The sequence below is a fragment of the Cornus florida genome, unplaced genomic scaffold (assembly GCF_030987335.1).
Source record: "Cornus florida cultivar Cherokee Brave unplaced genomic scaffold, ASM3098733v1 CherokeeBrave_3.0.0_Hap2_Chr10, whole genome shotgun sequence".
NCBI lineage: Eukaryota > Viridiplantae > Streptophyta > Magnoliopsida > Cornales > Cornaceae > Cornus > Cornus florida.
The window spans coordinates 64,446,455-64,498,143 of NW_026775580.1; the positions used below are offsets into that span (position 1 = coordinate 64,446,455).

Genomic DNA, 51,689 nt, shown 5'->3' on the forward strand with positions numbered 1-51,689 from the left:
CTAGAGTTTAATAGAAACTCTATATACAACTAACTAGAGAAGAGGACTTGTATAGGTGATTCAATTATTTGAAACTAAAGCTTCATAAATTGAATTTTCTAATATTCTAGAGGCATAAAGCGTACTTCTACAAAGAAACATGTATCACATTCCATCACAGATAAAATCACAATAATAATATAACTGAATAGAAAAAGAAAAGAAAAAGAACCATGGACATATAAAACAGTAGCAACAATTGCTCAAAGGATTAGAAAGTGTTAACAATCATCTACTCTAAAAGCTTAACCTGTTAAAGAGGGTGTAACTTTAATATTTAAATCCTTCAACACGCCCCCTCACATGTGGCCTTCTTTTGGTCTAACACGTGTTTTCCAAATTTTAATTCTCAGGGTGATGGTGAGGTTTGAACTCGAGACCTTTGGCTCTAATACCATGTTAACAATCATCTACTCTAAAAGCTTAAGTTGTTAGAGAGAGTGTAACTTTAATATTTAAATCCTTCAACAGAAAGAATAGGGGATTAGTGAAGTATGACATGTGCCTCACAATTCAAAACATAAAAAGGCACAAAAGCTGCAAACTTATAACTGAGCCTTCATGTGATATTGACCATATTTCTTATCCCTATTTGCATTTCAGTGGATTGGTCTGAAGCAACAAGATGCCAAACAAGTTTATTAGTAAAAGTACGCTCAAAAGAACCAGCAAACCAGCACAAGCATAAGACCTTAATGCCTAAGGCAAAGAATATACCTGTTAAAAACTTGTTTGAATTAGTATGAATTCATTAACTGTAGGCCTAAATAGAAATATAAAGAAAAAAGAATATGGGGACAATGATCAAGTATTCTATAGTTCTGTGATACTGTAAACAATCTCATCTCCTGAACATAGGCTAAACGGGCGTAAAATGTTCATCATTTTTCATAATTAATCCTATACCAACAAAATGCCAAACAAGCTTATTAGAAAAAGTATGCTCAAAAGAACCAGCACAAAGCATAAGTCTAAGAGGCAACCATCAACCTTAATGCCCAAGGCAAAGCCTAAAATTTAACTGTTAAAAACTTGTTTAAATTAGTCTGAATTCTATAGAAAGATAAATATAAAAAATATGGGGGTAATGATCAAGTATTCTATAGTTCTGTGATACTGTAAACAATTTCATCTCCTGAACATAGTCCAAAAGCACGTAAAATGTTCATATTTCATAATTAATCCTATAACTTTAGGCTTTGTGCATCAGAAAAACAACAACAAATTGATATCATCCAGACTCTTTCCACTTACCCAAAAGCATCTTGAGCGAGGAGAAACCCATTAGAGGCAATTTCTGCAACTAATTTTTCACGATATTTCCCAGTTGAATGAGCAATGCATCGATTTAAAACACAACATCCATGTCGATGAGTTGCTATACCAACACAGAACTTTGCAGCAACATCAAAAATGAACTGTCAAAGATAAATAACAGGGGAAGGGGAAAAAGAAAAAAAGACTGAGTATCAATTTGCACAAAAATTAGCGGATTCTGTGAAAAGCATGTTTTGCATGTAGACTAAATATAAGACCATACCAAGAAGGCAAACAAAATTACAGGTTTAATAGAAAGGCTATATCATTGAAGGTTTCCCACAGGTTCAAATTCAATGAAAAGCATATAAATTGATTTTAGATTTTAAAGGTTCCCAAGGGCCCAAACATATAAATAAACCGGGTGTATTCATTCTAACATGAATAAATATGTCAAGAAGGCAAGAAAAAAGACTAAAATCCTGGAACAGCAAGAAGTAGCAGTGAGCATTATCGATTCAGAAAAGCAAGAGAGATCTCCATTTTATAGAACTTCATGAACAATTTTAAGGAAGCATGTGACAATTCACATGGATCCAAGTGAATACATCCCATACAACATTAAGAGGAATGATGGTATATTTTTGAAAGTAGAACACCAATAATCTATTCATGAATGATGAAGGTGAAGAAAGAAACTAAAGACATCAACTTGGTTTAGTACAAATAAGATTAGAGTGAAGATAATATAAGAGTGACCACCAAAGGCTGTAGCCTAGTGGTATCTCCTCTACCTCCCAAAGGGAATGGTGAGGGTTCGAGTCCCCGTAGGGACAAGTGGGTGCGTGAGTTTCTTGCAAATGAAGAAAAAAAAAAAAAAAAAAAAAAAAAAAAAAAAAAAAAAAAGATAATATAAGAGTGGAAATGAGTGGTGTTGGTGAAGTACAAGCATCTTTTACTCACTCTCCATGCCACACCCTATGGACATAAGAAGAGAAGTTTGAGGAGCAACTCTATATGGTATTACACTTTTACGCAATCGTCTACACATTAACTACAGAGTAAAAACAGAACGAAAAAAAATTCAAATTTCAAAAGTGAAATAAAGATGAAACAGAAGAATCACCTCAAGTTAAAATAGTTTTATTGATAGATCGTGCAAAACCTAGAAAAGCTATATTTAGATAATAAAATGCATTTGTAATGTTCTACTTAAATCCATGCAAATTCAAATAAATTGAATCCAGAAAAGCAAAACCATAAAGGAAAATATTACCAGTAGAATTTGAAAGAAAAAGAATCATGCAAGAAAGTATAGGCTGAGACATGAAACGTATAACAAACCATAACCAATTTTTAAATTAAACAATACAAAAATCCGAGGCCTGCCAAGAGGAAGTGTTCTACAGGGCCCATCCATCAATTCCTTAGCATTTAGAATGAAATATTGTTGCTATAGTACCTCAACGATTTCAAATCAGTAAGCGCTCTTTTGGGCGGCATTATACATTTACACAATGTCACACATCAAGTAAATGTAAGGAAAGGTTTCTAATGGTGACAATTGTGTTATAATTCCAGCACCATCATCCATCAGAAGGAAAATTGATAGGATAGCAGAGTGGAAAACGTACAAATTAGCAATGCTTTATGGAGAAGAATAAGGAAATTAGAAGATAACATGTTATACAAATTAGTGCTTTGAGATGATTGAGTGGCTAAACTAGGGGGAAATCCATTAGCAGTAGAAGGTGATTTTTGTTTATTGGCATGGTCTGATTATCCAAGCTGGTAGAGATGAGTAGATTGATATGGTAGGAATTGAAGATGCTTGTTGGCTACAAGATATGAAGCTTCCGGAGATAATTGAAAAATGACCTGTGACAAAATGCCATGGTGAAGCAGGATTCCACTCATTCAAATGATGTGTAACTGATTAGCTAAATTAAATAATTGTTGACCTATTACAGGCACATTAGACTGCATACAAAATATACATAGTATTTGATTATCCTTGTAGAGCTTTCTACTTGAATACAATCACACTCCTCAATTGTGTTCATGCAATTCAAAACAAAATCACAAATAAAGTCTCATGTAGCCAACTGCAGGTAATTGGAACACTGCTGTTTTTGTTTGAACAGCATTATCGAAAGCAATAGCAATCCATAATCAAAAACAGTCTTCACAACATATTAGCTTATTAGGAAATGCTGCACTACGATCAATAGAAACACATGAGAAGTAATTTAGAAATTCAACAAAATGGAAGGAACTAAAGAATAATGTTGATTTGATGATGCATAGTGTTCATTCACAAACAGGTTAAATCTCACTATCATCATTCAGAAGAAAACATAAACACCTTATTATCATCGTTGCTAAGGCATTCCAAGCAATGCTGTAGCACATGATTTCCATTGGGGTCCTTAATGAGATCAAGAAAACCTGGTTTGAGTGCAGACACAAGCAATGTAATCTGCTGCCTGGTTTTGAGAGTCTCAATCAACTTCTGCACCACACGTGTGCTGATACCACAACACAGATTCATTTAGACATAATGAAAGCATTTCAAATATTAACAAAATTCTGCCATGGAAAAGGATTAGAAATTGAAGGACTTACCCATGTGTGTTCAAAGAAATTCTGACAAGTTCTCTGGGTTCTTCAGTCACCATAAACACAATCTGTGTTCTTTGTTCTTCATTGCAGACATCCAATAACTTCTGCATAAGGTAATTTCCAAATGGATTGATCATAAGTTCAACAACATGATTGATAATTTCATTAAATACTATTTGCTTGTCTTGATGGGTTCCTTCTTCAAATATGCTTTGTAAGAAGCGACAACCTTGCTGATCCTTGGCCAGTAAGTACATATAACCCTGTAGCTCAGCCAATGATCTATGATTTAGCTGCAGATTCGAAGTGCTATCACTCAATCCATTTTCAATAATTCCTCCATATTCAGATTGCATATACATGTCCAGTCCTTTCTCTCGCCGATTCAGCATTGCAATCTCATAGTAGGAATCCTTCTTTCGACCATTGCATCGATCACGCCCCTTGTCAGAAACATGTTTCGAACTCCTTCCCTGAAAAATCAAGCTATCTTCACAACTAAAACCCTCAAGATCCGTTGACAAAAGGGATGGAGGGACACAACCATTTGAGATTGCAGTAGTCTTTTGTTTCAACATTGAATGATTATATATTGGGTTTTCCACACTCGAACCAAATTTGGGATTCATCAACCTAGAGGAATTCATTGGATTCAAGATACCCATATCTCCATTAGAATCCAAACCACTTTGTTGTGAGCAATAGAAATCGTCACTCAGATTATTAAGCACACTAGAATATGGACTCTGTACTTGAACTCCATTATTGCAACAGCCCCTTCCTTGCCTCCTTGTTTGATCCATCAGAAAATCTGTCATGTTACTATAGCAACTGGGGTCAGACTGCAAAACATTCGACTGACTTTGAGTGAGACCAGACCTCATCAAATCACCAACATTATATCCCTCTGGCCAACCAACTAGAGTCTTCCTCATATCACCATCCAAACTCGTCAAGTTTCCCTGATTCAACGACTGAAACTCTCCATAATCACAACCATTGTTCCTAAAACCTTCGAATGCGCTATAATTTTCAACATTTCGTGGACTAATACCACTCAAATGCCGATCAGAGAACCCAAACCCAGATGGGTCCGTCTGGAAATTCCCACCCATCAAACACTTCTTGTTCTCATCCCCAATATTGAATCTGTAGAGATTTTCAGATAAATCGTGTTCATACCCATTGGAGTTGTTCACAAACTGAGAATCCGAGTAAAGGGGACTCGGTGTTCCGTACATGGAATCATCAAATGGAGTTAAAGACGGTGAAAACCCATTATCAGAAGAACAAAACCCAGTAGAGGAAGAACAAGACGGACTAATGGGTGAAACACTCATAAGCAGATGATGCTTATTTTGATGACGAAGATTGTGATTGAGAGGGATGTCATTCAACATTTCCAGCGCCCTTTCAACTAGAGCGTTCCCTGAACTCTTCCTTTCTTTCCCAGCTCGTTTATCTGGAAACATCATAAAACCCAAAGATATATATAGATATGTGTGTGTGTGTGTGTGTGTGTGTGTGTGTGTGTGTTATGTATACAGAGTCACAGACTACAGATACAGAGAGTTACAGAGATAATGACACCAAAAATACAGAGAAAAGACAAACTAATCCCAAAACCCAGGTCAGATATGAATTTATAGGTGTTAAGGAATATATATCAACAAGAGATTTCAATCAGTACGCAAAATACAAGAATTTCAGTAGCATTTGTATTTGATTTGGTTTGGGGTTCTTAGGGACGAAGGTAAAGAATCGATATATATATATATATAATATTATATAGAGAGAGAGAGACAAAGATGGGTTTTGATTTCGACGGATTGTTTTGAGTGGAAAAGCGTACAGTCTGTTAGTGTTCATTGTCACGCCATTAAGATGAAGAGAGGAGGAAATGGCAATATGCAAAGACACATACACGGAAAAAGGAGGAGAGAGAATGGGGCAAGACTAGGCATTCACAGTCTTCTGAGATGGAAGGGTTTTAATATTTATTTTAGTTAAGTTTATTAATTTTTAATTAATGACTAGTAATTGTTTTAGTTATGTTTTTTAATTTTTAATTTTTAATTTTTAATTTTTGATTTTTGATTAGTTATTGTTTAGTCAACTTTGATAGGAATTCCTATTTAGGATTTGCATCCAAAACAGATAGCTGCTAAACCTCCTTTATAGTAACGAAGTAACAAACCAACCTTAATTTTCTCCCTTATGTTGATCTGTTACACAATGACTAAGGTACCCTTGTCATTTATAATTAATTTTCTCTCAATCCGTTACAATAGGACTAAAATACCCTTTATCATTTACCAAAACCTCCATTTTTTTTTTTTTTTTTCTTTTTTGTCTATTTCATACAAACCCATCTACCATATAATTGCCTAATTTTATATTTTTTTTTCTTTTTTGGTTCAAGTAGAGGGCATGAATGACTATGTATTATACACCTAAATTCAAACTATCCAAGATGTATGAGGTTCAACTTTCACAAGATGCAACAATACTTGTGCTTCTTCATCGCCTTGCTAGATTGTATTTATTGAGAATCTACACGTACCAAGTCACCACTCACCAAATTAGAAGGATTTTTTTTTTTTTCTTTTTTCATAGAGGAGGTATCCCCACACTTTACGGGTGAGACTAATCTACATCAGGGCATACTCAATACCCTCACAAGTCACCGGACAAATTCAAGACTCAATCTGACTACAACTTAATCTGTGTAAGTACCTCTGTAAAAATTATTTACCCAGAAACTCAAACCCGTGATACTTTGTATTATTCACTTGTAATAAGTATAAAATTAAATTAAAGAAAACTCCATCATTTTAATGGAAAATCTCATTTTAAACTAACTATGCAGTACAAATAATAAATAGGGCTTTTATTGTAGTGAGAGATAATCAGTTCTTTGATTAATGTGTTAATTAATACAGTATATAGCTACGATAACACTCACTATTGTTGACCATAATTTTTCTTTAATTTTGATAATGTTTGCAACAAGTTGGTTCAAAAAATGAACATATATAATTCACTAAAATTACTATTTACAAATATACTTTTGGGGAGAAATTTGTTGTATGTACACTTCAAAATTCTAGAAGTTACTCCAAACATAACTTCATATATATATATATATATATTAACTTTTCGAAAAAAATACAAATTTAAATTGCAATATATTTAAATCCATGAATTGGTGTACAACACTGAATTTCAACTCGGAGTGGGACTCAATTACGAAAAATGTGTCACACTCCAGCTAGAGAGAATCTCTACCTCTAATAAGAGTACTATATTGGGTAAAATTCCAAATACATAATGGATAAAGTACTTGCTATGCTATTATCATTCCAATCGCTTGGTGCCCAAGAAAGAGGACTATCATGTCTTTTTACATGTCAGATTGGGACTCTGTGGTTTGCTGAAACGTGCCCACCTTGGTTTCTACTTTATTGATTACTTTGACTAGAGTTTGAAAAGGGTTTACTTCAATTTCTTAATAAATCAAATAGTGAAAGATATTATTTTCAAATCTAATATTTTAATATACAAGAATTTCTATTTTATATTAAGAATTATATGGCAACGGTGAAGAGAGAAAAAAATTTGAAATCCCTTTGAGCCACCTTAACGCTGTATGTGGTGGGAAGGAAGAAATGTGAAGAGAAAATAAATAAAAAAAAGAATGAACTTCTTTTAATTGGTAGAGATGATATAAAAAAAGAAATAAAAATAAGAACAAAAGAAAAAGGATGAGTCATGCTTCCTCCTTTACAAATTTTTATTCACGAAAAAAAGGAGGGAAGACATTGTTGTAGAACAAAACATAAGGAATTTTCCTGATAATTGTTCAATGTATGCTTCTTGAAAACAGGGAATTTAAATTCTCTTGAAACCACCCCTAGAAAAATTTTCTAGTTATAACGCGGAGCTGGTGAGACGAGTATGCATGTATTCAGTAATGAATTATGTAATAGGCTTAGAAGCCCAACTGAGAAAAAATAATAATATACAAATAAACAGAGGGCCATTTTACCATTTTGTATAAATGGACTATACTGTTTATATAGATATGGTAAAGGGTGCATCACTTGTGATAATTATTCATCGAGATTTGTATATCATTTGTGATAATTACGTAGAAATATATCACTTGTAATACTTATCAAACCAAACCAATCGAAACTGATCTTATACAACCTGGGTTGTTTCGGATTATGTTATTTCATTGATCGGTTCAATTTCAATTTTGTTAGAACTGTTAAATTGTTTTGATTCTAGGATACTCTCAACAAACAAGTTGAACTTTGTGCACAGATGTCAATTGATCTGATCCCCCACAATAGTTCGATTCCAATTTAAAAAATAGTTAAACCGTTAAGATTGATTAGTAACCCAAACAAACCAATTAATTTGAATTAACAGTTGTTATGCATAAGTGCATATATATATATATATATATATAAGTGGGCAACAGTTCATTTATTAAAGATAAAAAATAGTATTAATTAGAATATGTGGAAAATAATTGTATGAAAAAATAAAAAAATGTATACACATTACAAGTAGAATAGATAAAATTAAATTTGACATTCACATGTCCTGATATTTCCAGTAAATTATAAATCATTACAAATAAATAAAAATAGACACATTAATTTTAGAGAATAAAATAATGACATGACACAATAACTTTAGAAAGTGGTGGTATGCAATGAATAATTTTTCATAATTTCTCCTTTTATTGGAGATTAAAAAAAAAAAAGTACTAATTATATATCATTTGTTTCATCTTAGAAATATATAAAAGAAAGGAAGTCAGTACAATATCCCAATAGAACATTTAAATTAGATGGATTTTTGTGTGTATTATAGAGTCTTAAAATGGAGATATCATAAATAAATGAATATTATATATAATTTAAGTTATGCCTAATATGATCATAAATGTTCACTCCAAGCACAACTAAGAACTGGAACTGATAAACAAGTGACCCCATAAGTTTAACAATATTGGTCAATTTAAACTACCGTTTTAGAGGTCAAATATACATAAATGCTAGTAATTCACAATATTCCATATTTACTTTATTTCTCTAAAGTTGCTTCATGAATTCTTATTTAATGTTATAATCTTAACTTTTTCAAATTTAATGTTATAATCTTAACTTTTTCAAATTTAATGTTAACTCAAATGACTGTTACATTTGCCTCTTAGTTTGCTAAATTATAACATGACATATTAATTTTAGATATATATAAAATTAAAAAAAAAAAATAAAGTAGAATAAAAAGAAAGAGCATAACATTTCTCTCTCAAGTCACTACATAAGTTATTTTTTTACAAAATACAGTATTAATTAGAATATGTGAAGAAAAGGTATATAAACAATTAAAATTTTATACACAATTTTTTTTTTTTTTTTTACTTTACTCCTTTAAGGATTTAAACACTCACTATTAACTTTAAAAAGTATAAAAGATATCACTAACCACAAAACAATTGGTCTATACTCTATACACATTGATAAGTAGTATATATATATATATATAAAGAAATATATAATATATTCGTTGATCCATACTTATTGGATTAAAATATACTAAACAAAGGTTATACGAACATATTTAGAGCGGTGTTTAGAACACTAAACAAATATTTTTCTAACCTAACCTTTCTTTAATTTTTTTTGAATATTTTAATAAAATTATATTATTATATTTATTTATTTTGTCATTGGCAAGAAACTCACACACAGAAGTGGAGCCCAAAAAAACGTTTTTAAGATTTTTACCATACTCCTAAAAATAGTTAATTTACCAAATAAAATTTAAACAAAAAAATTTTGAGAAACATAAATTTTTGTTATTATGATAGTACACTCATAATTACTTCATTTACATATACACATGTATATTAATTTAAAAGAGAAAAATACATTGATGTCCCCTCATTTTTAATAAAAATGCATTCACTTGTTTTCTCTTTTTGTCACACATTTTAGTTTTACGGTTTTTACAATTAAAATATCTAAAATTATATACTAATCACTATTTGCGAGTTTTGGGTTGTGAGACCTAAATGGCAAAATGTCAATAACAACAACGATATCATATATGTATAAATTTTTCTAATTGTCACTTTCTAAATGACAAATTGTATGGCTATTAATTTTTTGAATAAGTTACTAATTAAAGTTATAGAACTTGTGTAATTTTATTTAGTTAAAATTATTATTTTTCTGAATCTTTCATGAAGATAATAATGATATATTTTTTCAAAAGTAAAATCAAAGTAGTCAAAAGGTTTTTCCAAAATGACTTTTTGAATAATTAAACAATTATCAAAGAAAATTTGATTCTTTAACAATACGCTCTTTATCTCTTCATTTTGTACTTAAAAATTATCGTTTACTACTCTATATATTTCTTTCTCATATCTTTTTTTTTTCTGTTTATTAAAGTTGCATTTATTTTTTTCATTTTAAAATTTTCTATAGGTATATATATTATGAATATATACTATATGCAAATTATATTACAATTTATTTTAAAAATAAATTTTAATTACATTACAAGTTCCACCCCCCAAACTAAAATTCCTGGCTCCGCCCCTACTTACACACACACCATTCACACACTCACTTTGCTCCTTTTGGAAAATAGAGGAGATACCACTGGACCACAAGGCTCTTGATAAATTATATTATTGATTATTGGCCTACCGCATAGAGAAAGTGTATAATACCCAGATTATATTTAGTGTGTGGCCCGTCAATGCACAATCATTTTTTTTTTCTTCTAAAAACTTCTCATTTCTTGTGTATCAAAGCAACCTGAGAGTTTCCAAATATTTGCATTGATGAGGGGTATCACACACTAAATACCTTTGAGTATTACATGCTTTATAGTCAATATGATTCTTTTGTTACTAAATATGAACATATTTTAGAAACGGAAATTAGAATTCCACTCTCTAGGTACATGCTATAAGAAATTTCAAGTTTGGAATGCTGGGATTTCATGGGGAAAAAATTGATTCCAATCGAAAAACATAAAAGTTAGGTTATGAATTGGACCGTACGGTAAATCCTTTAAACTAAGCTGATTGAAACTGTATTTATGCAATGGGCTAATTCCATAAAATCTCCATTACTTTCAAATTTTGATCATAAACCCCCGACCTGTTTCAGAAAATCGATACTTTAAAAAGTGATCACATTGCCCTAATATTTGTATCCGACCAGTAAACGAGACTGTGAAATGTCAAATTTGACCTTACTATTTAATATTAAATTTAAAAATATAATTATTATTTTTGAAGTTACAGAAATACCCCCGTGTCTTCTTCGTCCTCCCTCTTAAACTTTTACCCCCTCTCTCTAAACCAAAACCACAACCACTCTCTTCAGTTCTTCATCTTTGTTGTGATATATATATATATATATATATATATATATATATATATATATTGCATTTATACAGAGTAATTCGAGTAATAATATAATGGGTTAATTTGAGTAATTTGGTGTAATAATATAATGGGTTAATTTGAGTAATTTGGTGTAATTGCAATATATATATACACACACACACACGCATGGAGTAATATGATGGGTTAATTTGAGAAATTTGGTATAATTGCAATATATCTATATATATTCCATATCTGCAATCTATATATATATATATATATATATATATATATATATATATATAAATCAACCCATATTTATATATGGTGGTTTATTTTTGGTAAATGTTTCATTTTGGTTTGTGAATCACATAAAATTTCTTATGATTGTTAAAATGTTGTGAACAAAATCGATGGCTTTGGTCTAGATTGCACAGAATCAACAGTCCATGGGGAGCAATCGGCGATCTTGAGATTTCCAGAACCACAGGCGTTGATGATGGGAGTGAGAATTAGCTTGTCGTGGTAAGCCGCCATAAAGAGTAACGACTGACCTTGGGTTGTGATTTGGAGAAGGCAGCGACCCAACAGTTTTAGAGAGGGATGACAACCATGGTTTGCCATCCATGGTAGTTTCCAGGTCGCGCTCCGGCGACCTTCATGATCGTTGTCGTTAACCTGTCGTGGGTCGATTGAAAGTAGCAGGTCGTTACTATTCGCGGCGACCAAAACTCTGCACCGGACCAACTAGAGATGTTTGGATGGTGATGTTTGGATTGTGGTTGGTAGTGGTTTGTTTTGGTTTAGATATGGAAAAGAAGGGGAGAAGACGGGTATTTTTGTAACTTCAAAAATAATAATTATATATTTTAATTTAATATTAAGTAGCAAGTTCAAATTCGACATTTCATAGTTCGGTTAACGGGTCGGACACGGGTATTGAGGCAATATGATCACTTTTTAAAAGTGTCGGAGGTTTTTTGAAATAGATTGGGAGTTTATGATCAAACTTTGAAATTAGTGGGGGTTTTATGGAATTAGGCCTTATACAATTTAGAATTTGTTTAGGAAATTCCAAATTCATTCTTAACGGTGGCAAGATTAAAATAAACTTTGAATTTTAAATTTTTAATGCCCCTTCAACTTCGAAAGAAAATGATAACGTGATTAGGGATGGCAACGAGGCGGCGTTAGGGCGGGTTTGGCTAAACTTATGATGTTTCCCATTTTTCAATTTTTTCAATTTTAGACATTTTTCGATTTTTCTGAATTTATTTATTTATTACCTCGTTTTGCATGCCAGACACTGTGGGGTGTGTCATGTGAGTCCCGAAGGTTGTTTGGGGCATTTTTTTCGAGTTCAGAACTCTTATAAATGAATGGTTAGCCATTTTGACATTTTTCAGATTTTCGGACCGTGATGTCCAGGGCAGGACCCACACCCAGATTTTTCGTAATTATTAAATTTTATGTCTTTATTTGGTATATTTTTATGTGGGTAAGTGCTTAGGTGTGTAATTATAGCATGTATATATATATATATATATATATATATATATATATATATATATATGCAAATGGTGACAAAGAGGATATTTTGACCAAATGGACCCCACATTGACTTTATACCCATCAAAGGACCACACAAACTGATTTGGGCTCAATTTTCTTTTACTCCATTCTACCGAAGCTTCTTTCTCTCTCTAGAATTATTTTTTCTCTCTAAATTTCATGCCTTTAAGCCTAGATTTCATCCCTTTTCTAGTTAGTTTTGATCTTTGCCATTGAAGGCAAAGTTGTAGAGCTCAACGAGAGTTACAAGGTGATCAGAGCAGATTGTTATTTGAGTGACTTGAAGAATTCTAAAAATTGGGGCTTTTGGAGCTTAGATTGGTTTCTTTGAGGTAGGGGTTTTCTAAAGCTCACAAACTTTGTTCTTTGTGAGTTTCCTCCTTGAATGTGTACTAAAACAAGTCTAGACTTGATTTATTTTAATGGTTATGAAAGTATGAATACAATAACGTGTTAATTGTGTTCTATTTTGCTGTTATGCTATTTTATTGCATGATTGGATGATTGTGTGTAGCAATAAATGTTTTGGAATTTACATGTCTTCTATGTTTAAGATGTTTTGGTTATGAAATTAATCATATATATTTGTGATTATGTTTACTAAATGAAAAACGCCATGATAAATTTCTTCTAAAGCATAGTTTATAGAAGTGAGTTTCAATGTAGAAATTATATAGTTATATGACATAGATAAGCATGTTTCATTCATGCATTTACATTGGGTTGATAAATGGGGAAAACTGAATTTTTAAAGAAAGAGTTGGTTTTGGGAAATGTTTTGAAAATGATGATTAACGGTTTAATAGTTGAGGTGCTGGAAGGATTTTGAAAACAATTGGGGATAGACATCCACATCTCATTGGCATTCCCAAACTAAGCATGAACCCCGTCTCTAATTGTTATTCTTTGTTTGGATTCACAAGACCATTAAGGAGTGCGTTTTAAGCACTTCCTACTGAACCGTTGTACTCACCCTTTCTTTATCATTTTCAGGGTTTAGAAGCAGCGAAGTGGATGAGACGCTTTCTCATACTTAGCCATAGTTAGGAAGTTTATGCTTTATTATCTCATGTATTCAAATTCAATGTAAACAAATTTATCTCAATATATAATGATGTAATTTGATCTTGCCTTGATGTATGGATATTGTTTTATCATTATATATATGTTTATGGATGTTCGGGGCAAGTTTTAACCATTTTAAAAGTCACAAATGAAGCCATTAGGATGCCAAGTTGTTTAGGCACTTAAACAGTGAGAAAAAATGCATTTCTAGGTCATTTCGGTTGATCGGTAAGTCATTTCGATCGACCGGTATCTTTTAGGACCAAAACCGGTAGCTTGTGAAACTCCAGAGTCATAATTGGACGACCGATGAGTTATTTTGGTTGATCAATGGGTCATTTCGGTCAACCGTTATAGCTAATAGGGTCAGCCAAAATAAAACAAAGATAACTTTGAACCCCCAACTTCAAACGATCATATCTCACTCATTTTAACTTCAAATTAGGTCAAATTTGAGTCTATTTTCAAGGTTTTTGAGTCAGATTTCCAATGATATTAACCACACTCAAAAATTCTAATCGTATAGAAAGTTATACCATTTTTAGTGTGAACTGCTTCGGAAATCTTTTAAACCAAAGAGGGCAATTGTGTAAAATCCTCATTCTTATGTCTAGAACCTTGCGACATGGGTTCAAATTACCATTATGACTTATGCTGACCTATTATGATTCATTTAGAGTTATATTATTCATTTTCATGCCTTAGTTGACCGTTTTACTCTTGGGTATTCTCGAGTTCTAGTAAGGACCCGATTAGTAATTCGAACCCCGAGTTTGGGTCGTTACAAAACCCTACTCCACCCCGTTAGAAAATCCGTTATACCAACTCCGCCCCTATCCTGGGACGGATTTTTAATTGGTGCACCATTTCTGCTCATACTCCGATAATCAAAGTACTGACTCCGTCCCATGTAAGTTTAATTGAGGGGCGGGTTTTGCCACTTTTATTATGTAGTAAAAAAAATTAGCCCAATATGTTCAAATTGGATTGATAAATAAGCTGGTCCAGCTTTTAAATTACTAAGTAGTGAATATTAACTGGTCCAGCTTTTAAATTACTAAGTAGTGAATATTGATATATTTACTTACACTTTTTTTTTTTTTTTTCCCGAAAGGTATATTTACTTACACTTCCAGCAAAGTAATATGAGTTTTAAAAATATTAAATATTATATATATATTTATATATATTAAAAGGTAAATATATAATTGCGGCGAGGTCAGGATGAGTTCATTACTAAATCCACTCACGCCCCAAACTCATTTTGGGTTTTCAATTATTTTACCATATATGTCCCAAACTCATTAAGGCTATCAAATTCGCCCTATTATGGGCGGGGTGGAGCGAAAACCTGATGGATTGGGAGAAATTGTCATCCCTAGATGTAATAATAACGTAGTTACCATATTATCTCATTCATATAAATGCAGTCAAATGGATTCGACTTTTGAATGCTATATTAAGAAAGAATATATATATATACACACACACCCCTAAACGCGTTAGGATGTTTTTCCACCTATATCTATGATTTTTTTTAATTATTATTTGGAGAGTTGGTATAAATAAGGGCGGAGGGAGCTAGTGCCCCCCCCCCCCCCCCCCAAACTTCTTATTTATTTTTATTTTTTTAATAGTATATGTATATTTTTTCAAAAGTCCAAAAATGCCCCCCCTGAATTTTTTTTTTTTTGCCCTCGTATATTAGTAATACTTTAGTGAATCAAGCCCATTTAAGTCATTCACCTACAAAGTACTACCAAATAAAGCCCTAACAAAGTACCATATATAGCCCAATAAGACAAAAAGCAAATAACAAGTACGGTGGAAGTGTGGAACCAAATAAGGTCAAATAAAAATTCATTTTCTGTCTTCTGATTTTCTAGTTTCTTTGCACAAAAGTGAGATACGAAAGCAAAAGCTTGGACTCAAAAGTCACGCCATGGTTATGCTGCTTAGCCTGCTTATGCATATCATTATGCTCAGATTTTAAATCTCCATCGTTTGCGACGGATTTGGAATTGGAAGGAAGGATACCCAATTTGTTTTGTTGTTGATTCAATGTTTAATTTGCAAGTAAACCCGAAACCGTAGTGTTTTTTTTTTTCTTTACTTGAATCAAACTCTCAGAAACTTTGAGGAAAACATGGCATACCCAAAATTCCCACTATACACTACCCTCTAAAGATGTTCACAAGTTTGATGCCAATATAGTTTTGTTTCGAGTGCAAATAGGAACTTGCTGATCAACAGCTGGAGGTTTTGATTTTATGCATTTTTTTTTTTTTTTTTTGAACCATTTCTCTAAAGGGATGGAAAGGAAAAAGAAGAAAAAAGCCCAACATATCTTAACATAGCCAAATAGTTGCATTTGGCATTATTGTAATGAATGATGATTTATATTTGCTTAACACCAAATTGAGAATTAGGAGAAAATAAGATGAATTAGGTACTCAAACCTGGGCTGTTTGATATTGAAAGCAGTTTTCTTGTTCTGGACTTGATTTTTCGTTTTTCCAGTAACGGGGCTTGAAGCCTTGGATCATCCCAGATTGATTTCTTGTTATATCCTATTCTAAGGATGATTTATATATTTTAGTTTTTATCTTACTTGTTTGATGAATATGATAGATAAATTGAGTAATTATAAGTTAGTTTTTTAATTTTGTTATATAGCACAACCCTTTATTAATTTTTCAGCACAAAACTTTATTAATTTTTCAAATATTTTTCTGAGAGTTTTTTATTTTTTATTTATTATGTCTTTTGGATTTTTAAAAATTTTCTAATTTTGATCATGATATTAAGATTGGGTTAAATCATTGTCACTTGAATTGGGCATTTTTTTCTAAATTTTTATTATGTAGTTACTAGTTAGCACTTACTTTCCAATCTTTCCTAATACATTCTAAAAGAAAAGATTGAGTGGTTTAAATAAAATTAATAAGATTGAAATGTCCAACTTAATTATTACATGTAAATAAGCATTTTTTTTATTTTAAACAGTTATGGAGAAATATTATAAAAGAAAATCAGGGTTAGCACCTCGACCACCTCTGATAGAGAGAGATGATGATCGAATATTGAAGCAAAGTCGTTTCGACATTAACTTGGAAAATCTTCCGGCGGATCCAGGATTACGAACTCAAATCTTGGATTACTATCATAATATTCGATATAACATTCGTAGAGCATATTATCTTAAGCGTCCTTGTCAACCAATACTCCTCGTTTTCCCTATACGAGTTTTGGGAAAGCATCACACCGTTTTAACCCTACTTGGTTTAGTGAAATTCTAATTGGCTAGAATATAGTATAACCAAAGATGCAGCGTTTTGCCTATGTTGTTATCTTTTCAAGCCGGATATTGGAGAACAAGCAGGAGGTGAATCTTTTGTGGGTGAGGGGTTTTCAAATTGGAAGAAGAAAGAAAAATTTCAAACTCATGTTGGAGGTCCCAATAGTGCCCACAACCAAGCTTAGAGATCATGTGAAGCTTTAGTGAACCAAAAATAATACATTCAAACAATTTTATGCAAGCAGTCGCACCAATCTAGAAATGAATATCGAACTCGTTTGACTGCATCAATTGAATGTATCCGATATCTTTTATACCAAGGACTTGCCTTTCGTGGTCACGATGAATCTGAAGATTCAAACAATCAAGGGAACTTCCTCACACTTTTGAGATTCCATGCTCATCACAATGAGGATGTTAGAGCTGTTGTATTGGAAAATGCTCCTGAAAATCTGAAGTTAATATCACCTATGTTTCAAAAAGAGATTGTAAATGCCATTGCAATAGAGATTGTCAATTTTATTATTAGAGATATTGGAGATGGATTTTTTTCTATTTTAATTGATGAGTCTCGTGATATATCGATAAAAGAGCAAATGGCTATTGTGTTACGTTACGTGAAGAATGGAAGTGTCATTGAACGTTTTATTGGTATGGTACATGTTACTGATACAACTGCTCTCTCACTCAAGATGGCGATTGATAATGTATTTTCTACACATGGATTGAGCATTTCTAGATTGCGTGGGCAAGGCTATGATAGGGCTAGAAATATGCAAGGTGAGTTCAACGGTCTCAAACCGCTTATTCTGAAAGAGAATGAATTTGTTTTTTATGTTCATTATTTAACTCACCAAATTCAGTTGGCTCTTGTTGTTGTGGCAAAGAATCATGGCTATATTTTCACTTTTTTCATATTTGTTGCTAATGTGGTGAATGTAGTTGGAGCCTCATGTAAATGTCGTGATCATATGCTTCGCGAGAAACAAATTGCTGAAGTTATTGATGGATTTAACAAAGGCGAGCTCACAAGTGGGCAAGGCCTAAATCAAAGTACTTCCCTTGTACATGCAGGAGACACCCGTTGGGGCTCACATTATGGAACTTTAATTAGCTTGATTACATTATTCTCATCTGTTATTGCTGTTCTTGAGTTTATCGAAAAAGGATTGAAATCTGATCAAAGAGGCGAAGCATCTATTCTACTTGGATCAATACAATCCTTTAATTTTGTATTCAATCTCCATTTGATGAAGACATTGTTGGACATGACAAATGAATTATCCAAAGCACTACAAAGAAAGATCAAGATATCGTGAATGCCATGAACTTGTCAAAGTATGTAAGCAACGACTACAAATGATGAGGGATGATGGATAGGATTCTTTGCTTGATGAAGTTTCTTCCTTTTGTGAGAGACATGAGATTGATGTTCCCAACATGGATGATATGTTCATTACTCAAGGACGACGATGACGAAATATGCAAGAAATGACAAACTTGCATTACGATCGTGCTGAGTTGTTTTATTCTGTCATAGATATGCAACTTCAAGAGCTAAATAATCGTTTCAATAAGGCTAATACTGAGTTACTTCTTTGTGTGGCATGTCTATGTCCAGATGATGTATTCTTTGCTTTTGACAAGCAAAAGATCACTCGCTTTGCTGAATACTATCCAAAAGAATTTTCTGCAGCCAAGCTCATAGAACTTGGTAGTCAACTTGAAACTTATATTCTTGATGTGTACTCTAATATCAGGTTTGAAGGATTCTGCTCTTACAAAAAAAATGGTTGAAACCAAAAAAAAAAAAAAAAAGACAAGGTATATCCATTAGTGTATCTACTTGTGACATTGGCATTAATCTTACCAGTCGCGACTGCCACGATGGAGAGGGCATTTTCTGCTATGAATATTGTAAAGAATGAATTGCGTAATTGGATGGGAGATTAATTTATGAATGATAGCTTGGTTGTGTATATTGAAAAAGAAATATTTAAGGGCATAGATAATGAAGCTATCATTCAACGCTTTCAAAAAATGAAAAGCCGTCGAGGGCAGTTGTAATTGTATTCAATGAAATATTATCAATCAATATTTTGGATCTTATATGTGTCAAGTATTCTACTTTAGTTCTTTTTATTTAATTATCATATCAACTTGTTACCTGTTTAGTCCTTTAGATAAACAAATAAATTCCTTTATGGGATTTTCAATTCACATTATTGAAGAACATTTAGTTTCCATCTTAGTTTAAGATAAAGATAATAGAATACAATCTTATCTGCTTTGGTTGTCAAGACTCACTATACGCTTGGAGACTCAGAGAGTGGGTATGATTGCTTTGGAATGGCTCCTGGACTCCTAATTCATCCAGTATCTCACCTTGCCAGGTAATTCCTTTTTTTGTCTTTTGAAAATAGTGACTTTGCTATGTTTTTATTTAATTTTTTTTTTTCTTCGTCTTGTTTGTCTTTTGATGTGAAAATTATATTTTTGCCATTAATTTTTTTTTTTTTTATCCTATCAAATACACTGTGTGACAACCTTAAATTTAGTTTGCTTCATTTTGATAATAATTGAATTTCTTATGTTTTTTTGAGTAACCGCTGCGCAGAATTTTCTTAAGCTGAAAACTATTATTCCATTTTTTATTATTTTAACCTTATTATCACGCCCTATGATTTTAGGGTGTGACACTATGCCCCTTGGAATGAAATCCTGGCTCTAGGTATAAAGCAACCATTTCCATTTTGTTAACAGAGGTCAGGCTGCTCTCTATTAATTGTCCCTTCCCTAATAGCCAACTATACTGTTTATGTGTACAAAAGTTCACAGAACCAAACACATTTATCAAGACTGTCTAATTAGTTACTTATTATTTGTGAATACAAGCTGGTTATTAATAATACCATAGTTCTTACTTCTCTCTTTTTGTTTCTTTTCTATAACTCATTCTTTTATCCCTGCAACCAAAACTATAATATATAAATTCAAATATATATATTTGAGTTTATGGGTGGTGATAAAAGATTTGGTGATCGGCTCACTGTGAGCATACTGTTAGAGCCTAGAGGGCACTCGAATTGTATTTTACAAATCTTTTATAAGATGGCTGTAAAGACTGTCCACTAATTGTATCTTAAGAATATATTATAAGATGGTTATAAAGACTTTAGGACAGTTTTACGGTGCCTTTCTATTATACAAAAGTTTCTTTATTTTTTCTTACTCTATTACTCTATTTTCATTTTCGAACTCTATTTTCATTGTATCATTTACCGGCCTATAATTTTCAAACTCTATTTTCATTGTATCATTTACCGGCCTATAATTTTATAATGCTTTATTTATACTATTTATATTATGAAATGCAAATATATTTATAGGAAGACGATGGCACTCCACTTTTCTCTAATTAAACTCCCACTTATATATTTCTTTTAAATAAAATAACAAGAAAGTCATTCAATTCATTAATGCACTATTCTTTATTTTATAATGTCATAACTACCCTTTATACAACTTAAATATTTTTTTACCTTCTTTAGTTTCTTTACTATTTTTTTGTCCATGTGCTATACTTTCTTTTCTTTTTCTTTTCGAATGTCCTCTCAAAGAAGATAATTTATTTTATACTGATAATTTTATTTTTGGCAGTCAAAAGAGATAATTTATTTGTGACTTTTTTTTGGTGCAATCAAAATAAATAATTTATTTTACAAAGTTGATTTTTTTTTTTTCAGTCCCGTCAAAAGAGGTTTTTTTTTTTTTGTGATTTTTTATGGTCCCATCAAAAGAAATAATTTATTCAATAGAAATATATATAGATATCTATTTTAATCCTCTTTTCTTGTATTTTTTTTATCTTGACAAAAGAGATAATTTTTTCAATAAATATTTTTTATTTAGATTTTTTTTCCCTGTCAAAAGAGATAATTATTTTAATAGTTACTTTTTTATTTTTGGTCCGGTCTTTTTGGTCCTGGAAACAAAATATTATTATTATTTATTTATTTTTATCTTGCCAAAAGAGACCTAAAATATTAAAAATTAGAGATAAGGAGAGTAAATTTAAAAGGACAATAGTGTCATTTAAAAAGTAATAATTATTTATTTGTAAAGTTAAGGTTATAATTGTCATTTCATTTAAGATTATAGTCCAAATATAGAAAAATGGAGTGTCAATAGGGCCTCCCTATTTATAAATAAGAATATACAAAATCCTCAGCTCGATCCACCTCCAAACGTAGAGACCAGAAAGGGCAATTCCCTAACGCTGCATGGCCCAATTAACCACAGCATGATGTCACGCCCCGCCTATGGAGGTTGTGCCACGCAGGCGACACGCAGACGCTGAGGAGGACGCTGCATGGCAACTGCATGGCAAGTGGAGTTTCTAGAGTCTTCCGGAATAGTCTAGAGTTATGTGGAAGATTCTAGATATGTGTAGAAATGTGTAGAAGTGTGTGGAAGGTTCTAGAGTTCTCCAGAGTTTTGTGGAGTAGTATGGAGAATTCTAGAATGTTGTAGATACTAGTAGATAAGTATGGAAGTGTGAAGAAGGTGGGAGAAGATTCTAGATAATCAATCTCCACCGTTGGTTAGAATGCATCCTAGCCGTCCATTAGGGATGGGGATGCCTATAAATAGAGGTAGGACTTCATTTTGTAGGAAACAAGTCCTGGAGTGAGTCTTGAGAGCCTTGTAGAGAGCTTGAGTGTTAGCCTTGTACAAAGCATTCTTTGAAGTAATAGAAGTGTTCTTTCCTTGCCAACTTAAGTGCCTTAGTGTGTGTGAGTGTGCAAGCCAAGTGAGGAGAGGGCGAGGGCAACTACAACACTAGTAAGCGCACGAGGGGAGTGTGTTGGCTAAGGTGTGCACGGGAGTTAGGCTGACCAAGTACTTGCGAGAGTGAAAGCAACGTCTTGGTGCCGCACGGGAGCAGCTAGAGTGGTGCTGAAACTCTAAGCTCGTGACAGTTGGTATCAGAGCAGGTTCGTCAAGGGAGCTTTGTTGGAGTAGACATGGCTAGCGGAGGAGACCACCAAGTCCACGTCTTGGAGCAGAGCTTGGAGGAGAAGCTTGCCACACACTTGGTCTACACGGAGACTAAGTTTAATAGGCTCGAGAGAAGGATGGCGGAGCTCTACGAGCTGATTGATGGCATCGCCAACAAGGCGCAAGAGAAAGAAAGGGACTTGCATGATCGGGTAGACGACTTGCGCATGGAGATTGCCGAGTGCAAGAAGGAGTTCTCTCAGGCGCGCGAGGTCGTGGTGAAGCCAAGGAAGAAGAAGGCGCCGGAGCCCAAGGAGTACGATGGGGCAAGGAATGCGCGCCAGATTGACAACTTCTTCTGGCACATGGAGCGGTACTTCGAGTGCATGGAGATCGAGGATGATGAGGAGAAGGTGCAGACAGGCACTATGTACCTCACAGACACTGCCGCTCTATGGTGGAGGCAGCGCTTCACCGGTAGGGGCGCAAGAGCAGTTGATACATGGGAGGAGTTCAAGAGGCAGCTCAAGAGGCAGTTCTACCCTGAGTGCGTTGAGGACCTCGCCATGATCAACCTAAGGCGCCTGAAGCAGAAGGGCAGCATAAGGGAGTATGTGAAGGAGTACTCCAACTTGATGCTGGAGATCCCAGAGATGCCGGAGCGGCAACGTATGTGCTTGTTCATTGATGGGCTGCAGTCTTGGGTGGCCACGGAGCTAAGGAGGAGGGAGCCTAGAGACTTGGCATCCGCAATGGCTATAGCGGAGCGCCTCGAAGACTTTAGGCGCGATGACAAGAGGGCCACGTCTCCCAGGAGGGACCACGGCAAAGGTGGGGGAGACCGGCGCTTCAAGAAACGGGGCTCGCCCAAGTCTAGTGATGATGAGCACAGCGATGAGGAGAGACGCCCACGCCATGATAAGGGCAAGGACCATGGAGAGAGGTCCAAGGCTAGTGGCAAATGGGAGCGCCGCGATAAGGGCAAGTGGGAGCCGAAGTGCTACTTGTGCGAAGGGCCGCACATATTGCGACACTGCCCCAACAAGAAGACCATGAGCGCCCTTGTGAAGGATAAGGGCAAGGGCAAGGTGGATGATACGGGCAGCGACGAAGACAGGTGCATGGGGGCTATGCAGATGCTGAGTAGCATGGCGCATGACACCAAGAAAAAGGGTAAGGCAAAGAAGGTAGCTGGGGTGCGCTATGTGGATGCGCAGGTTGGTGGCAAAGCCGTGCAAGCGTTGGTAGACACGGGCGCTACACACAACTTCATTACCCCAGAGGAGGCGCAACGACTTGGCTTGGAGATGCGCAAGACGGAAGGATGGATCAAGGCCGTCAACTCCGAGGAGGCACGCGTGAGTAGAGTGTGCAAAGAGGTAGAGCTATGCATGCAAGGATGGAAGGGCAAGGCCGACTTCCAAGTTGCGGAGATGGACGACCATGACATGGTGCTGGGGCTGGAGTTCATGGACAGGAACAACGCCGCGCCACTACCATGCCTTGGTGCGTTGATGATACTTGGAGGCGAGGAAGGCAAGGCCGCATGCATGGTGCCGCTCGTGGGCAGGAAGGAGAGTCCAGAGGTGGCAATCAACACGATGGAGCTCGTGAGGACCTCACATCTCCCGAAGGGCGCTCGTACGTTTGGGCCAAGGACATATGCGCAAGTGCTGATGACCTGCGAGAGGCTGGGTCAGCTGAAGAAACCGTGACGAGGGCGTCACGGAAATGGGTGGGGGAGAATGTCACGCCCCGCCTATGGAGGTTGTGCCACGCAGGCGACACGCAGACGCTGAGGAGGACGCTGCATGGCAACTGCATGGCAAGTGGAGTTTCTAGAGTCTTCCGGAATAGTCTAGAGTTATGTGGAAGATTCTAGATATGTGTAGAAATGTGTAGAAGTGTGTGGAAGGTTCTAGAGTTCTCCAGAGTTTTGTGGAGTAGTATGGAGAATTCTAGAATGTTGTAGATACTAGTAGATAAGTATGGAAGTGTGAAGAAGGTGGGAGAAGATTCTAGATAATCAATCTCCACCGTTGGTTAGAATGCATCCTAGCCGTCCATTAGGGATGGGGATGCCTATAAATAGAGGTAGGACTTCATTTTGTAGGAAACAAGTCCTGGAGTGAGTCTTGAGAGCCTTGTAGAGAGCTTGAGCGTTAGCCTTGTACAAAGCATTCTTTGAAGTAATAGAAGTGTTCTTTCCTTGCCAACTTAAGTGCCTTAGTGTGTGTGAGTGTGCAAGCCAAGTGAGGAGAGGGCGAGGGCAACTACAACACTAGTAAGCGCACGAGGGGAGTGTGTTGGCTAAGGTGTGCACGGGAGTTAGGCGCACGGGAGTTAGGCTGACCAAGTACTTGCGAGAGTGAAAGCAACGTCTTGGTGCCGCACGGGAGCAGCTAGAGTGGTGCTGAAACTCTAAGCTCGTGACAATGAGCTACCCCCATTTAAGGACGAGGAACCCAACATAAAGAAAACTGAGGTAGACGCTCTCACATCAGGATTTGATATCTTCAAGCACACCTCCTGCACCGGGCTAGTTGGGCTTGAGAAAGAAGACTACCTGACAATCTCCTTCCACAATAACAGAGGCCAGGCCCCAACCATGATGAGACAATTTGATTACTGCTTTCAGAGTCTCAAACCACCATACCTACCACCTCCACAAAACTTCCCGCTGCATCCGCATTAAGCTTCAAGCTACCCCTATGGAGGAGGTGCCCATGCTAAGAACAATCCAACAACTTTAGTCCAATTGAACAAGGTTTCTGAGCAAGTCAAAATGAGTCCATCCGTTTCTATTGCAAATCCACAAGTACTACATGAACTTCTAAGGAAATGAAAATAAGCTCTGAACAACACCACACTTCATTAATACAAACACTGGTAAAACATGATAAACATACAACCCAATTAGCCAATGGTCCAACCTCTGGTTGACATGTTAAACCTAATCAATATCAGAACACGCGACCACAAGGTCAAAACATATGAGAACATATCCCCACTAGGAATAAGATAACACCATAACAGAAGTAATAATGTAAAATAATTGAGTTAGTCCAAACAAGTTACACCAAGGCAATGCTGCTCTCGCCACCAGGGGGTTTGCGAACCCCGCCTAAGTAGTCTCGAGATTCTACCTTCCCATCAGCAAATATATTACTGCCGCTCATCTCTCTCAGCTTTGCCGAGCTTAGTGGTTTCTCTGCAGATGTTGGAGGAGCATCTCCCTTAAAAATGTCATTTCCTGTCAGCTCTGCAAATTTTTGGTTATTGATCTTCTTCGCTGTCTTGTTAATTGGTTCCTCGCCAAAGAATCCACCGCTCTGACCTCCAACGGGCTATAAATTAATTACATAAAGAAAAGAGTTTTAGACAGATCAAGATGACGAAACACAGGAAATGCACACTTATAAAGATGCAAGATGGACCGAGGCAGAACATGAGTGTAGAATGGACGAATTGATTTAACAATGGTCTCTGGTAACATTTCCTCATAAAAAACATAGAAGTCGGAACACCTAATATACGAAATTTTCTTCACAAACCATCATATATCTACTATACATCTAAGAACATGTAAGTTATGTAAATATAAAAAATCTGGGTGAATCAATTTTTGCAACAGATAAAGAAAAACAAAAGTGCAATTTTCCCCTATGCACGGGCATATTGGTCTTTCAAGTTATCCCAAATCAAACCTTAAAAATTACAGTTTCATATATTTGAATGCTTGTGTGTGTACGCACGTGCATATGCATCAGCAGATGCACGCAAACATGCGCACGCACGCGTGCACACAGAATTCATTTTTACACTGACATATTTCACTTACATTAGATACTTTGGCAGCTGAGTGTACATCAAGTGATTCAGGTTCTCCAATACTTATGCTTTCTCTTAATGCCAATGCACGAGCAGCCAAAGGCCGGGGTTGAATTTCAGGAGGGGGCGCAAAGATGTCATTTCCACTAAGCTCCTTGCACTTGGCATCAGAAAGCTGCTTCTTCAGCTTTGCCTCAGAGTCGCTTTCTAGTGTCCCACTCAGCTCCCGCTGCTTTGCCACCTCAGGAAGAGTACTAGGCTTCTTGGGAGAAACAGTCTCTTCATCGCCAAATGAGATGTGACTGATTCCTGCAACCGCTTGCTGAAAAAAATTCCAACCATCAAAAAGTAAGCAGTCACTCACGAGGTATTACGCATTTCTCATGTCAGACTGGCATCCCAATGGACCAGAGATCCATAAGCAGACAATAAGTTTTAAACTAATGGCTCAACTCAACAAAGCATTTTCTCAACTTGGGGTAACCTATACAAATCTTACTTTTTCCTGGAGTTCATATCATTCGCTAACTGTCAACCAACCTAACGCAATCCTTCTGTTATTAAACTGGCTATTTAAACTAGCAATGTCCAAAATATACCTGGTACATACGTAATCCAGATTTGTTATTTGGGGTTGGGTTGGCGCTGTCAGATTCTGCATCATTCTCTCCAACAGCTGCAAAAATACCGCTACCAGTCATCTCTTTTAATTTATACCCTGAACAAGGTTTCCTGGAATGTTGCAAAGCTAACAATTAAACAACCCAAAGTAAAAAACTAAAAACAAAACACAAATGATCTGTAATCACATGTTTAGATATCATGAAATACAACATGATCCAATAATAACTCGATACAATTGCCATACATCAGAGAATGTGAATGTGTTCAATAGCAAATTGCTTTGGCAGCTTTTTGGATCAAACTCTAGAATCGTCATAGACTAAGACACTATATAAAGACTAAAGAGAGGTGATAAATTTTAGGGTAAAATGCTCTAACACCCCCCAGGTTTGCCTTTATTGCTCACAGATTAAACCAGTGAAACAAAAAAAAAAAAGGGTAAAGTGCAAAAAAAAAACCATTATACATAGAATGTGCAAATAGCCCCCTGGTGTAAAAAACGCCCCTATATTTTTCCAATTGTGCAAATAAGTACATTTTCTCAATTTAAAGAATGAAATGTCTAAAATATCCTTACAAAAAAATAAAATAAAAAAACTCAAAAGGAATCAAAATGTCTGACATTTTGCTAAAGGCTTAAGCCACGTCAGGCATCCCCCTCGTCAAGTACTACCACCATAACCCCACTGCGGTCCTTCGAAGAAGACAAGCGATGACATTCATAAACAAACGAGTGCAAGGCAACCAATGGAGGGTAAACAAGAACAGAAAAACCTAATATCATCTACATTTCTTGGTTTCACTGTTTTGGTATTGAAAATTTCTAACTCAATCTTATGTTGTCAATTGTAGGACCAAACAGTGCAGGGCATAATGTTAATTGCAATCACCTGTCTTTCACTCGTTTGGAAAATGAGGATAATGAAATTCAAATTGCCTCAATTACTAGTATAAAATTGCACTCTTTCATTTTTAATTATGTTTTACTTCTTCAAACTTTTTTGATGAGTTCATGTGTGAATTTGAACATGTTCATGCATGAGCAGGATAGCCTCAATCTCAACAAGGGTCTGGTGGTGGAGGTAAAGAGGATGGAGCCTCGGATTCTCTCCACACTGAAATGGCAAATGCTATGCATCACAGACTTTAACTTCTTTGATGATTTCATTTCTTTATTAAACATGGAAAACCCACAATGAAGAAAGAATCTCAAAATTTGGGCTGCAAATCACTTTGCGAAACAAATGCACACTCGATGAATTGGATCTGATAGTGGTGGAAGTGGATCAATTGCCCATTAGTGCATGCAACTGCAGGTTCTTCAGGCGAGGTTGAGACAGAATTTTCCATGTCTACCTCCATGATGCCTGAACATCGAATACTCAGACAATTATTAAAGTTCATACAGGTGAAGTGAGACTATTTATCTACTACTTTTCTTCTGCAAATGGAATTTCTCATAAATGATGCTTAACAAAAAATAAAAAATCAACCCATAAAGATTACACATTAAATGTTTTTGGATCATCAAATCACCCACTTGCAATTGAGGCAATGACCTCCACTGCCACCGCCGCCAACAATCACAACCTCCCTCTCCGTGCCGTCTCGCTTCCGATCCCAGTCTCCGTGGTCAAACCCTAACCCCTACGATCTCCGATCCAGGAAAGCCCATGGCCTCTTCATCTTCCAACAAGAGGACCTCTGGAGGTCGTACAGGTGGCATTCGCACGCTCTCTGATCTGATGAAGAAGTGATGTGGAAGATTGAGATACACATAAGTTTGATTTATTCTGTTTGATCTTGGCCTCTAACAATTTTGGGTCCAATTTATCCTCTGATATGTCCAAAAAGGTGTCAATTTTTTTCTCAAAACGCAAGTGTTGGATTGAAACGAGAGTTTGCAAACTCACTTTTTCTGTGAAAAGAAAGAGATGGGATTAACAAAAGGCCGGAAGGTCCTGAAGAAAATAAAAGGCACAGAGTTTGAACTCGCGAAGAACTATAACCAGTGAGATCACAAACAGTACTGCTTTAAGAAACCAAGAAAAGACCCGCGTGAATTGCGCTTTTCTTCTGAAATTCTCAAGCTTTTATCGTCCGGAAATGGTGATTTGAACGTTGATCTCTTCAAATCAATATGGTTTCGACGAAGACATACTTTCAAACCCGACCATGGGAGCAATCAACACTGTCTGATTCGATCTCTGTTTAGGGGACGAGATATCCGTACACTCTCAGTCTCGACGAACCGAACCTTGCCAAAAAAACCATACCTCAATCACGATTTGTTTGCAAATCGCTGGAGCTTGAGTATATTGGATTTGGTTAGATTCAATTCAGATTAATTATCAATGGCAATATAGACATTTCTTAATTTTAATGTACACATCAGCAATGACATATGAACTCAGTTAAATAAAGGCATGTAATGGTAAAAGAACATCTTCCGTTAAAGAACATATGGCTGCTAGCTCTGATAGGGGTGCCAGAGCAATTTTTGAAGAATATTAATCTATGAGCAAAAAGGCAAATATGAGCGGGAGAGCATTTTACCCCAAATTTTAAGGTGAAATGCTCTGACACCGCCCTAGGTTTCCTTTTATTGACCACAGATTAAACTTGTGGAAAAAATGCTGTGACACTTCCTGTCATAGTTTTTTTTTTTCTTTTTTTTAACAGAGATCATACTTTCACCATCATACCCCTTCTTTTATTTAACCACATGCATGCATCATTGCTGATGTATACACTTGAATTATGAAATATCATTTTTGCCCTTGATATTTTTAATCTGACACAGATCTCACCAAATGCATTTTTGCCGTTGATATTATTAATCTGACACGGATCTCACCAAATCCAATACATCAGAAATCTCTCTTTTTATTTGAAAAGTAAGAGATGGGATTAACAAAAGGTCCCGAATAAAATAAAATTAAAATCGTGAAGAACTATAACCAGTGAGATGACAAGCAGTACTGCTTTAATAAACCGAGAAAAGACCCGTGTGAATTGCGCTTTTCTTCTGAAATTCTCTAGCTTTTATTGTCCGAAAATGGTGATTTGAACGTTGATCTCTTCAAATCTTTATCATTTGCGACAGAGACATGCTTACAAATCGATACAATCTGTTTGCAAATCGTTGGAGCTGAGAATATTGAATTTTGTTAGATTCATTTTAGATTAATTATCAATAGCAATGTAGACATTTCTTAATTTTAATGTACTCGTCAGTGATGATGCATGCACCAAGTTAAATAAAGGAAGGGGAATGATGGTAAAAGCACGAACAAACGGGGATGCTAACTAGTGTCAGAGCAATTTTTGCACAATTTTAATCTATGAGCAATAAAGGCAAATCTAAGGGGGGTGTCGGAGCATTTTACCCTAAATTTTAAGGTGAAATGCTCTAACACCCCCCTAGATTTCCTTTTATAACCCATAGATTAAACTTGTGGAAAAATTGCTTTGACACTCCTTGTCAGAGTTAGCAAACGTTGTTTTTTTTTTGCTTTTAACAGAAAACGTGTTTTTACCATTATACCCCTTCCTTTATTTAACCGGATGCATGCATCATTGTTGATGTATACACATAAAATACGATATCTCATTTTTGCTCTTGATATTATTAATCTAACACGGATCTCACCAAATCCAATACTCTCTCTCTCTCTCTTTGAAATGACATGAGACCAAAGACTTAGAAACTCCAACCACCCATATTCGTGAAACCCTAAACACCACATCTATGAAACGTCATCTCAGAAATAGTACATGCTCCATGCTAGGGCTAGACCTGATGATGATGATGCTCCATGCTTGGGCAATCGATGCATTGTCTTGCTATGAAAACTGGGTTTGACTTTGATGTGTTTGTGGGAGTTCAATGGTTTATATGCATGCAAAATGTGGTGAGTTTAGAGATGCCCGGAAGGCATTTGATTGAATGCCGAAGAGAAATGTGACTTCTCGGAGTGGAATGATATATGGGTATACTCAAATGGGTGAGGATGAAGAGGCTTTGAGGCTATTTAAGCAAGCTTTGCAACATGGTTTAGATGTTAATGATTTTACTTTTTCTAGAGTCATTCAAGTTTATGGCAGTTCTACGCTTCTCAGATGGGGAAGCAAATACACTGGTTTGTGTTTGAAAATGATTTATAATTCCTAGGGCTTTGTAGGCAATTCTTTGATTTCTTTGTATTCCTAGTGTGGAGTAATTGAAGGAGCTTATCAGATATTTGATGAGATTTCCATTACGAAGCTAGGCATGTGGAACGCAATGCGAATTGTCAGTGCTTAGCATATGCAAACGAACAAAGCATTTGATTTGTTTAAACAAATGGAAAGATAGGATGAGACCAAATTTCATCACCTTTTTTGTGTGTGTTGTATGCTTGTAGCCATTTTGGCCTTGTTGAAAAGGGTAAGCATTACTTTGGGTTGATGAAGGAGTATGGAGTTGAGCCTGGGGAGCAGCATTATGCTTTGATTATTGACTTGCTTGGCCGTGCGGGGAAATTGCACAATGCAGTTTCAATTGTCAAGGAAATGCCAATACACCCGAAAGAGAGAAATGCAGACAGAGAAAGTAGAAACCAACTTGCTGCAACTTCATATGAGAGAGACAGAGTCTTTAAGTATTGACATGTGAGGGCATTAAGGTCCAACTAATTTAGGTTAAAAATTTTCTTCCAAAAATTGAGCAAGGCTTATTTGGAAATGTTGCAACAAGGAAAGGTAGTTTATGCATTCTATTTTTTCAAATTAGCTAACTTCTAACATGCCTAACAGTGAACTAACAAAAGGGGGTGTCAGGACAAGGTTAACCAAACCTCAAGGGAGGTTGAGGACCCTTTCCTTGTGTTAAAAGACCTCAATAGCCTTATATTTTGACATGAAATGACAAAAATACCATGAAATGTCATTGAAATAATGCAAAATATCAATTTTTATACAAATTTTTTATTATTAAATTTTACTTCTTTTTTTTTTTTTTTTTTTTTTTGTTAATGACATTTGATTAGGTTATTTTTTCAAAAAATATATATATAGCTAGGGTAATATTGCGTTTACAAGAAGGGAGCAAAAGGGTTTGGTTTGACAGCTTCTTTTTTATTAAACTATTATTAAATTAGATAAGGGTAAGAAAGACATTTCACACTTTTAGGGGAGGTTAGGGTAATAAAGGCCAAACGCACTCTCTGGGTACAATTTGACCAAGCTTCAGGGGAGCTCAGTGTAATTTACCCTAAAAGAAAACCTGGGAGTGGGGGAGGGGTGTCAGAGCATTTCACCCTAAATTTTATAAGTACAAATATGTTGTTCTTTGGCAGTTTAACTCTTTGCTCAGTCTCATCCATACGTCATAGTTTCACACCCTGTATGATCATAAAAAGAGGTAGATTGAACATTCAATAAATATGTAGCATTTCAATTAAGGAAACCGGCATGACGAAGAAGAATCAGAAAGTTCGGAAGTCTGGATTGTGTATGCCCATACAGCTTTTAGGGATACCAAACCCCAATAGGAAGTTCAATGCAAGGTCAGCTCACACCTTAAAGTAATCAATACTTGCTTTCAAAATTCATATAGTATAAATAACTAGGTATTTTTATTTTTATTATTTTTATTTTTTGTAATTCAGAAAGTGACGTTGACTGGACAACGGACAACATGGGTAAACTAGGAGTGTTGAAATTCCCTGAAGATGAGAACTCGAACAGGAGAGACCTTTTTTAAAAGAAGCCATGCCATTGTTCAAGGAAAACCCATTTCTCGAATATGCCCATGCTTAGAATGATTGCCCTGACTCTTTGGATCAGCTCACCCAACCTATTTCAAACCTACACCTAATTTATAAATGATGAAGCTTCTTTACGTTGATGATTTAAAAATAAATAAATAATAATAATAACTGATTTAAATCCACTATGTAAAATTAACAATGTTTCCTCTCTAAGCTCTCTGTCACGGGTAAATTCTGAACACGAATTTATTAACACTCTCCTACTATAGGGAATACAAGAGCATAAAAAATACTCCCAAAAACAAAGAAGAGAATTTATCACAAAGTGATCTGAAATAGTATGCCAGTATGAGATTTGAGCACTCAACCAAAAAGAAGCACATTTAACCAAACGTTCTAGAGATAAGAGATTTCCATTCATTGTTTCAATAATTGGCCAAATAAGAATATCCATAACAAATCATTCAACAAAATCACATTTTTAATATGTGCTTGTGTATGTATCCAACATGAAACATCAAGAAGGAAGATAGAAATAATGGATTCAAACTAGAGAAAAAAGCACAACAATGTTGTGAAACCCGTGAATAATGCAGAGACAAATCAAAAGAGCTTTTATTGCCCCACCTGAACTAAAATAACGAAAAAAAAGTTTAAAAAAAGGCCTACAAACTGAAAGCTAAAGGTTTAACCAGATCTCTAACCTTTTCATCAAACTCTCGACTTCTTCATCTGTAACCTGGCCTCCAAACACCACCTTGCTAATACCATCCGACGGCTGACATTTTCCGACCACAACCGATCAACTCATAAAAATAAATAGATAAATCAAAAAAAAGAAAAAAAGTAACTCTATTTTAGACGGAAATGAACTGACCTGGTGTGAACGGGCACCGGAAGTAGCAGAAGCGGTGGCTGGTGAATCGGCGGCGGGATTTTCCGCCCAGGTGAGCAGATCTGCGGTGGATGTGTGAGGCTTCCTCACAGGAGTGCTTCTCTCCATTGATTTTTTATTTTTTTGCTTCTTCTGGAAACGAAAATGTTCGAGTCAGAAAAGGAGGCCAGAGATTTCTCTTCTTCAACACACACTCTCTTTCTCTCTCTAGAACACCGGTGCTTGTCACTCTCTCTCTCTTCACGCAACAGTGTGAGATCCGTGTTCTGAAATGACGACGCTGACCCCCTCTGTTTTTTTTTTTTTTTTTTTTTTTGGGACTTGGGACTTGGGACTTGGGACTTGGGAGCAACTAACACTTACGAATACTTAGTGCACTCTGTTTTAAAAACCGTCTGACTCGTCCATCAGTCATCACCGAATTGAATTTACGGATTAGGTTTATCTAAAAATATATATATAATCTACTACTAATTATGTTTGGCCTAAACCAAGCTTTTATTCAATCTTATATTTGTAAACTATAGGTTCTATAAATCTTGAAAACGTAAAATAGGTATTCAATAACTCTTATGTTATGATTGGCACAGCCTCAAATTTGAGATTGAAAAAAAATTAATATAAATTTTTAACTATAATTTTTCCAATCCATTAACTTTACTATTTCCAAACATAATATTTATATTTTAAATCATTTGAGTGATTTCCAATTTTGTGATCAAAAACACTATATAAATTATTAAAAAAATTTAAAATTTCTCTAATTAACTTTGCTTATTTTAAAAAATGTCAACTTTCTCAAAAAGGTTGATTGCTAAGTTTTTAAATTAATTATAAATTTATACAAAAATACTATTTAGACTTTTTCATGGTCCAAATGCCCTTGAGTTCACCGGTCTTGGGGAATTTCATTGTACAGTCCGGCGAGGAGTACAGAGAACATTTCCGGCAAGCCTTGGATGACCCAATTCAGGTGAGCTCCTCCCATCCTTGGATCGGCGGCGATGAGGGCCTCCGCGAAGGCCATCCTCTTCGTTGTTGTCACTGAGGTCGCTGCTAGGTAGCGATCTGGAGCAGCCAATTTCGTCGGAGGCGGAAGTGGCACGGGAAGCAACGTTAACAGAGAGGAGAACTCCAAAATTGAGCTCCATTAACCGACCCAGTTCGAGCTCCTTTAACAGACCCAGTTCGGTCGGTTTCACTAACAAACCAGTTTGAGCTCCATTAACACACCCAGTTTGGCGAGCTTCATTAACCTTGGCCGGAGAATCTAGTTTTCAGTTCGGTCTGTCTCTAAGGAAATAGAAATAATATAACAGAGAGAACTCCAAAATCTTCATCAACAGAGAGTTCCATAAAAGTTCAACAAGTGACCATTGATTCCGACGATACCCAAGCCGCACTCCAAGCTTCTGTGAACTGACAGCAAGCTTCAAGGCATGCTTGCCTTCGCCGGTGACAAATCAGTGAACTCCTCGACTTGCATTCGACTACGGTGAACAAACGGCGAGCTCTGTTTCAGTTTTAGGAGCTCACCGTCGCGTTTTTTGCAACGGTGGGCCTGAGTAGCGTGGACATGTTATCGAACTGAAGTGGGTTTCGCAAAAAATGAATGCACCGGACTAAAATGTTGCAGAAGCTTGGAGCTCACTGGAACTGGAGTGGACTTTACTGAACTTGGTTGCCTCTGTTCGGCTTCACTGAACTAAACTGGGTTCGCCGAAAATGGTGTTCATCGTGTTAAACTTGATTGTTTTGCTTCGACCTCACTGTTGGGTCTTCAATTGAATTTTCGGTTGAGTTACTGAAATTCGTTCTGCTTGTTCGGTAATTCTTAAAATTTGGAGATTTTGCCTAAGTGGGTGTGATGGCCCGGTGTTCATGGGTATGCGCTTTTTCATCTAGTGTTGCATTTTGGCCATTCGAGGAAGTTCCTATTTTTTTTTATCTAGGCATTTGAGGAAGTTGAGGATGGCGATGAGAGGGTCGGCCGACGAAGAAAGTGATGGATGAGAGAGGAGCCCAATTGAGAAAAAAATAAAACAAAATTTATCAAAGGTAATATTGAAATGAAGAATGGAATTTTGGACAATGAAAAAGACTAAAGAGTGTTTTTGTATAGATTTATAATTAATTTCAAAAACTTAGCAATCAACTCTAATAGTTTGAAAAAATTAGTATTTTTTAAAATAAACAAAGTCAACTCTAATAGTTAGTATTGGACAATGAAAAAGACTAAAGAGTGTTTTTGTATAGATTTATAATTAATTTCAAAAACTTAGCAATCAACTCTAATAGTTTGAAAAAATTAGTATTTTTTAAAATAAACAAAGTCAACTAGTGAAATTTTAAATTTTTTCTAAATTTAAACTGTTCATGATTAGATATTGAATCGAGTTATCAAATAATATTTTAATATTTGAAAATGACATTAATAATAATGTAAATTACTTTAACCCGAGGTGTGCTTTTATTGCCCTGAAATTAAAGTTTTTGCAAAATAACTTGGTGCTCCTGTCGGACTAAATAAACAAACGTCCCATTATATAATTACAAATATACCCTCAACTAATACCTTTGTTGCTAATGTAAGCAACAAAGAAATATATAATGTTATATTATAGAGCTAATTTCAAAAAATCTCACTACTTTCAAATTTTTATCATAAATTTTCAATTTATTTTCAAAAAATTTCTTACATTTTAAAAATGATCACATTATCCCAATATTTATATCCAACTCATTAACCCAGCTGTGAAATGTTAAATTTGACCTTACTATTTTAATATTAAACTAAAAAATATAATTATTATTTCAAAAATTACAAAAATACCCATCTTCTTCCTTTCTTCATCCCCTCCCTCTAAAACTTTCTCCTCTCTCTCTCCCTAAAACAGTTCCATGGTCACCTCAATAACTCACAAATTCACCGTTGCTATATCATACGGACCGCCGGTGGCGCCACTTGCTAAATCGGTTTGCGCTTTCTTTTGATCCTCAGTTAGTGCCACAGTACTTTTTCTCTGAAGATCAATCGCTGACTTCTTCAAGGACCAAGTTGTCAGAACACAATCTGGAAATCACCGTGAACGACGACCCGTCGTCCTTCTCTGAAACTGCAGCGACCCAACCCTCTCCAAATCGCGATCCAAGGTTGCTAACTTAAAAAAAAAAAATCACGGCAGCTTACCAGGTCGCCGTTCGGCAACCTAAAGTTCTCGTTTCCTTTAAACTATCACATCTCCCTCTCTCTTCCTCTCTCTTTAAAACATTTCATAAGTTAACTGTTTTCAATTGACCCACAAGATATGCAGCAGAGATCCTAAAGGTTGCTGACTTCTTCACATACAACTAAGTCGCCGGAGCGCGGCCTGGCAACCACCATGGACGGTGACCCATAGCCGCCGCCCCTCTTTAAAACTATTAGGTAGTTGATCAACGACCCAACCGTTTCCAAATCGCAACCCAATGTCGCTAACATGCTGCTCGTCACGACGACCTAAAGTCCTGTACCACGTCGACATAAAACCCCCTGTTTTTCTTCTTCCATTTTGCACCGTCATCACTACTTTAGGATAGGGTTTTATTGATTTGGGGATTGGCAATTCATATAACTATTTGGTATGTGTATTGATAATTTATTTTGTTAAGGCTTGCAAATGATAATTTATTTTGTCAAGGCTTGCAAATTCATACAGATTTATACACAAAATCCATGGGTCTGTTTTAGAGAGAGAGAGGGGGAAAGGTGAGAATTTGAGAGAGAGGGGGGTTGCAATACCCATAATTTTAAAAGGTAGTTTCGGTATTATTTTAAAGGTTTTAATTACGTTTTTATTTATTTTCTTAATTATTTGACTATTTGATTACGTATTTAATTAAATTGATTAATTAAATATTTTATTTTGATTAAATGTTTTATTTGACTTGATTAATTGAAAGTATGTACTTGAATAATTAAATAATTAATTTAATTGATGTATTTTGTTTATTTATAATTAATTAAAGATTAAATAATTAAATATTTACTTTGTTTTATTTTATGTATATAGTTAGGAGTAATGGACCAACTAATTCTGTCACATGGATTACTTGGATAGGAGGTTTAATGGGTAAGGATAATTACCCATTGATAATTATATATATATATATATATATATATATATATATATAAAAGGAAAGTAATTTATTAATTAATATTATTGTAACTTAGTAATTATAATCTGATATATATATTTTTATATTTGTATAATAAGGATATACATAGATTATATACGTAACATATTTTTTTAGTTACTTATGGATAGTTATAGATATATATATATATATAAGGAAGTAATTAATTAATTAATATTATTATAACTTAGTATTAATAATCTGATGTATATATTTTATATATTTATGTAATAAAGATATACATAGATTATGTACATAATATATTTTTAGTTACATTTTTAATATTTTAATTTTATTATTTTGTTTTATTAAGTTGACTTGAATTGGGAAAAGGATTAGGTTAAGGTTTTTATCAAAAATATATGTTAGTAAAGAGGGGTTAGAAATTAAATCACGTAGTATATTTTGGAGGAAAAAGACAGAGAGTTTAGAAAGAAAGAAGAGATGAAGAAGGAGGTTAGAATTTTTATCAAAAATTTTAAGGCAAGTTATTTTCTTTTCTTCTCCCTTGATTTAGATTATATACATGCTAGATTAGCTCCAGGATTATTTAATTAAATTAATTGAACCTAATTGCATGATTAAAACTGAAATTACAGTGTATGTATATATGTAATGGGTTTGTGTATTTGTTTAGTAATTTGGACAAATTGATACATGATGTATATTCTACAATGTTTAAATAATGTTTATGAACTGAAGTGGAATTATTGGGACGTTCTGGGAGGTTGAACTGTTATTAAATCTGTTTTAATGATTTTAAATTGTTAAATTAGATTTATGGATGATTTAAAAAACATGATTTAAGTACACATGTTAAGTATGAAATTTAATTAATTTAAAAGGTTAAATTAATTAAACATGGTTGGATTAAACTATTTTAATCAATTATTTGGTTTTAAATAAATTTGATTATATTATGGAGGAGTACAATTATTTGAGATGCATGTTAATTTTTATGAGATAAATTCAATGCATGCTACTTAGAATTGTTATTTTTGCTCAATTAAATGCAAAGGAGTATCTGTATAATTTTATATCATGCTATGTATGAATTTATTTGATGTGATATTATAACCGTAGCATCATTTATGAATTGTATGCATTATATGCACCAGTATGGGATGATGGCATATTAATGACGGATTAATTAAAAATGTTAAGTCCTACCTATTCATGTATAACGGAATGGATTAACTAAAATGTTAAATCCTACATTTTTTCATGTCAGGTCAATTGAATCAGTTGGATGACATTGTGAAGTCTATCACTTTTTCGATTTTTCGAGCATTTCTCATTTTCCGGGCATGTTAGCATTTATACATTTTTATTTTATTGTCGGGATTATGGATATTTTTGCAAATGTGTTTACTTTTATTTAAATATCATAATTTGTTTCATGAAGAGTATTATAGACTTTTATTATGCAAGTAACATATTTGGCCTTTGATTATTTTATAAAGGGCAAAGTAGATTTTTATTAGGCAAATGACAAAATTGACATTTAGAATTAATGGAAGAACTTTTTGGTCATTTTGTTTAGTCTTGCATTTGACTAATTGTGAACTTAACACATGGGAGTTCACATAGCCACATATTGTGTGTGTGTGTATGTGTGATGACATATAGCATTACAATTGAATGGGATAGACACAAAACACAATCTGCAGACTACCATTTTTCGTCCATTTTGTTCTCCTTCATAATAGTCTTCTTTACATGACATTTTGAAGCTTTTGTGTTGGGACCTTGAAAAGGGTTTGTGAATAAAAAAGTGTTGTCAAAGTCATGAACTTTCTTTTGGGTATCAAAATTGTAACCAATCTCTCACTGCTAGGATTTTTAAAAGGGAAAGGTTGTGGATGAATTTTAAGAGGTGTTCTTCATCATTTTGAAAAATTGGTAGCTTACTTTAGATTGCTTTAAATTGTTAGTTGCTATGTTTTCAAGCTGCTGAGAGGTAGGATTGTCTAACCCTCAATTCATTTACCTTTAGTGAGTTAATCTCTTTCAATTTGAGTTGCAAAGTGTATACAAAACTAAACTGAAATTCTGTGTAACATGTTGAAACTGTTTGGCTGAAATTACGTGCTACTGTTTGCTCAAATTCATGTAAATTCGTAATTTATCATTTAGAAATGATTTGATATTATGATAATATAGTTAATTAGCTTTCATTGAGAATTGGTTTCACATAATTTGATTGAGAAATGAATTTACTATGAATTTTTAAAGTTAGAGTGTTCTTACTGAAAATTCAAGTAAAATTTTATCTTGAAAATATAGTCTTTGAACTTTCAGTGGCCTTTGGATTCACTCAATTTGGATGAGAATTGAATTTTTTTATGATTTTTCAAAGATGGAAGCTACAGGCTAGAAATCAGTTTCTGGGCAGATTTTATTTCGAAATTTTGGGTCAAAATTGTTCTAATTGGGAAGGGATTTTGTTAAACTAAATTGACACTTTCAAAGTACATTGTTTAAGCTTTCATTAGGCTTTGGAATCACTCAATTTAACTTAGAATTGAAATTGTTATGAATTTTCAAAGAAGGAGGTAACAAGCTACGTATGAATTGTTAACAACTAATAAGGGTTGTTTTAACCTTCAAACCCTTTGGTTCTTTGTGAATTAAATCCTTTAAATTGAACCATTATATAACTTGAATTATGCTTTCTTTACAAGCATGTTGTGTAATTAAAATCTGAAATTTTGTAACTTAGACAGAAATGATGTGTTATGTGTTTTAAATATGGAATTTGAACTCTTAAAATGTTATTGATGTTTATGTGCCTAAAAACTGAAATTCTAGTAATCACAATAGTTGTATTGTTATTGTTTGATAAGCTAGAAATTATATATTTAGTTCACTTCAATTATGGGTTGTTTTGTTATAAGTTTGGTATTATAATAGTATTCAAAAATTGAATGATACATTGTCTTTGAAACATGTTGCCATGATAAATTTGCTGTCAAAGTGTGTCCATAGAATTTCTATATGTTTTCTATGTCTAATAACTTCTATGCTGTATAGATTAGATGACAACATGCTTGAGTTGATTTCTTGAAGGCTATAATAGTATGTCATTGTGAAGCTTGCTGCCATGATAAATTTGTTACCAAAGTATGTTTATTGAATTAGATTTTGATATGAGTAATGATGTGGTATTATAATATTGTAAAGCATGTGCATTCATGCATAGCATTGGACAAGAAAAATGGGAAAGAAATGTTTTGAAATGAAAAAGGGGTGTTGGGAAAAAGATTTGAGAAAAGAATTTTGTGAAAACCCGAAAGCCAAGGGGGTACCGAGGGTCCGTGGCGTTAATGTAGCCTAGAGAGAATTAGGGAGATCGTTTTAGCGTGGTTAAGCTATCTGGGCCCCAAATGACGCCGTAGGGGTACCAAGGGTCAGGGACAGTAGCCAATCATTCTCTCGTCGCTGAGGGGTTACCAAAGGGGGTTACATTAATGGTTTGAAAAATAAAGAATGTGAGTGATTTTAAGTATGGGAAGCGACATCGCATGACATTGAACTCATTGCATGGCGTATCCATTCATGAATTGGTTTATAAATATGATATTGCGGTTATTTTTCTCCCGGCATAGCCTATGACCAGATAATATATTGATTGGAAAGAATGTGTTAATTATGGAGTAATAGAGATAGATATTCTTAGTTTGTGTTTATGATTAGACATAAGTGGTTATCTTTTTGTTTATGTGCAATAAATCATCAATACTAAAGGGTTCCTTAGGTATTAATAGAGGGGTAGTCTTTTCACGGTACATGGGCATACCTTTAGACTGATGGTTGTGATAATGAGAAATGTGATTCTTTGTATAGAAAGTTGTAACAAGTGAAATGGTTTAGACTCTGTGTATATGGTACTTCATATTCTTTTGTGTTGACTGTTTTGTGAGACAGCATGATGATGTGATGATTATTTTTTCCCTGATTTGTATGACTCCCTTTCTGATTTCTATTCTTTGTTTGGATTTATGGGCATATTAAGAAGTGGTGGTTGGGCATTTTCTACTGAGCTATAGTTACTCATTCCTATTATATATACATTTTTTTTCAGATTATGGACAAGAGGTCATAGAAGGAATTCCTCCACAGCCATGGATGGATGTTGGGTTCTATTTGGTTTTATATCTTTGTATAAATGGGAAATGTATATATTGAGACCAACATGTATATTTGTAAATATTTTTTCAAAATAAATTGTGTTAAAATATTGTAATTAAAGGGTTATAAGATTTTAATTATGAGACCTACTTTTCTATTTTCAGATAATGTGTGGACAAGGAAATGGACTTTATGTGTGCATGTTGTGACAAGATACGTTATGTAAAATGACTATTGAAACAAGGGATTTTCTTATTATCAGCCTTGAGTATTAAAGTTTTATCTAAAATTTTTGGATAGTGTTCCAGGGCTTAGTCAGACATTTTTGAATATGAGTATTTCTTTGTTTTGTTTTATGTTCACAACCTGGATTACGGTCTAAGGTCGTGACAGACATATCGAATATTTATTTTATGTTTTGATAGGACAAATTATATATATATATATATATATAGTTATATGCCATGATATGAGCTTGAGTTTCAGGATCATGGTTAGAGTACGTATATTGTCAGGGATGTATAATTAGATATAGTGTAGTTTTGTGCCCTGGTAGGTATAAGTACTCATGCCTACTATATGTGCATTTTACATATTGCCTATTATTCAGGTTGAGGCAACCGTTAGAGTCTAGTGAGATTCCTTCAGTGTGTGTGTATATATTTATATGGGGACTATTAGTTACTGTTGAATTAATTATGATGTATATGAGTTCCGAGTCTCTGTTTGGGATGTAGTAGATTAGAACTTGTTTATGGGTCTGACCCACAATTATTTTTCAGGTGTTCGTCAGTTTTAGGCTTAGGGATTGTTCGTGCTGAGCAAAGACGATCTATTCACTCCTCCGTTTTAACGTATGATTTCCTTATTATTGTTTTAATCAAATATTATTTTATTTCAGTTGAATTTTGAATTAAAGGTCCACATGATGGATTTTTAAGTTGTAATTTTAATTAATTATTGGTATCAGATGATTTTGTTATTGGAGGTTAATTATTAGATTAATTAATAAGAATTTATTATTTAGTATTCTTTTATCTTTATTCTTTATTTTTATTTCATTTTGTATTCAATACTTGTTAACTACTTTAATTGTTAGATATTCCCTCGAGTTTGGGCTTGGGCCTGATCAACCCATGTTTCGGAGTCGAGGGGTATCATAGGGGTAAAGAAGAAGACATAGGGTATTTTTGTAATTTTAAAAATAATTATTATATTTTTTAATTTAATATTAAGTAGTAAGGTCAAATTTGACATTTCAAAACCCGGTTAACGGGTCAGATATGGATGTTGGGGTAATGTGGTTACTTTTTAAAGTGTAAGGGTTTTTTGAAATAGATTAGGAGTTTATAATCAAAATTTGAAAGTAGTTGGGTTTTTTTGAAATTAGCCCAATAATATGAACATATATTCCCCTCCACAGTCCCGCAATAACCACCACCATTTCCATAAATGTCGTCGTCACAACCACCGCCATCACTCTCTTTCTCTGCTTCCTCTATGACTCTGTTACTAGATCCCTCCCCACCGCTGCCACTCTGCATCCCCTATCGCCCTCCACCGCAGCTCTTACCCTCTCTCTCTCTTCCTCCATCGCCCATTCGCTTTACCGTTGCTATTAATCTCATCCACTGTAAATTCGAATTTTGTATTTAATAATTTTTTAATGATTTTTTCCGAGAATTGATTATTACCAGAGCCAAAATAGACGCTGATGAAGTGTGGTGATCTATCTTGTAGAGAGAGAAAGAGAGTGGAGAGAGAGTTTGAGGAGATAGAATTATTTTTTATTGCTTACATCAGCAATGAGGGCATTTTAGGATTTTTATAAAAAAAATTGGTCAAAATTAATAATTAGGAGGCAATTTGCTCAAAAGGTTGATTCAGGGATTTATATGTACTTAAATTTTAATATGCGTGTTTTTTGCACATTTTTTGTATAGCTGAGATTTTTTTTGCACTTTACTCTTATAAATATTGGAAGTAAAAAAGAATTATTGAATTTCATTAAAAAAAAAATAACAATTATTTAGTGTAGGGCGATTCTGAAAAAAAGTACTTTATATTTGAACTCATTTGAAAATATTTGTCAAAAGTAGTAGGACTTCTTCTTTATCTTTTAAATTTTTTTGTAGGATTTATTTGTCTTTAGAGTTTAAAAGTAGAATTAATTGATAATTTTTTCAAGATATATTTTTTAAAACAAGTTAATTTTAGCTTTACCCTTGCACTATGTTTGGAACCAAGGATTTCATCGGAATTAGATTTCAAAAGGGTTTTTCACTTGTTTAGAAGGGATTTTAAAGAGAATGGGATTTAAGGGGATTTCAAAGACAACATTGCAAGTTTATAAAATCACATGAAATAAAATTTGAGTGGATTTGGAAATAACTCCTTTTATATAAAAATTACTCATTTATTAACCACTTTCAATTCTCTCGAGTGCCATATCTCTCATGTTCTTTTCAAAGTATTTTTACAAATTTTATTTAATTCGAAACAATAAATAGAATTTTATTTTAATCTCAATCTAATTCCTTTTCCAAATCCAATTTCAAATCCCGGAAAAAATTGATTTGAAATAGCATTTGTAACTTATTATTCAAAATAAAACAATCAATTTATTTATTATCTATCTACGTTTCTACCATGAGGATGGGTAATAAACTTTATTTAATTTACTTAAGAGGAAAATAAACTTTTTTTTGTCATAATTGTCTGAATTCTATATCTTATTAACAAATTATATATATAAAAAAATTATATCCAAAATTTCAGATTTTTAAATTATTTTCAACTGTAAATTTTGGAACTAATTCAATTGTAGCAAAGTAATTAATTGATCAGAGCCATGATGGCTTAAATTCTTATTGTTAATACTTTTTAGGTTCTGGTAGCATGATTATTATCATTATTATGTAATGAACAATATGAATATTATTCTGTCTGAATTATGTTTATCCCAGATTCAATTATGGGTCGTCCAAAAGTCGCGTTGGAATGTTTAACCCATTTTGCATTAAATTGCTGCACAGGGTATTGTTTCCAGTAAATCGTTGACAGACGAGTAATAGAATCTCTCTTAAGCAGAAAGACGACAGAATAGTAACTAACTGTTCACTATATAATAGGATAATATTTATACTATGCAGACCTTAAAGTATTAACAATAATTAACAGACATGTTACAACCATCTTCCTCTTCAGGAATACAGGACAACCAGGATTCAGAACTGGTAAAAAATACTGAAGTAGTGGAATGGACCAATGTTCAAAATCAATTGAACAAATGGACTATCCCTCCAGTAAGTGCCAAAAGCATTTACAAAATCGGAATGCTTAATTTAGCTGATCTATGGACTATCAAGACCATGGAACAGACCATGCAATTAAGTACTAAGGATACAATAATTAAGTTATTGTCTTCCCGTGACCTTCAGAGGCACATGCATAAATACAAGTACATCCATATAGGTTTAATTCAAATTGCTTTTAAACCTTTGACCTTGTTAGGTATGGATGCTTGTATTCAAGCAACCCTAAGGGATGCTAGGTGTCTGAAATTCCACCCTTCTTTGATGGGTGCCCTGGAAACCAGTCTATGTCATGGACCGGTTTACTTTGATGTATATCCTAGTCTGAATTTATCGTTAACCGATAAAAATATCCATGAGGCAGTTAGTCTTAGGATACAGACTTATGGATATGATTACTTACCTGGATCGGAAGTGATAAGTGTTATTTATCGCATCCATTACAAAGTACTGGATACTATGTGTCCCAAGGCCATACGCAAAGACTCTAAAGGAGTAACAGCGTTATGGAATACTAACATGTACACCTCCAATGTTGCCACAAAAAGGATGATTCCTTGGAGTGAAATAACATTTCCTGAACACTGGACGATTTCTAATGCCGTCCCAGCACAGCCAATTGCTAATCATAGCTTAGACTGTGTTATTCAGGACCAGGATGGTGATGTTTTTCTGAATTTCAGAAAATCTATAGATCTATCCAGATCTGCATCGTCGAAAGGAAGTCAGCTTCCTTACCGTGTTTCCTGTCCTCCTTCTCGACATTCGATCTCGTCAGATTACCGTAAGGAAGGACTCCCTGAAGCAGTTGATTCCAAGCTCAAGCTGAAAGGAATACAACAATCTCCGAATCAAATTCCAAGAGGAGTTTACGAGAAAGCACCAATAGGTATGTCTCGTCGCCAATTTGGAATTGAATTCAGCCCAACTCCATCTGAAATGGGAATCGGAAACGAATCTGTTAAGGATCAATTTGAAGATCCAACAGACATCAATGATCCTCATGAATATTAATTTTAATGGATTTTGTCCCAGATAGAATTGCCATTAATGCTGAATTCCAACAGGATCAATATAAAGAATTCAGAAGTTGGTATTTTAAAAGTTTTGACCAAAAACAGTTACAGCTTTTTAAAACCCAATTTTATGACTTCATACAAGAACGCAAAATGGTTATACCTTTTGTTTCTTGGTTCTATATGACCAATCATTCTCTTGTTAATATTAACATATTGGATGATTTCCTCAAACCATGGACTACTTCTGAAGATAAGGTTTTCCACTCCGTCCATCCTCCCCCTGACCATTTAATTCTGAAACGAATTGACCCAGATAGTGGTTCTAAAGTGGAAACCAAGGCTTATAGCCAACCAAAAGTAATTGATCCAACTAGTACTGCGACTAGAAAGGACATTACTCATGTTTACAAGCAGAACAATTACACCAATGTTTGCCTACAAACGATAGGATCCCAGCTTGGGAGAATTGAAACAGGAATCGACACAGTATTAAATACAATTAATACTAAGTGTATTTCTGTAAAAACTTCTCCTCCAGAAGCTTCCTTATCCAACGCATTGGTGAAACCTGCAATTGAAGTCCAAGGCTTCAATCTGACACATCCTAAGAAGAATGAAGAATTTCTTACTCTTCTTACTCAGAAAATTCAAGGACTCAAAATTCAGACTTTATCCCATGATGAATCTGAAATTGGTTCTGATTCTGAGAATGTGTTCCCTCATCTTGAGGAAGTTCTAAAGGATCTTACTCAGTTACCTGAGTTCAACAGAATTGTCTATGATAAGAATATCCACTCAAATACAGCCCCTGCTCCGAGTCGATATTATTATCCCAGACCCACACCTCAAGATATCTTGTATGAAGAAGATTATTTTCATACCCAGAAATCTTTTCATGGCAAGACCATTTATGAATGGAACATAGATGGCAAATCTGATTATCAGATTTATGAGGTTATTCATCAAATCTTGATGTATAGCCAAGTCTGTAAAATCAACCACAATACTGACCCAACCATTGCTAAGTTTGTCGTTGCTGGTTTTACAGGAATCCTTAAAGGATGGTGGGATAATGTTCTCACTGACATTCAGAAAGCTGAAATCTTTGCTGCTACCAAGATTGTTAAAGATGAAGCTACTCAGCAATCAGGCCCTGCTGCTGATGCGGTTTATACACTCATTACCACTATCATCCAACATTTTGTTGGCCCTGAAGGTGCTAATAGTGAAAGGAGTCGTGAACTTCTACAAAATCTACGCTGTTCATCTTTAACTCATTTCCGGTGGTATAAAGATGTATTCTTGGCAAAGGTTCTCCAGCTCAATGATGCAAATCATGAGCACTGGAAAGCCAAATTTGTAGATGGTTTGCCAACCTTTTTTGCTGAAAGAATCAGGAAAAAGCTTAGAGATATGAATAATGGTATCTCTATCCCTTACAGAAACTATACCTATGGTGGATTAGTCAACATTGTAATCCAGGAAGGTCTAGCTCTCTGTAATGATCTGAAATTACAATCCCAGTTAAAATCCCAAAGATTAACTGGTCGAAAGGAAGTAGGTGAATTTTGTGATCAATTTGCCTATCAGACTCCCTTATCTTATCCTAAACCTAGGAAAAGAAATAAGGTTGAAAAACCTTATAAAAGGAAGTATTCCAAAAGAAAGAATTATTCAAAGGAAAAGGATAATTCTAGACAGAATACTAAGCCTAAAAGGAGATATACTCCTAAAGCAAAGGGTAAAGGAAAGCCCAAGGCTGAGGCTAAATGTTTCAAATGTGGACGTATAGGCCACTATGCAAACAAGTGTAGAACTAAGGAGAAGCTTAGTAGTCTTCACATAGAAGAGGAACTGAGACTTCAATTAAGTAAATTATTACTTAATACTAGTTCTTCCGAACCAGAATCATCAAGTGATTACGGAGATGTTGTCATGGAATTACAGTCTTCTTCTTCCTCTGAAGCAGAGATTGAAAATCCTAGATGTTCCTGTAATCCTTCCCATGATGATTATTACAAGGCAATTGTTGAAATGAATGGGTTAAGCTTAAATGTTTTAACTTCAACTCAACAATCCTTATTGGATCTTATAGATCATATCCAGGATCCTCAAATCAAGATGAAAGTCTTTGAAATAGGTTCTGCTTTGGCAAGATCTACGGAGGATACGGATAATCCAGATTTTCTGCGAGCAGAAAATCATTACAGCATGAAAGAAGTTCTAAGCAGATTAGAACAACAAGGACAAAATTCTCGTCCTGCTAATCTCCCTGATCTTAAAATGGAGATTAATCTTTTAAAAGAAGAAATTCGCCAATTGAAGTCTAGACAAACTAAGATGGATTTGGAAATTACTCTTTTAAAAGCAAAATCTGCAATTCCATCTTCCTCATCCAAGGAGGAAGCTCCTCAATCAGAAGAAGGTACTAATTATCTTCAACTCTTGAATCAAGTTACTTACCAAAAATGGTATATTACTATCAATTTGGTAATTAATCAGGAATACACTCTCACTAATGCAATTGCTTTAGTTGATAGTGGTGCAGACATGAACTGCATCCAGGAAGGATTGGTTCCTACTCAATATTTTGAGAAAACCACTCAAGGTCTTACCAGTGCAAGTGGAGGTAAGATGCAGATTAAGTATAAACTTAATCATGTGTTCATTTGTAAAGAAGGTATTTGTATCCCATCTACTTTCTTACTCATCAGAAACTTGGCACAACAGGTTATTTTGGGCACTCCCTTTTTAGCCTTGATTATGCCAATTGAGAAAATTGATTCTCATGGAATATGCTCTACTTTACATGGTCAGTCAATAACTTTTCAGTTCTTGACCCCACCAGTAAATAAGCATATCAATGCCCTTAAAGATAATATTATCTTTAAGGAAAAGCAACTGAATTATTTGCAACAGGAGGTATCCTCCTTAGCAATTAATCAAAGATTGGTACAACCCAAAGAGCAACAGAAAATTGAGTCACTACGGCAACACTTTTTAAAAGAAATCTGTAGTGAGATTCCTAATGCTTTTTGGGCCAGAAAGAAGCATATTGTTTCTTTACCCTATATCAAGGGGTTTACCGATAGCATGATTCCTTCAAAAGCTAGTCCCAGCCACATGAAGGCTGACTACTTGGAATTATGTAAGGCTGAAATCAGCTCTTTAATGGCCAAAAAGCTTGTCACTACTAGCTACTCCCCCTGGAGTTGCAGAGCTTTTTATGTCAATAAAAATGCTGAAAAAGAACGAGGAATTCCTCGATTGGTTATTGATTATCGACCACTTAATCTTACTTTAAGTTGGATCCGATACCCAATTCCCAACATCAAAGATCTTCTAGATAGGTTACAATCTGCTGTGATCTTTTCTAAATTTGATCTTAAATCTGGATATTACCAGGTACAAATTGCAGAAGAAGACAGGTACAAGACAGCTTTTTGCGTACCTTTCGGACAGTATGAATGGACAGTAATGCCATTTGGGTTAAAAAATGCTCCTTCAGAATTTCAACATATTTTGAATGACATATTTAATCCTTTCACTGAATTTTCTATTGTTTATATTGATGATATTCTTATATACTCAACATCAATAGATCAGCATTATAAACACTTGAAAATTTTCAAAGATGTAATTTACCGAAGTGGTTTAGTTGTTTCTGCTCCTAAACTAAAACTGTTTCTAACAAAGGTCAGATTTCTTGGTCATGAAATTTGTGATGGGAAAATTAGACCTATTGATCGCAGTATTGAGTTTGCTTCTAAATTTCCAGATGAAATCAAAGATAAAACTCAACTTCAAAGATTTCTGGGTAGCTTGAATTATATTCGCAGCCACTACAAAAATCTTGCACAGGATACAGCAATTTTGTACACCAGGTTAAGGAAATCTCCTTCCCCATGGACTTTGGATCACACCAAGGCAGTCCAGAAGATTAAACTAAGAGCCAAACACATTCCTTGCTTAGCTCTAGCCAATTCTTCATGGTTCAAAATTGTGGAAACAGATGCCTCCAATATTGGATACGGTGGTATTCTTAAACAGAAAAATCCAAACACAGGAACAGAGGAGCTGGTTCGCTTCACTTCAGGAACTTGGAAAAATGCACAATTAAATTATTCAACCATAAAAAAGGAAATCCTTTCCTTGGTTAAATGCATTTACAAATTCCAAGATGATTTAATCAATCAGAAATTCTTGTTACGCATTGATTGTAGTGCTGCTAAACAAGTACTGGAAAAAGATGTAAAAAATTTAGTTTCCAAACAGATATTTGCTGGTTGGCAAGCTGATTTATCTGCTTTTGATTTTTCTATTGAATATATTAAAGGCAGTTCTAATTCTTTACCGGATTTTCTAACTCGTGAATTTTTGCAGGGCTCATGAATCAGCCCCCCCATGGGCAGGGCCGGGGTAATACTCCAAAGGCTCGTGGCAAAAACAAGGCTAAGGCCAAAGTGGTTATACCACTCACTGATAATCAGTTTCCATATCTGGAGCATGTTGCTGATCTGCTCACCACTCCTTCTAAAGGAAGCAGTAGTTCTCAGCAACAACGACAGAAACCTACCATGAAAGAGGTTCTTGAACAAGAAACTCCATGGATACCTAATCAGAGGTATATTCAAACTGTATTGGTACTGGATTCTCAAGATGAGCAATGGATGCCAGATCCTTGGGAAGTAAAATCCAGATATTTCCAAACTCAACAATATGCTGCACCGGATGGTCGCCATAGATATATCTATGAAGCCATTCTTACTGAAACTTCCTCTGTGGAGATAAACCACACGAAGCAATTTCCGAATTCCAAAGATAGTCCTCTTACTTATAGTAAAGCTATCTTTAAGAGGCTTATACGGCCTAGTGACTGGGGATTAAATCCCAATTTGCCAAGGAAAATATCCTATGGTCACAGTTACAATTATTGGGATTATATCTCAGCTTGGACATATTCGTTCTTTTATCAAAATCCGAAGCATAGGCATTCTTGGTTCTTCAAGATATGTCCTCAATCAGTTAAGACTGATTTCCCAAACTGGGTTATACCCTGGTGGGCTATATTTGGCCCTGATCTGGATATGTTGCCTGAATCAATTAGCAAATTATATTTGCCATGGCAACAATTTCATCCTCAATTACGAGGACAGGATAATATTCCTGTAGGGAAATCCACCCTATTATTCTTCACTGAATTTGGAATCCCTTGGATTTGGAAATGGGATTTCCAATGTGGTTATACCACTGACAAGTTACCAGTCCTCCAAAGGATCTTTTATTACAGATGGTGGTCAGGCATGACTCAAGAGCCTATCCAAACCCTCCTCCATCAGATCAGAAAGAAAACAATGGAATATATGGATAAGATTCCAAAGTTATCTATTCCAGAACCTGAAATCTTTAACCCATTTGAACTTGTTAAAGATATGATCAGAAAACAACAACCATTAATTACCGAAGCAGATTTAATGGTTAAATGCATGGATTTTATGAGAAATAAATTTGTTAAATCCTTTGAATCCTCTACCCCTACAGTAAGAGATGATGCATCCATGGTATCAGTCTCTAGCCAGAACAGTCAAGATGGAAATCAGTTTTCTTGTCTTGCAGGTTATGCTCAGGATCCCAATGAAGATCTTAATTCCGAAGATGAGATCCCA

The 51,689-nt window shown here is 34.7% G+C and overlaps 3 protein-coding genes across 3 annotated transcripts in view; 1 reads left to right on the top strand and 2 right to left on the bottom strand.

The window, feature by feature from the left end:
- LOC132279919 (putative pumilio homolog 7, chloroplastic) overlaps positions 1–5,937 on the bottom strand; it is a 7,668-nt gene extending 1,731 nt beyond the window's left edge. The window contains exons 1-3 of the mRNA XM_059781989.1: positions 3,922–5,937; positions 3,662–3,824; positions 1,294–1,457 (exon numbers count right to left, since the gene is read on the bottom strand). Of these exons, the coding sequence (XP_059637972.1) occupies positions 1,294–1,457; positions 3,662–3,824; positions 3,922–5,393 (1,799 nt within the window). The 5' untranslated portion in view covers positions 5,394–5,937. The remainder of the gene's footprint in view (positions 1–1,293; positions 1,458–3,661; positions 3,825–3,921) is intronic.
- An 11,369-nt stretch (positions 5,938–17,306) lies between these two features.
- On the top strand, positions 17,307–18,598 carry LOC132277724 (uncharacterized). Its single transcript, XM_059779567.1, has 2 exons — positions 17,307–17,366; positions 17,525–18,598. The coding sequence occupies exons 1-2, from the start codon at positions 17,307–17,309 to the stop codon at positions 18,596–18,598; spliced, it is 1,134 nt and encodes a 377-aa protein (XP_059635550.1).
- Positions 18,599–25,128: 6,530 nt separating this feature from the next.
- Positions 25,129–33,711, bottom strand: LOC132278555 (uncharacterized). Its single transcript, XM_059780369.1, has 5 exons — positions 33,366–33,711; positions 33,193–33,266; positions 26,711–26,843; positions 26,122–26,433; positions 25,129–25,627 (listed from the first exon to the last, which is right to left on the bottom strand). The coding sequence occupies exons 1-5, from the start codon at positions 33,489–33,491 to the stop codon at positions 25,355–25,357; spliced, it is 918 nt and encodes a 305-aa protein (XP_059636352.1). The 5' UTR covers positions 33,492–33,711; the 3' UTR covers positions 25,129–25,354.
- Between the last annotated feature and the right edge of the window lie 17,978 nt (positions 33,712–51,689).

Bases quoted from the DNA above. Each gene is read 5' to 3' on its own strand.
- LOC132277724 (XM_059779567.1), top strand. From the start codon at position 17,307: ATGCAGCGTTTTGCCTATGTTGTTATCTTTTCAAGCCGGATATTGGAG. The intron at 17,367-17,524 runs GTGAATCTTTTG...TTATGCAAGCAG, and splicing joins TATTGGAGAACAAGCAGGAG to TCGCACCAATCTAGAAATGA.
- LOC132278555 (XM_059780369.1), bottom strand. From the start codon at position 33,491: ATGGAGAGAAGCACTCCTGTGAGGAAGCCTCACACATCCACCGCAGAT. The intron at 26,844-33,192 runs GTTAGAGATCTG...GCAACATTCCAG, and splicing joins GTCGAGAGTTTGATGAAAAG to GAAACCTTGTTCAGGGTATA. The intron at 25,628-26,121 runs GTAAGTGAAATA...ATTAATTTATAG, and splicing joins CAGCTGCCAAAGTATCTAAT to CCCGTTGGAGGTCAGAGCGG.